General features: G+C 37.5%; 1 protein-coding gene and 2 non-coding genes across 3 annotated transcripts; 1 reads left to right on the top strand and 2 right to left on the bottom strand.

The window, feature by feature from the left end:
• Nucleotides 1–21786: 21786 nt before the first annotated feature.
• LOC116120778 lies at nucleotides 21787–21893 on the bottom strand. Its single transcript, XR_004126603.1, has one exon. It is a non-coding gene; the product is annotated as a small nucleolar RNA R71 (small nucleolar RNA).
• A 12552-nt stretch (nucleotides 21894–34445) lies between these two features.
• LOC116120775 lies at nucleotides 34446–35827 on the bottom strand. The gene is made up of 2 exons (XM_031406742.1): nucleotides 35274–35827; nucleotides 34446–35176 (listed from the first exon to the last, which is right to left on the bottom strand). Exons 1-2 carry the CDS (start codon nucleotides 35635–35637, stop codon nucleotides 35133–35135), a joined length of 408 nt encoding a protein of 135 aa, XP_031262602.1. The 5' UTR covers nucleotides 35638–35827; the 3' UTR covers nucleotides 34446–35132.
• Nucleotides 35828–56381: 20554 nt separating this feature from the next.
• On the top strand, nucleotides 56382–56488 carry LOC116120777. The gene has a single exon (XR_004126602.1). It is a non-coding gene; the product is annotated as a small nucleolar RNA R71 (small nucleolar RNA).
• The last annotated feature ends 15601 nt before the right edge of the window (nucleotides 56489–72089 follow it).

Here is a 72089-nt window from a genome sequence, read left to right as displayed (position 1 = left end):
TGACATGCATTAATCCATGTCATTATATCTTTTCAAAATTAAGTTTCACTGGCTTTCATAAGACTGTAAAACTTGCTTCCCAATTTTTTAGTATGGGGAGAATACATTTAGGGCGTTGATTTAGGAAATATTGGATTATTGAAATTTTATATTATCTTGAAGATTATTAATAATCTTTAGAAAAATTTGTTTGGTTAATTGGTGGGTATGTTATATTAATATGTTTAGTTAAGGGGAATAAATTGGTGGGTATATTATTTAAATTACTAAATTACCCTCTTTTTAAATATTAATATAATATTATTTTTATTATTAATTTTTGAATAATTTCTTTTAACCCCAATATTTCAGATTTAGCTAAAATACATCCGCTTATATAAAACTTTAATTTATGACAAAACCACCCCCACCCCCACCCCTTGCCGCCACTATAAACCACCGTCGGAAGCTTCCGAAAGTCACCGTGAGTAGCTCATCGTGACCACGAGGCTCCGATATGGCTGTTTCTACCCATATTAATAGTCGAAAAATGACCATATCAGGCCAGATTGATGGGTCTGGTCGTTAACGGCCAGATCCTTAACCATTATTAGCTAGATCCAGGCGAGATCTGGCTGTTAATGGCCATATGTATTTTGGCCAGGTCCATGGCCATTAACGGCTAGATCTCGCCTAGATCTGGCCGATAAAGGCCAAGGGTTTGGCCGGAAATGACCAGATCTTCTTCCGATATGGCATTTTCAGCCATATCAGGGCCTCCCGATCACAATGGGTTGCTCACGACAACTCCAGATTACTTCAAGCGACTTCCCGCAGTGGTCGGAGATGGTTTGGTTGGCGAAAGGCTGCAGCAGGTGGGTGGGGTTGGTGGTTTGGGTAATCTGAAATTTGTTTTGATTTCAAGGGTAATTTTGTCCAAAAAGTTAATTAAATGGGGTGAAACGGTAAAAGCAAGATTCATGTAAATAAATATAAAATAAGGGCATTATTGTCCTAAAATTTTATTAATAAAGGATAAAATTGTAAAAAAATATTTTTTTTTTCTTATATTCATAAACTTGGACAAACACCTCCAAACTGAGATTTTAATTTAAAAGAAATACTTATATTTAAATGTTTGAAAAATTGTTTTATAAACTTACCCACTCACTAAGCCTTTCAGCTCACCTTTTTACGAAATTTTTCCCCTCTCTAGGTCATCACAAGGAGGCCCACGTGACATAGTTTCATTTTACATGTTATATCACATATGTCGATATAAACCACCTATAGACTTATTATATGCATGTTTTCATATGCTTTGTTTGTAGGGCCTGAAACTCAATATTCTGATTTTAAGATTAAAAGTTTATGATATGCATCATTTTGTTTTCAGAAATATTATCTACATATAAAGGTGATCAATTTTAGTAGTGTTTAAACTGATTGCTTCTTGCTTGACTTATATTGTACAACATCTTGTGAGGAAATAAAGTCTTCTAGGGAAGCCACATTTTTTTTTCCTTTACAAGCTAGAATTTAGTCGTACAACTTACCGCGGAAGAGTATAAATCTGATCTCACTTTACATAAATAAAATTATCTGAATAAAAAACCTAACCCTCATTTATGAACACAAAAAGAAAAATATCTCTCAGATATTTTTTTTTTTTTAAAACAAAAAAGAAAACAAATCAACAAAGTCTACGACCAGCGACCAGGCCAAGTCCCATTTGGCCATGAGTGGCAATCAAGCCGGGTCCCAGCTGGCCGTGGCTAGGATAGCGTGGCTTCATCGCATCGTGGCTTCTTCTCCATCTATGGCCAGTATCTAAGATAACAACAAACCACACCCTCCTTACAACTGCTTGCCCCGCCAACCACTCTCACAATCACAACCAATACCACTCCTCACCTTCACAATCACAGCAAATTTCACACCCTCACAAGTCACAACCACAACAAACCCCATCCCCACCTTTAGCATCAACTGGATTGATTTGAGTTTGTTTTTTAAATTTTGTAAGAGTATGTATTTATTGTTATGGGTTTGTTCTTTAAATCTTGTAAGCACTTTTTATTATGAGTTATGTTTCTGAATTTGGTGTATTGCATATGGAAGGATGTTGGGGTTGATTTCGGTTTTCATGGAGATAGGGTTGAAATCGGTTGTGATAGAGATGGGGTTTGAGGGGAGAGTTTCCTTGCAACTTTTGGGGTGGTCTCAGCTCTTGTTGCGACTATGGAGGGTGGTTTTAGCTCTTTTTATTGTTGTGGTCATCTAAGTTTGCCAGAAGTGATATGCATTTTGGTTTTTTCTGTGTGCTGGTTTTGTCTTGTACAGGTGTCCCCTTGATGATGCAGTCTACTTTCAGAACTCTTTGCAAGGGTTTGGGGATTTTTTTCAACCAGATGCCTACTGACGGGGTCTCGTTTTTGTGTGCTACTTGGACAAAAAATGGTGTTCTTATTTGTGCAGTTGAAGGAAACCAAGTCTGGGGTTTTTTGTTGCGTCCAAAAGTCTGCTGGAGTAATAATTTTTGTGGCTGCGGGGCCGGTTCCTATCTGAGGGAAATGGTCTCTGGGGCTGGCCTTTTAAGTGGACTGAATGAACCATGCTGGCTGGTAAAATTTGGTTGGGGCATTGTGATTTCAGGTCTGCCTTTGCTGGAATTGTAGTCCCTATGGGCTGTCTCTTTTCTGTATCTGGAAAGGGCTGGTGCTTGATGCTGCTAGGTGGGAGGGTGTTTTTTCACAAAATTGGGAGGATGATTGTCACAAAATTTAGTTGCTTTCGGTTTGTTCAGCGGCCAGGAGTTCATTGCAGAGTGTTGGTTGTGTGCTGCTGGTTTTCTGTGTTTTGGCTGGGATGTGTCGTGTTGTGCTGGTCCCTTGTGCAGGCTGACGTTTCTTGAGTTTATGTTGCTTTGGGGCTGTTTTTCTTTTGTTTTTGGTCTTAGCAACCAGCTCTTGGATCGGTGCATGGCGGATGATAGGTCTTGGTGCTCTTTTAGGATGCTTTGTGGGCTGGCTGGGAAGCCTGGGATGTCTCGCAAAGGGGGTTTAGTACTGGAGGTTTTTCGTTTGTGCTGTGGTATGGACCTGAGGAGTTCTGGTGGTCATTGGAATGGTTTTTTTTGTGTTTGCTGCTATCCTCAAAGAGAAACAACTCATCTAAGTTGTCTTTGGGAGCTGGCCAAGTTGTACTCGGCTTGGGGCCTTTGTGGGCTGATGACCGGGTGGCTTAGAGATAGGCTTAATGGGATTTTAAGTTGGTTCTGGGCCATCTGCCTTGTCTTTCTTTTCCTTTGGGCTACCTTGGGCGGTTAATGAAGAGAAAGCAGGTTGGGCTTGGGCCGGTTTGGTGCAGTTCTCTGATTTGGTCCTGCTCTGGTTTCTCGGCTGGGCAAGGAGTTGCAGGTGGGCTGTTAATGGTGGCCTTTCCTTCTTCTTGGGCCACGTGCTAGCAGTGGAGGGGTCTTTTGGGCTTGCAGTTTGTAGCTTGTATACCTTGTAAAGCTTTGCTTTTATTTAGCTAAGGCCTGGTTTTTTTTTGGGCTTTTCTCGTAGAGGATTGTATATCCTTTTGGATCTTGGCCTATTTTTTTGTTGAGCTCTTGGGCCTGTCCAAGTTGCTTGTTTTGTTTGAAGGGGAGTTCCCTGTAGGGTGCTTACCGCCTTAACGGTTTATCTTAAAAAGAAAAAAAGAGTTTTAAGGATTTTAGGTTAAGATGGTTGTGTTGAAGGGATGAGATTTTTTGGTAGTATGTTTGAATGAATATGATTTTGTTGTACAAGAAAGGGTTTTGAGTGTGTTTTTTTTTTTTTTTTAAATGTTATTAATGTTTTGGTAAATGTTTTTGATTTTGTATTTTAGTTGATTATATTTTTGTTTTTGATTTTTTGAACATTTGTATTTTGCTTAATTTAAAATGCGTGTGTGTGTGCTTTTTTTTTTTTTTTTGTTTTTTTTGATTTAAGTATAAGTAATTATTAAATTTATTTTATATTTTTTGTAGGGTTATAATTGGTATTTTCTAGTCAAAGTTGGTCAAACTTATAAATCAGCTTAACGGAGGTAAACTTTGGGTGGGATATTGATAGTTGCCGAGACTTAGGTTGAGAGTCTGTTGTTTCGAAATAGGATAGGTAAATGTAAACCGGTATTTTAGAAACTCCGGTGTTTCATTTAATTTTACATGAAAAATAAACTGTTTTCTTTTTACATGCAACTGGTAATAAAGGAATTGCGATCACAATGGCGTTCAAGGACGTAACATAAAAGAGCTCATGTAACAAACTTGAGAAAATGGTTTTCATTTTACATGCTTCTCAATGTTAGTTATTTCAATCACAATCAGGAGTTTTATTAAAGAAAAGAAAAAAAGAAAAATAAAGGAGACATTAGATTTGGATATTACTAAATCTGCAATATACTTAACGATCTCTGTCGTGGAGAAATTTGAGTACAGTTATAACCGGTATAAAGACAGGAGATATTACACCATCTTATTACAAATACAAAAACACAGGAAATATTATATCATCTCATTAGACAGGAATAGAAACTTACAGAAACTTGAATGACAAACATGATATAAGTAACAAGTAATTAAAAGTAATATTTGGAAATCAAAATAATTAACAAGGAGATTACATACAGAGCCCAGGTGACACATTTGAGACGCAATGGTAAAGACAACGGTCGTGGCAACAAGAGTCACTGAAACTAAACCCGCACTTGAAATATGGTAGAGAAATTATGGCCAATGATGTCTGCAACAATCAGAAAAGGGAAGATAAGAAAGATAGCAAAAGAGAGAATATGAAATGAAACAGGGAGCTAGGATTGAATTTGTGCAAACAGGAGAGCTATTTCAAGAGCCGAAGTAAAGCAAAATGTCATAACAACATTTTGCCACTGCTGATGAAACTGGTTGCCATTCTGTTGAGGCGCAATGACCGCCTGCGATTCGAAGTCAATAGAAAAGGAAGATGGTGTCTGTGATGGTGGAGGCGGCGGGTCTGATCTTTGAGGGACTTGGGAAATGATGAAGCTGATGATGGAAGAAAACAGAGCTTCCATACTCTCTGCAATATACATTTTGATTGGTGTGTTTAACATTTGAGTTTCATTTACAATATCAAGAATCTAAGAGAAAAGAATGCACAACACAATACTTTCCTGAATAAATTCGTAAAAAGAAAATTTTTGAGTAAATGTGTAGAGTAGACCTTGAGCAAAACTTTCTTCTAATTTTTTTATTTTTGGCTTCCAAAGATTATAATACAAATTTTTATGACTTTGATGAGACCTAACCTAAGTTAAAGTCAACCAAAACTTAAATCAAGTCAATGTTGCGTTGACTTTTAATATAAATTGATAAAATAAAATAGAATTTTCTTGGTATAAACATAGATAGTAACTTAACTTTCTTTAATTATTTTGAGTAGCTGAACGATGACGTTTGAAATATAAAAAAATATAGTTAAAGTTTTAAATTGGGAAAACATGTTCATTTTTAGACATAAAACACAAAATAAAGTCAAAAGATCCATGTCTTTTTCTATCAAATTAGAATAAAAAACCTCCAAAAAAACAAGCATAATTCAACCCTAAAATAAACTAAATTGAAATGAATAATACACATACCTAAAATTGATAAAACATAAAATGAAACTAATTGTGGCACTTTAAGTAGTAAAAGCTTTAACAATTTCAGTCTTCAAAAGTTTTAAGATCAAATAGCATGAGAAAGAGAATGAGAGGCTAAATAATTTTGGGGATAAAATCATAAAAAGTAGGTGAAATCGTAGAGAAGAAGAGTGGAAAGTGTTTTAAACTTGTAATATGATGTGGGCTTGGAATATATATGTATATATATAGTTCTCATTCTTTAAAAATCTAAGAGTGAGTCTAAGTACATATATTAATAGCAATTTTTGTAGGCCTATATTAGTAATTTTATTTTTTTAAAAAGCCTACCCTCGAAGGGGTTGGATCTGCCCCATTTTTTTAATATTTGTGTGTGTTTATATATATATATATATGCACACAAATATTAAAAATTATATATTATATATTACGAACCAAATTAAGTAAACAAATTATAAATTAAAATTAAAAAAAAGTATATACATTACAAATTGAAATAAATGAACACATTACACATAGAAAATCAAAATTAAATAAAGGGTAGGCTATTGTAACACAAATTTTTGACACAAATTTGTAACACCAATTCATGACCATTTGATTCATAATAATCTAATAGTTAAAAAATTGTTTTGTTGACATTGAAAAATGACCAACTCTAACTTTTCATCCAAATATGTTTGATTATATTGAATTAAATTTAAAGCTATGAATTTATATTACAAATTTGTGTAAAAAATTTGTGTTATAATAGCCTAACCCATTAAATAATTATGTTGAATTTATAGTGTTTAATGTGTTTATTTAATTTGAATTTATAGCGTGTAATATGTTTTTTTTTTTTTTTTTTAATTTAGTGTTTTTATTTTATCCAAAAGGTGTATTTTATCATCTATATCTATATATCTATATAATCCTGAAGCACTTGCTATTTGAGTGCCATGTAGGATGTAACACCTCCTCTTTACTCCTATTCTTATAATACATACTATGTAAATTATAGATATACATAGCGTATGGAAGATAGTGGGCTCAAATTTTTCTTACTCATAAAATGTAATTCTTTACAAATACAAAATACTATGTATTAAAAACTTTCTAATTAATACAAAATATTATAGCTGGTGAACAGTGGTGCCAATACTCTTCGCTCCTCGACGTCCATCCGACCGCTGCACCTATTTCCTGCAAAACAGAGAAGAACAACGGGGTGAGCACAACAATGCTCAGTAAGTAAATCCTCTACTACCTGTCCCTGCAACTCACTCTTTGGTTCTTTCCTTACTCTACTATTCTTCTCTTTCTTTCTAATACTTTTATTCTCCTTTAACTCTGTTCTGCTCTTTTTATTCGTTCTTTCTCTCTGTTCCTATTCTCTTTTCTCCTTCTCTTATTCTTACTCAACATGAAGGAAAATCATGGTTCTCTCTTATTCTCATCATACTCACCATGAAGGAAAATCATGGTTCTCTCTCTTATTCTTGTTATACTCTCACTGACCATGGAAGAACTCATGGTACATGCATGTATGAGAAGTACATGCAATTAATGCAAAAGAATTGCATGTTTCTTTCTTTTACTCTTTATTCTTACTAATTCAAACTCTCTTATTCTTTCTCATATTCTCTCTCTTTCTCTCTCATTCTTTCTCAAGCTTTCTCATTCTTTCTCATTCTTTAATTCTCTCTATTATCTCATTCTCATTTCTCATAAATCATTTCTACTAACTCGCTCTTTAGTAGTCACGGCCTCATCTTACCGGAGGCACGACCGGGACTCACTCCCACTCTATGTGACTTCTATTCATTCTAGCCGATCGGACTCGGTTATGCATGGATTCGGAACCCTTGGCCATGTGAGTGTATAATCTCTCTCTCGGGTACTCGGGTATAGCCCTCATCCGCATGTACTCTCACGGGCTACACCACTTCTCTTTCTCATACTCATGCCGCTCTCTCAATGCAGCGTACATGCGGGAATACTCTACCTATTACTCACGGGTTCCCCATCACATAACCTACTCTATGCTCTTATCTCTTTCTTATTCTTTCTCATGTTTGCTCATCTCTCTCTCAAGCTAGTACTCATACTCAAGCTAGTACTCATAATATAGCTTAACTCTTAGCTTTTCTCATCTCTGTTCTTTCTATTTCTGTTCTTTCTCATTCTTACTCATTGGAATGTCACGACCTCATCTGACCGGAGGCACGGCTGGGTGCTACCACTCTACGTGACTTCCGCTCATTTCTCTACCGATCGGATTTGGTCATGCATGGATTCGGAACCTTTGGCTATGTGAGTGTATATGCTTTCTCTCTATCTCTCTCAAATGTCACGACCCCTTCTTACCGGAGGCACGGTTGGAACCTCGTGTTCCACTCTACGTGATGGTCATGACCTCATCTTACAGGAGGCACGGCTGGGGATCACAAAGCACCCACTCTCGTGACTCTACTCATCACTCACAAGTTCCCCATCGCACAACTTACTCTATTCTCTTCTTTAGCACTTTTCTCTCTTTTATTTACTAGTGCTCAATCTCTCTTTCTCTTTACTATCAGAGTGTTCTTATCCTCTTTACTCTTAAGAGTTGCTATTCTCAACATTCTTTACTCTTTCTCACTCAAACTATTACTCATAGTATAGCTTTTACTCAAAATTCTCTACTCTTAAGCTATTACTCATAAGGTAGCTCATACTCAACATTCTCTATTCTTTCTCAAGCTATGTCTCAATGCACAATTAATGCATATGGATGGTTCATACTCATTAATGCACTTTTGAAATGCCAAATGCAATATTGCATCAAAACAGTCATTCTGCACAGGTCACACTAAAAAGGACATAACTTGCGTTATACACCTCGGATTGCTACGGTTTTTATCTCGTTTTAAAGCTTAGAGACAGGGATACAACTTCTATGTTTTGGTCTCAGCCCAGTTAAATCTTTAAGATGCCCAAAATTCACTTAGAAAGTCACGGCTGTGACAAGGCAGATTTCACTTAGGCATTTCATCAAGCAACTCATGTGCATACAAAACCTCTTCTCTAACTACCACTCTCCTTCTCTTTTTAACCATCCAAAATGGGAAGAAACTCCCTTCTATGGACATGGTTCCTATCATAGAAGAACACTCCCAAAATATCTACTCAATCTCCTCCAACTTCATCTCAAACTCATCACACATTAACACTTCCCATAAAGGAAATACCCCACAAAGATAACATAAATACTCTCCTCAACTCAATTTCTCAACAAATAGACATACATCTCTACTCAATTTCTCAACAAGCATCATATATACATGCGTAATTAAATCTCTACTTAAGAATTTCTTAAACTTTAGCTTGAGTTGGATTTACTTACCTCATACTTGAGTAGTCTCCACTAAAGCTCTCTATTCTTGTTGGATCATAACTTTCCCTTATTTCCTAAGCATAAACTTAGTAAGAATTTAACCCTTACATAAACAAAACTCATCTCTAGAGTAGGAATTCTTACCTCTTCTTGCTTAAGATCACTTCTTTGTCAAATTCCAACTCAAAACTCTCAAAAATCCCTTGGAAGATTGAGTGAGGAATTGAGAGAAAATGGGAGATGAAGAGGCGGTGGAAAAGGGTGAAAATGAATGGGTTAAGAGAATTCAACCCTTATTAGCTCATATAATATACACTCTTTCCCATTTTGCCCTTACTCTTTCTTGAAAATTCCACCTTTATCCTTTAATTCTTTACAAACTCACCCCCATTTTACACTATTCTCCATGAAATTTCCTTACATTTTACTCCCCACTTTTCCTGCTAATTAGGGGTAGAATGGTCATTTTACCCCTATGAAGAATTCTCTAGAAAACTCAAGAAACTTTTCTGCCTTCCGTCGCCGCGGCGAAGAACTTTCCGTCGCCCCGGCGAAACATTCCAGAACCGACACCGCCAACACAGAACCAACATCGCCGCGGCGAAGCTTCTCCCTCGCCCCGGCGAAGGCTGCAACTCCAAAATCTGCCAAGTCTTGATCAATTCCATGGTACACACTCAACCAAACCCAAAACATAAACTCAACCAAAGGCCAACCAAACAACATGAACAATATATAAACTCATTTAGGGGCAATTCAGTAATCCTTTAGGCCATACCTTAAACAGTGGCTACGTATTTCAAGTGGGGTGTTACATAGGATCTCAAAAGCTCTATAATTGTTTTAAGTGTTTGCATGTGATTGCTTGATAGATATGTGACATGATGTGATTGGTTGATGGTTGGTGGATGTACTTGATCTCTTCACATTCTATGAACTGTCGAACGCTTCACATTCAAATTAATCTCTATACGTTTCCATTTCATTTCATCCTATCTTCTTCCCTCTTTGTCTTCTTCATTGCATGACCCATCTCTCTAATTTCATTCAACATCACTTATACCACCACCACTCACCAATGAACAACCGCCTCTCCTCTCTGCATTCGCTTCCCGTCTCCAAAACTTCATTTCTTCTTTATTTGCAAGAATTGGAGGAGCCTACATGGGTTAACAGCGACGACGATCTATAAGTTTTCTCATTTCTCTTTGCTTTTTTCTTATTTTTCTTGGTTTTTATTTGTATTGAAAATTTTTGAAGCTTTCTTTTTCTTATTCTAAGTGTAGAAATTAACAAATCAATTGGCTGAGAAAACTTTTAGTGTTTCATTATATTAATTGTGTACAGAGTATAAGAATTTATAATGTAGCTATGAGTAACTGACGCCTACTAAAACGATATACAAAATTCAAAAACAGAATCTGTAACGTAAATCAAGGCATAAAACAGAGCCGAAAATAAAGGTCCAGGATTGTTGCTATTTCTTCTCCGCTCGTTGAGGTTTGGCCTGATTTGCAGTTGCTGCATTATCTTCTACGTGATCTTCGGATCTCAATTCAATACATCCCCTCAATCGAATGGGCAGCTCCTGCACATGAAGGTTGGCTCTTAGATGATTAAATCGTGTAGCAGCCAGATGTTTAGTCAACAATCTATGAGCTGATCACGCGTAGACAAGAAAGAAACTTGAAGTTTCTGTTGCACAACTTGATCTCGTACGAAATGAAAGTCAATTTCAATATGTTTCGTACGAGCATGAAACCTTGGATTAGAGGATAGATAAGTCTCTCCAATATTATCGCACCAAAGAGTTGGACAACGTTGGAGAGGCATGTTGAGTTCTTTCAAAAGTGATTAAAACCACTGTAATTCGGCAGCAGTGTTGGCCAGTGACTTAGACTCCGATTCAGTGCTGCTGCGTGCTACAGTTTGTTGTTGTTTGTAGCTCTAGCTAATTAAATTAGAACCATGAAAAATACAATATGCCCCTACACTTCGTCTATCATCATTTTCACCGGCCCAATCGGCGTCACTAAAGGCTTGTAAAGTATGAGTAGACTGATTTGTAATATGTAAACCATAGTTTACGGTATGTTTGAGATAACGAAGTATTCTTTTCACTACCTGCCAGTGAACATTTTTGGGCTGATGCAAGAACTTGCTCACCTTATGAACTGCAAACGCAATATCAGGCCTTGTAAAACCAAGATAGTGTAAGGCACCAATGGTACTTCAATATAAGTATGGGTCGTCGAAATCAACTCCCTCAAATTTGGACAGCTTGCAGCTTGTGGACATTGGCGTGCTGCAATGTTTCACCTTATCTAACTTAAGTCTATGTAATAAGTCAATGACATATTTCCTCTGAGTCAAAAAAAGAGTACCACCATCACGTAGAGTTGCAACTCCGAGAAAGTAGGATAACGAGCCCAAATCTTTGACAGGAAAGGCACGTCCAAGATAAGAAATTAATTTGGTGACTTCCACAAAGTGAGAACCTGTGACGATTATATCGTCAATATAGATGAGTATGAGCAATTGGAAATTTTTAGTCTGTAGAATGTAAAGAGAAGGATCGGATTTAGAGCCAACAAAACCGTATTGAAGCAAATGGTCTGTCAATCGAGAAAACTAGGAACGGAGAGCTTGACAAAGGCCATACATACTTTTCTTTAAGCGACATATATGCATGGGAAAATCCGGATGAATATACCCTTGAGGTTGACACATATAGACCTCATCATCTAGCAGCCCATGAAGAAAGGCATTTTGGATATCCAGTTACCGAATACACCAATTCTGTGAGTGAGCTATAGACAATACCAACCGAATGGTTCCTTGTTTGACAACGGGGCTAAAGGTTTCTAGGAAATCAACACCATGCTGTTGATGATAACCTTTCATGACTAGTCGTGCCTTGTATAGCTCCACAGTTCCATCGGCGTGAGTCTTGATACGATAAACCCATTTATTTCCAACAAGATTGATATTGGAACGAGCTGGCACAAGATCCCAAGTATTATTTCGTAAGAGAGCATTAAATTCCACGTTCATTGCTTCCCTCCACTTTTGGTTCTCTGAAGCTTCAATAAAGGAGTTTGGTTCAACCTCTGTGTGGCAGGATTCAGCAACAAGTGCTTGAGGCAGTGGGTATTTGATGAACCCAACATATGGATGCTTCGGTTTGAGAGAGTTTGTCTGTGATCTAGTAGCCATCTTTCTTGTTATGGTGGAAGGAACAGGTGCATCTGCAATAGAGGGACAAACCGCATGCATTGCTGGAGACGGCACCATATTTGACACTTCAGTTGTAGGAGCAACATCTGGCATAATATCAGATTCATGTGGAGAGACATGATTGGCACTAGTAACATCACTTGCAGGTAGACTGAGAGAATTTAAGACACTTGGATGTAAATTGGATGGTAAGGTGATAATGTCTGACTCGGGTACTATGGATGCAGAGGTGTTAGATTTGTAAGGAAAAAAAGCTTCATCAAATATAACATGTCGGGACACAAAGATTTTGCTAGTAGATAAATCGAGACACTTATACCCCTGATGTGAGAGACTTTAGCCAATGAAAATACATGTTTTAGATTTGTACTCAAATTTATGTTTGTTATAAGGGCGTAAGTTAGGCCAACAAGCACAGCTAAAAACACGCATAAAGTTATAATTTGGTTTTTGATTGTAAGCTTTTTCAAAGGGAGAGGAATTATTCAAAATTTTACTGGGAAGATGATTAATTATATACACAACGGTTAAAAATGCATCCTCCCAATATGGTTTTGGCAGATTAGCATAGGCTAATAAGGCTAGACCCATTTCAACAATTTGGCGATGTCGTCTTTCAACGGATCCCATTTGCTCATGCGTGTATGGGCAAGCCAGACGATGTTGAATACCACATTTGGAAAAATATGTATTTAGTCTACGATACTCACCCTCCCAATCAGTTTGAATAGCCTTAATTTTGGTGTTAAAGTGGCGTTCAACATACATCTGAAAGTTTAAGAAAACACTTTCAACATCAGATTTTTGCTTAAGAGGAAATAACCAAATAAATTTTGTAAAAACATCCAAAAAACAAACATAATAACGAGAGCCGTAGCTCGAAATCATGGAACTAGGCCCCCATACATCTGAATAAATTAGTTCTAGGGGCTTTGTAACATGAGGGACAGAAACTGAAAAAGGTAAGTTATGGCTTTTTGCCATCTCACATTCAGGGCATATTCAGTGCCTTTTATTCGAAATAAATGAAAGGTGATTGGTGTGGATAACATGATTGACAGTGTTGTAGGATGCGTGCCCAAGACAACAATGCCAATCTGAGACTGAGACACGGACACCAATAAGAGCTTTGGGATATAAACGTTGAAAAGGCTGTGAAAAATAGTAGAGACCATCCTTGACGATACCCTTATGCAGGGTGTTCCCCGAGTAATCCTTGATCAAGAAACAAGAAGCATGAAATTCAAAATAGACAAGATTATCCTCAGTGAATTTCTTGATGGAAATTAGATTTTTGATAATTTGAGGAACAACTAATATTTGATCAAGGACAAACGAGTGAGAATGTGTGGATAAGGATGCCTAGCCTAGGTGAGTTATGTGCAAACTTGTGCCATCTCCAACCTAAATTTGATCATTTCCAACGTACTCTTCACCACGAACATTAAGATTGTTGAAGTTATTAGTCAAATAGTGCGTAGCTCCAGTGTCAGCATGCCATTCTTGCTCCATTGAGTACTGAGATAGCTGGTTGGAGGCAATGTTGGCTTGAGGAGTTGGGCGAGGAGGTTGTGGAAGAAAGTGACTATCAAATCTCTTGAAGCAGCGAGCCGCAGTATGGCCAGGTTTATCGCATAGCTGACACCAAAGATTATTGTAGTTGTTATTTGAACGAGAAGCAGTTTGGAAATTACCTCTACCGCAGGAAGAGTGTTGGCCACGGCCCCTGGCTCGAAAGATAACATTTTTGCTGCAGCCACGAGATCCAGAAAAAGATTGTTGCTTGGTAGCAACATTGGCCGATGGTGTGGCAGATAAGAGAGCTTGTTGATGTTGCTTCACACGTGCCTCACAAGTGAGCAGCATAGAGTACACCTCTTCTAGGGTGACATTTTCTTTAATAGAAACTGTTGTAACAAGAGCATCATGCTCGGGTCCAAGACCAGCTAGTAGGTATGTGATGATTTCATCACATTTGAGGGCCTGTCCTGCCATAGCAAGGTCATCAGACAGCTTTTTCACATACATGAAATAGTCTGTAATAGGCTGAGTAGTTTTCCGAGCAGTAGCAAGCTGCGAATAGACTTGGATGGCCTTGGCTTTTGATTGTGTAGCAAAAGTAGTGTGAAGAGATGTTCAGACTTCATAAGAAGTTTTGCAGTGTGCTACCTACACGAGTACTTCATCAGTAAGAGAGGCATTAATGTAGCTTAGAAGAAGATTATCTTGAGTTTCCCAGATTTCAAAGGCTGGGTTGGGTTGCATGATGCCATCACTAAGAGGAATTTCCTGCGCAGGAATTTTAATAATGCCATCAACATAGCCAAACACTTTCTGACCCTTAAGATAGGGAAGTATGGTTGCTTTCCAAGTTGGAAAGTTGGTGCGGGTAAGTTTTGTGATATTAATGCTGGTGGAAGGATTGAAGGTAGGGAGAGTGCTGGGAGGGTTGTCAAAAGTAGATGAAGAATTGGGGAAGCGGCCATGGTGGCTATGGAGGAGAAGGAGAAAGAAGAGAGGAAGACGTGAGTAGAGATGAAGAATTTTAGGAAAGGGTGTAAGTCGTTCTGGCTGATACCATGTAGAAGTTAACAAATCAATTGGCTGAGAAAACTTTCAGTGTTTCATTATATTAATTGTGTATAGAGTATAAGAATTTATAATGTAGCTATGAGTAACTGACGCCTACTAAAACGATATACGAAATTCAAAAACAGAATCTGTAATGTAAATCAAGGCATAAAAAAGAGCCAAAAATAAAGGTCCAGGATTGTTGCTATTTCTTCTCCGCTCGTTGAGGTTTGGCCTGATTTACAGTTGCTACATTATCTTCTACGTGATCTTCGGATCTCAATTCAATACTAAGCATAGATAGATTCATCAAATCTTGCTGGCGGTAGGTATTATTATATTAACTTTTAATCCAAGAAGATATTGTATCAAAAAATTGTGAAGCCTTTCTTCTTATTCTAAGCATAGACAAATTCATCAGAACTTGGTGGTGGTGGGTATTATTATATTAAGCTTTTAATCCAAGATAGATATTTTTTTTTCTACCCCTCATGAGTTTAAGTTTTCTTTTTCCTTTAACTATGGCATCCGCAGCCACAAAGAAGAAGAAAGTCGAGGTTGATAATTCTTCCAATCCAATCGGTTCCACAGTTAAGTTTGAAAGCAAGTAACTACCAATGAAATTAGAAATATCTACACTGAAATTGGAGAAAACACCTCAGTTGAATGTGGCATGGAGAATATATATATCAATCGAGGGTTTCAATCTCAAATCCAGAAGTGAGAACCGATCCTGATGATCTGGTCTAATCTATTCTCTCCAAGGTTCGATCTCTATTAGAAAAAATTATTTTATTTGCTTTTCTTATTGTTATGATGAACTTCATTTGATTGGTTCTTGATATTTCTCTTCACCGTCAGAAAATCTAAGTTGTAACTTTGAATCAGGTGACACAAACAGATAGAGGAATTTCATTGACTAAGGAAGGACACAAGGAGGTTGCTAAAGTTGCTCAGGAATTGAAGAAATATTGTGTTAACGAACTAGTAAAATGCTCTCTTATCTTTGGAGCTAAATTTTAGCTTCATAATATTTATTTATTTATTTCTGAATTTAGAACTCAATGCATGTCGATTGTGGAGTTAGATATTGTACTTAGATTGCCTTATTTTACAGAAGATTTTTTTCCAGGCTAGCACATTTTTCAGCAAGGTTTCTCTTTCTCTGATTGATTTATAGACTTATCAATAATACCCAAATGGGTTATCCTGTAATTGTTTTTTGCTTTTCTTGACAAAGTTTTAAACTTTGGTTGCAGATGTCAAATGGTGACATATTTGAGAAGAACCGTGATGAGATAGACTTTGAGTTCTCGGGTAACATAAGAGGCAAAGAATGGAGAATTCAAACAAATATTTATGGTAATGGAAGCACCAGTGTAGGCGGAGCAAAAAGATACAATCTTTGGTTTGATCCTTATGATGATTTCTATCAATATAGTATTCTCTGGACCAATTCTCAGATCATGTAAGCATCAATCTTTAACATCACCACCATTTCTTTTTTGTTTTGACGTGATGCTCGTATATGTTGTTTTGAAGCTGGAGTTTCTCTTTTTAGGAAAGTTTTTAGTTTCTACAGCATGTGCTTTGCTTCTTTCCAATTATTACATCCCTTGTTTTATTAGGCCACTGTTGGAAACTATGTATATATGTAGTCAAGAGTATATGTATGTAATTGTAGTGTGTGTATATATATGTTAGGCTGTATTGTTAAGAAGATAGAAATTAAAAAAAAAAATTCAAATTGTCAAAACATGGTATTAGAGCTGGACTAAACCCCAAAACCCATTTCTGCATTTCTATTTTTTGGCGGCTGATGATTCCGGTGAACCTTCTGCCCATGATTTCTCTCTTTTCGACGACGTCTAAACCTTTCTGATGAACCCTTGACCTCCTTCGTTATCTCTGATGATGTTTGCTCTCAGTTTCTCTCTTCTTGCTCTCGGCCTCTCCCTTTTCGGTGAATACTGGTTTTGTTCCAGTTAACTTGTCCTATTCTTCTGCTCATTCCCATGTTCTCTCCTTTGGTTCCTTTTTGTTCATCTCGATTTTTCAGTGACACAATCCCTCTGCTTCCTACGACAACATTTTTTCTTTGCTCTTTCCAGTGGCCAACAATCTCTTCGCTGGTTTCTCTCTTCTCTGCTATTCCCGGTGTTTCCTTTTTACAAGAAAGTGGCTGGTATCTTTCTGGTTGTTTGAGATTGGGGTGCATTTGTGTTTGATTGGGTTGTTTGGTGTTGAGGTTGTTATGAATCTGTGGAGTTGGGAGTTATTTGACCTTGTCGATTGCTAGACAATATGGTAGAGGACGGTAAGAAGATGGTGACTAAAATTGTCATTTCCTCCACCAAAATCATTGATTGAAAGTTATTGGGGAAAAAGAATTATATTCAATGGAAACGGATTATTCGACGATTTTTGTCCAGCATTGACATGGGAGACCATTTAATCGAGGATCCATCAAAGGAAATAGAAATTGATAATAAAACTTGAAAAAAATGGCTCAAGGAGGATTATAAGCTCTTCAATCAGATTCCGAACACTCTCGATTCGTTCGTGGATGATGTGACTAGTCACTGTGATACCATCAAAGAGTTATAGGAATATCTAAAGTTCTTGTATGCTGGTAAACAAGACTTGTCTCATGCCCGTGAATTGTTATTGAAGATCTACTGAGCAAATATGCAAGAGAAGACGTTGCTCGAATATTATACAGAGATAAAACAAGCATTTGAAGAAAAAAAGGCTATGTTTCCTACTGATGTGAAGATGATGCAAGCACAAGAAGAACAAGTGGTAGTGCAATGTTTTCTGGCTGAGTTGAGGTCAGAATATGAGATAGCTTGTACACAGCTTCTTACCAGCGAGACACATCCCTTTCTTACAGATGTCTGTACTCGACTTCTCAAAGTTAGTAAGGGGGAAGATCGAGGAGTTTCTAAGGACAAAGAAACCCTTAAGGATCCTAATGTAGTTCATGCGACCCTAGCTAGCATGAAACCTAGTGATGGCAAAGGCAACAAAGGGGCAAGTTGTGACACAGGAAACAATCATGGTAATGACCCTTGTACTTGCTTCCACTGTGGTGGTGAGGGTCACATAAAAAAGAATTGTTGGAAGCTCCATGGCAAGCCTCTGAATATGTAAGGAACTTAGAAGTTTGCTCATGTTGCAACTCAAGATGGTCTCTTACCCTCCCCATCACAGGTTACTATCTCTGTAGTTAACTATGCTCACCTTACTCAGAATTCTAGCTCCAAGTCACCCATCCCATCGATTACCACTACATTAACCTAGTTAGGTAATCCTACAGCCTGTTTGTCCACTTCTAGTAGTAATTGGGTCATTGATTCTGGTGCTACTCACCATATGACGGGCGATACAGGTATTCTCTCATGATTTACATCTTCTTCCGATTTGTCTTCTGTTACCTTAAATAACGGGTCTACTGCACCTATTATTAGATGCGGTACCGCTAATCTCACCAAATCTATGTCTCTCTTCTCTATTTTGTGCCTTCCTCACTTTCTCTTTAACCTATTATCTGTGAGTCAAATTACTAATGCATTCAATTGTGGTGTTTATTTTTTTCCCACTCATTGTATATTTCAGGATCTTGGGATGAGGCAGATTATTGGTAGGGGTCATGTATCAGGTGGCTTATATATGCTTGATGATGTCTCCATTCTAGTTCCTCAACTTGTTGCGTATACCCGTGATTCATCTGTATCCATATTACATGGTCGCCTTAGTCATCCTCCCTTCCCATTTTGAAAAAGTTGTGTCCTAGTGTAGGGTCAATGTCACACCTTGAGTGTGAGGTGTGTCAGTTTGGAAAACACCATCAAGTGTCCAATAGCCCTAGGATAAACAAAAAAGTCACAACCCCTTTTGATGTTATACACTATGATGTTTGGGTTCCTTGCCCTATATAGTCTAAGTCTGGTTATTGATATTTTGTTACCCTTATGGATGATTTTTCATGTGTGACTTGGTTATACTTTATGAAAAATATTCTAAATTATTCTCCATATTTTGTACCTTTTATGCTGAAATACAAAATCAATTTACTTCACCTATTAAAATTTTAGAAGTGATAATGCCAAAGAATACTTTTCTGCATCTTTCTCCTCTTTTTTGTCTACTAGAGGTATTATTCATCAATCATCATGTGTATATACACCTTAGCAAAATGGGATTGCTGAGCGAAAAAATCGTCATTTATTAGAAGTTGCTTATACTCTCCTCTTTCACATGAAAGTCTCTACAAAGTTTTGGGCAGATGCTGTCTCTACTGCATGTCACTTGATCAATCGCATCCCTTCCTTTATTTTGGGGTCAAATCCTGTACTCCATTCTTTTTCCATCTCAGCCTTTATTCTCCCTTCCTCCTAAGGTGTTTGGGTGCACCTGCATTATTCAAGATGTTAGACTCCATATCTCCAAATTAGAACCTAGATCCCTCAAGCGCATATTCTTGGGTTATACCCAATATCAGAAAGGTTATCGTTGATTTTCTCCTGTCCTAGGTAAGTACCTTGTCTCAACTGATGTTTCCTTTTTTGAAACCACTCCATATGTTGAGTCCTCCATTCCATCTATTTCTCTTGAAACCCCCCTGATGATTTTCTTGTTTACAACATTACCGAACATAGTCTTCTACCATCTCATCTTCCTATCACCTAGGTATACTCTCGTAGGGTTCACCAGCATTATAAGGCACTTGCATCAACATCTGATCCACTGCCTCTATCGGTTGCCTCGCCCTCAGATCCGGTTGCTCTTACTTCTTACCTAGATCTTCCCATTACTCTTCGTAAAGGTAAGCACTCTTGTATTGATAAACGCTTGAAAATACATATTTTGTTAGTGATTCAATTGGATTATTTGTGAAAAAATGTGTTTAATTTGTGAAATTTAACTTAATTTATTTCATAAATGTCTTTTATGGGATCACGGATATGTTTAGAGTGTTTTCAGGTTCTTAAAGATGACATTCAAATGAAGGTTATATCGATGATGAAATTTGGGATGACAAGAATCAAATGGTTCATGATTTGGAGCTGAAACGAAGAGGTTATGGCGATTTGAAGTTAAAGTGAAAATCCAAGAAAACGTTCCAGTTTTGAACATGGGACAGTAATTTGACAATAACTTGAGCTGTAGATTTTGGATCGAGATGATTCTTGAATCGTTGGAAAGCTGATTCAAAGGGATACAATTCATATTTTTACCACTTTGCAAGATTCGAACGTTATCATGCTCAAAAACCACCATCTTTTCAAGATTACAAGTTTTAGGGCAGAATCAACTATGCCTAGGCACAGTGCCGCTGCACAACTGCGATTCTGGACTTTGTTACATTAAATTTATGACGTGTATTTCCTGCTTTAAGAGTTCTAAAGTGATTAGGATAGTGGGAATCATAACCCTAAAACCCTAGGAGTTTAAATAGATGTCTTTAGCTGATTTTTGGGGGAGGAGGAGGGAGAGAAGTTCAGCTGCTCTTTGGAGATTGCAAATTCTTCCAATTTTGAGTCACCAATTAGAGAAGTTTTTCTACTCTTTCTTATAACTCATATTTATGAATACAACAGCTTCTATTACTGAAAGTGTGAACTAATTTTATTTTCTAGGGCTAAGATGTAGCCCAATTTTATGAATATGCATTGAATTTAAGTTTTATTATTGTGCTTAAAGCTTTCAATTCTTAAGGACCCTAGAGTTGAATGATTTTATGGGTTAGGTTGAGATCGAGAGATGAAACCTAATTAGTCTAAGGTAATAAAACTTTAGATTGAGCGAATGCTAGAGATAGGTTACCGCGATCTGTGAGGCTCTGGCAAATACCATAGAACTTAATGATCTCCCATTGCTTAAATCTTATTAGAGATAATTTAGGTTAGTAATCAGGAGTTAATTTGTTCATTATTCGAGAGAAAGTTAGCAAAATATTATGGAGTTTGGCCTTTAGAATAAGCTTAATTGGGTTAATGATAATTGTCAATGCATAGGATTAAATTAGTGTGAAATCTATGCCCTAGGTTTAGTCATACTAATTTCCTATTATAGTATTAATAAAAGTCTGTTTTTGTTTTGTTTCTAAGTTGTTTTATTTTCCATTGAATCATTTTGAAAATCTAATTAATCAAATATCAATAAGATAGGTTAGTGTGATACTTGGTATTAGTAATTCTCTTGGGATTCGACACTCGTTACTCGAGCTTTATTACTTGCACGATTCCGTACACTTGCGGATTTCAACAAGTTTTTGACGCCATTGCAGGGAATTATTTTTTTTTCACTATCGTTACAAACTATTTAGTTGCTAGTTTGATTTGTTTTATCTTTGTTTTTAAAGTTAATTTTTTTTCTCTTATTTTATTATTTTTTTTTTTTTGCTCCTTGAGAGCTTACGTTCAAAACGTAGTGGTGATCTTAATCCTTTCAATTCTAAGATAGAGAAAACAGCTAAATAGTTGAGAAAGGAAAAGAGGCAAGCTAACTTAGAAAAAGCAGTAGCTGACAAGGGAAGTATAAATCAAAATATGAGTAATCCAGAAAATGAGGAAATCCCAGGGGGCAATAGAATTGCAAGAGTGGTAGTGGTTCAACAAGCATTGAAGGACTACTTTACTCCTACTGTTGAAGGGTGCTATTCCAGCATCAGGAGGCCACCAGTTCAAGCGAATACTTTTGAGATCAAGCCAACAATTATTCAAATGATTCACCAGTCAGTCCAATTCGCAGGGTTGCCTAATGATGATCCCAACTTGCATATCACCAATTTTCTAGAGTTATGTGACACATTCAGGCATAATGAAGTATCTGATGATGCAATTAGGCTAAGGCTTTTCCTATTCTTTCTTCGGGATGAAGCTAAAGCTTGGTTAATTTCTCTGCAGTCTGGGAGCATCACGACATGGAATGAGTTAGCTCAAGCGTTCCTTACTAAATATTTTCCACCTACCAAGTTTGCCAAGCTAAGAAGTGACATCACAAATTTTTTCTAGCAAGATATAGAGTCGCTTTACGAAGCTTGGGAGAGATATAAGGATCTCTTACGGAGGTGCGCTCACCATGGGTTACCAATATGGTCACAAGTGCAAACGTTTTACAATGGGTTGATGCCAAATATACAAGCCATGGTAGATGCTGGAAGTGGGGGAGCCTTGAATAACAAAACACCGGAGGACGCCTATGATCTGATTGAAGTAATGGCAAGCAATAACTAGATGAGGCGTTCGGAAAGTAATTCAACAAGGAAAGCGGCGGGAGTGCACGAAGTTGATGGCTACACCGTATTGGCTGCCCAACTTTCAGCCATCCTGAAGCAATTAGGAGTTGCCTTAAAGGTAAATGCTATTGAATCATCTTCTCTAATTTGTGAACTTTTTGTAGGAAATCATTTGTCCAAAAATTGTCAAGAAAGGAATCCATTTGCTCAATCGGAACAAGCTAACTATGTCAACAATTTTCAACAAGGGTAAGGGAATTCGTATTCCAACACACACCCCAGCATGGCGAAATCATCCAAACTTTTCGTGGAGTAACAACAATGAGCACAAACCACCACCGAGCTTCCAACCTCAAGAGAAGAAATCTAATATGGAAAGTGTGCTCACTAAATTCATGGAAGAGTGATGAGAATGCAAAATTCCATATTTACCCCCCTTAATGTCTAGTCTTTTATACTTATTTGCTGCTTAAATGTACTCATTATTATTCTATTTTGATTTAGGATGCAAATAGAGGCGTTAATTGCAAAACGGAACTAATTAAGTGAATTCAGATAGTTTCAACATTTCTTTGTAATCTGAGCATAACTCTCTTACCCGAGCTCCGATTGAGATGATTCAAAATTATGTGGAACGTTAAGAAAGATATCTACAACTTTCATGTTTTGAGTTTGGAGAGATACTTGCTGCATCAAGGTTGTAATCGAGCTTGAAGTTGACGCACCTGCACTACCGACGTTCTGGAACATTCCGCCTTGTCATGCAATTCAAATAGGCAGATTATTACAAGAATTTTTGAAGACCTGTTACACGCAAATTAAAGAGTTGGGCAAAAGGTTTGACAAGAATGAAGGTCAACTTCAAAAGTATGAAGTTTTGTTGCAAAATCAATCTGCTTCCATAAGAAATCTTGAAACTCAAATGGGGCAAATTCACAATATCTTAGCGAGAAGAGTTCAAGGAACGTTGCCAAGTGATACCGAGAAAAAACCAAATGAGCAACTCAATGCCATCATGTTGAGAAGTGGCAAGGAGCTAAAAGAAGCAAGAAAAACTGAAGAAACTGAGGGAAAAGCTGAAGACAAGAAATTGGTAAGAACCAACAATGCCTCAACACAATGCCTAGGCACAAAATCCATAATGAAGAATGCCTCAACACAATACCTAGGCACAAAACCAGAACTAGAGAAAAAAGCCCAAGATGTGAAGAAAGATGAAGCCTCTCTTCTGTATCTTATAGACTACATAAACAAAGATTAGACAAGCAATTTGGTAAGTTCATGGATATGTTTAGAAGCTTACACATAAATGTTCCTTTTGTAGATATGTTGGAGCAAATTCCAAAGTATGCCAAGTTCTTAAAGAAGATCCTTACACACAAAAAGCAGTTTGAAGAACATGAGACAGTGATGCTTATGGAAGAGTGTAGTGCATTGCTATTGAAGAAACTACCACAAAAGCTCAGAGATCCAAGGAGTTTCACAATTCCTTGCACAATAGGTAGTGTCCATTTTGATAAGGTTTTATGTGATCTAGGTGCTAGTGTAAATCTGATGCTATTTTCAATTTATAAGAAAATAGGCCTAGGAGAAGTAAAACTGACCACTGTTCATCTTCAATTAGTAGATAAATCTATAAAATATCCTAGGAGAGTAATAGAGGATGTTTTAATAAAAGTAGAGAAATTGATTTTCCCAATAGACTTCATTGTGCTTGACATGGCGGAAGATCAGGATGTACCTCTAATTTTAGGAAGACCTTTTCTAGCTACGGATAAGACTTTGATAGATGCCTACCAAGGAAGTTAGGAGAAAAAGTTTTTAGCAGTTGTTTTTGCAATTGACAAGTTTTGTTCTTATTGGCTAGGTATAAAGGTCATTGTACGCACTGACCATTCTTAACTCTTGATGATTTTGAGGAAGAAGACTGAAAATTAGAAGCAAAGGGAAACTCAGACTCATTAAATTTGACAATTGGAGTTATTAAAAATTTTCCCTCAGAACTAAGGCATTTGTATCCTTTGTGAACTAAGCTATAGCCTACGAAGACACATTTTGAGCTATGAAAACTGAACTTATGCTTTTTGAAATCTCTCAAATAAGGGAAACAAGCACAACCAAAAGTCTTTAAAGAAGTGTACAAAGGAGGATTGTTAAAAAGCGTTTGATAAGGAAAGTTAAAATTCAAGACAGATGTAGGCATTCTGTTAATAAAAAACACAGCAGTTTCAAATGCAAGCCACCAATAATGCAAAAGCATGGATGCTTGTGCTAGTAAGGTAAGTCCAATTTCAACTATATGTCTATGTTCCCTTTCGCATCTATCATTTTGTTGATGGACATATGCACAAGAATATCTAAAATGAATGCTAGCCTGAGTAAGATAAGGAACTAAACCTTTATACTCACCTCATTGGTCAAATTGTAGACACTTAAGTTTATGATTGAATTGTCTTTCTGCTAAACGGTGAAACTTGACAAAGGTGGATTGAACCTCAGCTTTTGTTCTTAAAGGGAACAACCAGATAAATCTACTGTAATCATCAATGAAATGAACATAATATCTATAGCCTTCAAATGAAACTGTAAGGGCGGGGCCCCAAACATCACTATACACAAGCTTAAGAGGTTTGGCAGCTTTAGTTTGTGAAACTGGAAAACTATTTCTATGCAACTTGCCTAGTTGACAAGCATCACAAAAAGGAATAGAAGACAAGACTTTTGGTGAATTTTTATTCATTTGAGTCATAATTTTTGCAAAGGCTTCAGAATGAGGATGTCTTAGTCTACGGTGCCAAGTTAAAGCTAATTGATCAGGACTGTTATTAACCTGAAGTGCTAGTGTGGAGCTGGTGCAATTATTAGACTTAATATGATCAATGCAACGTGAGGATATAGGGTGCATATCTGTAGAATTATCATCAATGACTACAACATTTCCAGTACAATTTCCTACAGTGGATGTAGGGTGCATATCTGTAGAATTAACATCAATGAGTGCAACATTTTCAGCATAATTTCCTACAATGGAATGCTTAACAGCAATACACAATCATTTGTATCACTATTCACAACAGTAGATGCATTAGAACAAGTAGTAATATTATTTATTTCATCAATGGATTGCATCGTAGAACCAGCACACTCAATATTACTTATATTGGGGGAATGTGAATCAGTACTAAAAGCAATAGAATTCAGATTATCAATTGCGCCAGAAACAATTTTATCACACAAACTAGCAATTTTATTGAGAGAAATCAAATTACATGTATTGAGTTCAATCCTTGTGAACTTGTAGTACGGACTGTGAAACTCTGAATTATTCCTAAGACTTTTTATTGGAGACTTAAAATTGACTGATGAAATGAAGGTATTGTAACTAGAGTTTACAGAATCTGGATAGACAACAGAATTAGTGTTTGGCAGTGAACAAGGTAAAGACATAGAAGATGGAAGTTTCAATTGCTAGAGTCCAGCCTTAAGCTCTCCCTATAGTAACACTGTTTTGGAGCATTTGTCCTTAACAACACAATAATCAAAAACACTATTATCCTTGGTAAATTTAGAAATGCTAAGTAGGTTTTTTGATATTCTAGGAACACAAAACATTTTTCAAGTATAAACATTTGGATTATAAAGAACTAGGTAATAGGGTAAAACCTACATGAGATATATCAAGGAACTCACCACTTCCAACCTGTAGTTGTTCACTGCCATCATAATTTTTGTTCAGGTTCAACTAGTTAAGGTCAAGGTGACATGATCAGTGGCCCCCGAGTCCATATACCAAGCTGGATCAAGAGCTATGGTTGAATTGGCTATCATAGGAACTATGGTTTGTGGACTGCTCTAATGATGAAGTGAAGGTGGGGCAAAGTGAGTGAAATTGGTTTGATTGTGGAAGGCAAAATGAGCTTGAGTGGAAGTATGAGGTTGTTGTTGGTTGGGAACTTTGAATCCTGTTTGTGGTGAGGTGTAAGGTTGGGGTGGTTTTGGTTGACCAATTTGATAGTGGTGAGGATGGTCAGTATAAGATTCTTGCTGTGAAACCATACCATTATGGACTGGTTGTTGATGTGTAGAGGGGATATGGTAAAATTGATTAACAAGAGGTTGATTAGTGCCATAAGATACTGCAATATGAGATTCATGGCCTTGAAATGAGCCAGCACCAGCAGGTTGTCTAGAGGATGCATATTGTGGTAAGGTTCCATTATATGTAGAGTTATATCGGTGGTAACATTACACTGCAGTGTGCCTAACTTTATTACATAATTGGCAGACTGGTTTTCCTCTGCTAGTGCCACGACCTCTTCCCCTGCCAATTGTATTATAGTTTGGTGCTCTATGGTGGGAAAATGGAGATCTGTATTGATTTACAGGACCAAGCATGACAACTTGATTAGCTGCTGGTATATTAGGAATAGCAGCAGGCAAAGAGTAGTGTTGAGTAAATGAGGGATTGGAAAGTGTATTCAAGGTTGGGATAAAGTTGGTAGGTGTGTAGGTAGGATACGGTGGGGTTACTGTATGATGTTGAGAGGATGAAGATCTTGAGTTACTAATAGCAGCTATATTAACTGAACCAGGTGAGAATTCAACTGAATTAAACTTCTCAAGACGCATCTCATATTTTTGCCACAAGTATTGTGCCTCTTTTAAAGTGATTGAATCAAACTTAGATTCAATCCTTGAGGTAAGGTTAACAACAACAATGTCAAATTCAGGACCTAATCCTTCTAAAATGTGCTGTAATAACTCTTCATTAGAGACAACTTGACCACTTGAAGATAAACTTTCAGCTATACTACTCATTTTCTTGATGTAAACATTAACACTAAGACTTCCTTTCTGAGTATTCTGAAGTAAGTTTTTCAAGTGTTGGGCCCTAGCTTTAGAATCAGTTAAGAATTCGTGTTCAAGATCAAGCCATATTTTAGTTGAAAATTGACATTTAGAAACACAGCTGAACATGCATTATGAGATAGATGCTAATAACCAGGTAATGAGGAACTAATCTGTTCTCTTCCAAGCTATATACGCTAGATTAATTTTTTCCTTAGGAGCAGCTTCCTTTGACCTAATTTCTTTGAGCTCATCAAATAGTTTAGCTTCAGTAGCAATCAAGGGAGCAGAACATTGAATTACACCTGTCAAATGATCTTTAAGATCATGAGCACCTACGGCAAACAAGACTTGTGACCGCCAAAATCGGTAGTTGTCTTTGTAGTTGTCACGAGTCAATTTGGGAGTTATCACTTGAAGACTTAAAGAAAAGGCTAAGGATTGGAAATTTGTTGATTGATGAAGAACCTTTTCCATGTGATTTCCAGAAAAATCAAAACCAGAATTTTTAGCCATTAACGCAAGTCTATAGCTCTGATACCATGAAAAGATTAAAATTAAGGAGCAAAATTGAGAGAAAAAGGAGAAACTATGTTACTTTCTTGTATTGTAAAAGTTGAATTAGTTGATACAAATGAGAGATCTTCACATTTTTATATAAAGTGAAAACAGCAGACTTTGGTAAAGTAAGTAAAGAAGAAGAAGGAAGCAGCTTAACATCTATGCTTCTTAACTAACAACTTAAACCAAAACGACATCACTTTGGTTAATTACAATTCGACCCTTATTCTTTGACACTTTACAAACTACTACTCAATAGTTAGACCTGGCAAAATGGGTCCAGACCCACGGGTTGACCCTAAACCCGGGAAAATTATATAGGGCATGGGTCTATGAAATTCGACCAGTTTTTTTCAAACCCGTACCCGGCCCTACCCGTATTTCAAATGGGTTATATGGGTTCACCCGCGGGTGCTCGCGGGTACCCCTTTTTAAATCCCGTTTCCCAACCCAGACTAGTCTTCTTTTATTCTTCATTTCCAAATCCCTAACTCATTCACTCTCCTAGCCGTCTTCTTCTGATTTTCATTCTTCTCTAACGCAACTCCTCTTCCAAAATCAATCCCGCAAACGTAGATCTTCTTCTTTAACACAACTCCACGTCAGTCGTCGACAGTCTCTAGACTCTCCACCACGCAAAATCAATCCTGCTTATCCAAGGTATGTAAATGTAACTCACTCACTCTCATCTCTCACTTTCACACTCATGACTCACCCACTGACCCCTGTCTTCCTCAACCCAAAGTCTTTCTTTTTCTGTTTTTCTCTTGGTTTTGTCACTAAAACAACTTTCATGGAATGTTGCCAGAGTGTCTCCGTCTTCGGTGAGTACCACCACCACCACCAGCAGCAAGAGCAAGCGCAAGTGCTTTGTGTGTTTTTGTATTTCCCTCTTTTGGGTTTGCCAGAAGAGTCTGAAATGGAAATAAAGTTTTAAACTTTACTTGCCTTACTTTAATTGCCTTTGGCTCTGTGATGTGAAAAGCTTGACTTTAAGCCTTTGTGATTGTGACTCTTTGCTTTGTGATCGATTGTGATTTGTGACTCTTTGCCTATGAGATAATAGGCAAGTTCATTCACTAAATTGTTGTGTGTCCAAAGAAGAGAAAAGATTAAGTTAATTAATCATGGTTTGACTGCTAATTAAGGGGGTTTTTGAAGAATGGAGATTGCTGGATTTAGACTTAAAACAACGAATAATTAAGGGTATAAATTATCTCCTATCATACGAATGAACATACCCACCTTTTAGTGCGGAGCTATTGTGGAGTACTTTTTTGAGTTTTCAGTTTAATGTCAAAATATTTAAACTGGCTACTTGATGAAATTTGGATACGGGTGATCTTTTCAAGGCAACTAAAAGAACTCACTGTGAATTTTGTAAAAAATTAAAACTGTAGGAATTTCGGGGGTGTAACTATTATAATTAAAAACTGTTAGGAGTGAAACTGCAAAAAATAAAAATTAGAGAGAGAAAAAATGGGTACCTGCAGGTCCACCCATACCCGCGGGTCCACCCGTACCCGCATAGGGTATGGTACGGGTCCAATATATTGGACCCATATAACTCGACCCATATTAGGCCCGGACCCGTGAGACCCGTACCCGTATTGACCTGACCCCAACCCAGCCCACCCGCCCGTTTTGCCAGGTCTATCAATAGTCTAACAAAATCTGGTGAGGAATAAACCACTGACAATCGTATGGAACTGCAGAGACAAAAGGAACGAATGTGAAGGCTTGGGGGACATCAGTGTGATGTTTGATATAGGCACTTCGACGCTCAAGTCAGCACTATTAAAGGCAATTTAGTGAACGTTGAGAGCGAGAAAAGGTTTACCAGGTGTGTGTGGCTAAAACATGGCTTTATGACGGCTATGGGAGGTAAAGTTAGTCGGAACTAAGCTTTACGGTGAGAGAGGCGGTTCTTGAGAGCAAAAATTTTGAGAGCTAAAACTATAGGCTATTTGTGAGTGAATAATGAAGGGCTTTGGCCACTGTTTATATAACGAACCAAAGAGGTTTGAATTATGAGTTTTAATTTAGGAGTTTGAGTGAATAGGACAATCATAATGTTCATCCATGTAGAAATAGGAATACTAATTCATCTAAGATTAGGAACCTTGGATGAACTAGTAAATAAGTAGGACTTTGAGTCCTATTTTGAGACGAATATAGGCTAATAGGTTGAAGCTCAATTTAGCTTAGCTTGTAGAAAAACCCAGCTTGTGGAATGACCCAAAACATAAGTGGAGACCTAGTTCGGAGGGTAGCCTTAATCATAGAGTAACTAACTCGTAAAGTAGCGTCACTCGTAGAAATGACTGACTCATAGTGTAGTCTAACTCGTAGAATGGGCCGACCCATAGAATGAGGTTGTATATAGTGTTAAAATAATACTTTTTAGTATTTCAAATTATATATTTTTGTATTGGTTGTTAGAAATTTTGAAGATTTTAGACAATGCATTTACAATATTTGAAGATGTTTATGGGAAATTTTAAAATTTAACCTAAAATTTTTTAATGTTTTAATCCGTCGAAGCCGACATATCCAAACCATTGACCTAGATCATAAAACGACCTCGTTTCAGACACTCATGATCATGAGTCATTAAACCAACTACTACTTAAACTCATTATTCTGAAAACCAAAAAAAAAAAAATCGTAGTTTTTTTTTTACTCATGGCATCATCTGTTGACAAAATCGCGATTTGGTATGGGCTCTCGAGCTTCTAGCGATACCTCATAAATTCATATGGCAGAATCACCGATACGAGCGAGTGGCGTTTATACTCTTTCCGGGCAAGGAGTCTTGTATAATTACAGGTGGGTTCAGCGATGATGCCGTTCCAAGGCTGAGGTTTGAAGCACCTAAAGTTAACGGTTAGGCTTCTTTATCATCAAGTTCCGTTGCTGCTATTTTACTCAAGCACCTGTTTATTTGTTAACATGGCATGGTGATGTAACTATAGTAGTTTTCATGTAACCTTTTACATGAGAATTTTTACCCTTTTAATTTTTTTAAGGAACTGAAAAAGAGAAACCATTGTAGGTTACCTATTGAATATTAAATATCGAATAAGAGTATGCTTCTTTTTTTTTTTTTTTTTTTTCCCTTTTTATTACATCTTTAATACACCCAGTTTCCCTCTAAACATAATTCATTTGTTTTGCATAAAGATAGTTTTTGTAGTTTTTGAGTTGCTTAGTTTGCTTCTTTATATTTGCTGACATATAGTTGTGCTTTGATTTGAGTTTATAGTTCATTTCTATGATACTAGTTTAATTGATGTAACTAAACAAATGATAATGTATCATAGATCAATCAACACCATATTATTTCAATTATTTTGTTTTTATTGGCATTGTAGGTCTATTTCTTATTTAATTTGTGTTTTTTGGCGGTTTACATTTTTGTATGCAATATAATATATTTTCAATTTATTTTTACTACTACTATTCTTGTCATTCCATTGACAAAAATTAAAAAAAAAAAACAACAACAACAACAACAACAAACAACACTCTTTATTGACTCAGGTCTTCAGTATCATGGTGGTGGTCAGGTTCATAACCAGCAAGCTGATTATGAAAATAGCGATAGATTCATTTGTTTGACCATGGCATGGTGAAGATGAAGTGAGTAACTGTACTAGCTTCTATGAAAATTTCTACACTTAAGATTTTATTAAGAAAATGAAATACAAAAACCATTATAGGCTCATAGCATGAACGAATTCAGTAGAGGAACTGAGGAAAGGCAAACTAAAATAATAAACTAAAAGTTATTCCGTATAAACAATTGTTCATTTTTTTTTATATATTTTGAAAGCATTATATGATCAAGAATATAGTAGTTGAGTACATATAAGGATATAACATATAGCTGTGCTTGGATTTGAGTTTATGATTATGATTTGGTACATTTGTTTCAGTATATTAATTTAATTGATGTCTCATACATTCAAACACAAATTAGTGCATCATAGATCAATCAACACCATATTAATTATACCAAAGTATTTTATTTTTCTTGGCATTGCAGGTCTGTTTCTTATTTTATTTGTGTTTTTTGCGATTTACATTTTTGTATGTAATATTATATATTTTCAATTTTTAGTACTGATGTAACTCTTCCTATCTTTCGAATAAAAAAAATTCTTTTAACTCCAGCGTCTCTTCAAGAGCATGCCATTCCAATTCAATATCAAACATCCCATGGTGGGGGTGGTCAGATTCATAACTGCCAAGCTGATGCAGATGGTAAACCTGTGAATTCAACTCCGTCCAACCGAACCAGTAATGCACCAGCAATGTTTGATATCGAAGCCGGTATCGAAATAAATTCTTCTCCACCGAGCCAAACTGTTAATTCTGCAGAAGAATCATCCGATACCGAATCAAGGTATGTATTCTTGATCAAAATCTCGATTTGGTATGGGCTCGAGCTTCTAATGATACCTCATAAAATCATATGGCAGAAAGATGTTTAATCCCACTCATTATAGAGATATCAAATCATATGGCAGAAAGAGGTTTCATATCACCAGTTATGGAGATTTAATCTGGAAAATTAATCGTAAAGACGTTCGAATTGTGTTCGACAAGGATGGCGTTCCAAGGCTGAGATTTGAAGCACCTAAAGTTAATGGTTAGGCTTCTTTACCATCAAGTTCCATTGTTGCTATTATACTCTCAAACACCTGTTTATTTGTTTGAACATGGCATGGTGATGTGAATGACTGTAGTAGTTTCCATGAAAAATTTTACTCTTCAGATTTTATGAAAAACTAAAAAAGAGAAACCATGGTAGGTTAGATACTGAATGTTAGATAACGAACTAGAGTATGCTTCTTTTTGTTCCTTTTTATTACATCTTTAAACAAAATAACTTTGATTTCTTTAATACACACAGTTTCCCTCTAAACATAATTCATTTGCTTTGCATAAAGATAGTTTTTGAGTTACTTAGTTTGCTTCTTTATATTTGCTTAGTTTTTTACTACTACTGTATGTTATGCAACGGAAACATAAACTCTAACGCTAGCTTATTGAATATAATAATACAAGTAATAAAGCATAAATAAATTGCCAAAATTAAATGCAAAAATAAAGAATACCAGGAATTAACGAGGTTCGGTATTAAAACCTACGTCCTCGGGCGCTGCAAAAGAAAACTCCACTATCTCCAAACAATATTACAAANTATTAATTATAAAGAGCATTATAAATACATATTCATATTTTTGTATAACTTATATCAAATATATTATTAATTATAAGTTTATTTACAATTATATTATTAAGTTTAATTAACGTCCTAACCCCCTTAAAATGATTTTCTGGCTACGCCCCTGATCCAAAGCCTCCGGCATAGCCTTAAAGTCAGGTTCCATATAACATAGTCTCGCTAACATTTGTGGATTCACATTACTCTTATTTTATCATATCATTACGCTATGTATTGTGTATTATTAAAAGGCAGAGCGAAATACAAAGCAACATGAAGCAGAAAGATAAGGACTGGAGTTGTTTTCTTTTGTTTCTTATAGTTTAGGAGATACCCACTGAAGAGGAAAATTTTGACACAAACAAAAGGATTAATTAGAAAATATATGTTTCTATTTATTTAAAAATTAAAATCACTCCCCCCATTTTGGAGTGAAATACATATTTTGGACAAATTCTTTAATTGCTATTATAAAAAAGATATTGGTTGATAAATTTTAATATAAAAATTCATTTCCTTCAATATTCATGTATAATCTGAAAGTGCTGTTCTATATCATTTACAAACAATATTTTTTTTTCTTTTGCGTCCTTACGACCCTTGTACGAAATTGGATTCAAAAGGTAAATGGGCATGCATGCCAAAAGGCACAAAACTATAAGATGTTAAATCAGACAAGAAAATTGGTCGTAAAATTTTCGTAGAAAACTCGCTCTTTAATCTTTTATACGTTTAAGTTACTGCTTTCCAAAAGCAAAATTGTCCCGACTCCCAATGTTTATTCATGGTTTATCACAAAACATTAACCAATTTGAAATTTCTGAGGAGTTTCCTATGATCCATTTGGAAACTTCGCACTTTGTAAGTTGAACTTCATTAGATAATTACAATTGGACTTCCAGAAATTAAAGTTAGCAAAGAGTCTCCTTGTGAGTTCTGATGTGACCAGACTACCCACGAATCTGCTTCTTTTGACTAAAAAAATACCTATTAACTACACATTTACACTTGGAGGAAATTTCATGAAAAATATCTCCTCCTTCCCCTTTATCTCCTCTTTGACTAAACTTGCAAAACAATAATATTACGCTTAAACAGAATTCCAAATGAATATCTTATAAAGATAGGACGAATAACATTTTTTTATTAAATTTGATAGTATTTTTCTTTTATTTCAAGTGGTGTTATTTGCACCTATTTTATTATCTTATAAAACCCCAATTAAAATTATAGATATATATAAATGACTAAAATACAAAATGAACCTTTGTATTTCCAAGATAATTAACCCTTATATTTATATCTTCTTTTTTTCATTCTTTGTCAATTCATATTAATCAATCAATTGTCACTATCGTACATTAATTTTCCTATATTCAACTTCAAACAAATAGAATTTCACGAATTAAATGGAGCCTCATGAAATGAAGTTTTTGAAATAAAATAGCAATATCTTGACTCTACCTCTGCCCCCTTTGACTTTGCATGACATGCAATTAGGATAAAGTACCCAACATTTTATGGTACAAAGACAAATTATTATCTTAACTTCGAACAATTTAGTTTGTATCGAGGGCTACTTCTCATGAAAGAAACAATTCAATAAGCTCTTAAAATAGAAATAGGTTTAAGATGTGTATAAAAGATTTTTATGTTTTTTTTTTTCAAGTACGAATTCTTGCATCTGTTTATTTCAACAAATTAAATACACGGTGATTAAAAGAAAACCAACACATCCAAATGTTTAACCGTCTAGTTGAATTCTTGACCCTGCACCGTAAATACTCAATTCCCAAAAAAAGCTATAGAAAATAACTTTTAAATTCATCTGGCAAATAAAAAGAAAGATAGTGGCAAAAAGGACTTTAGCTCCATTATAATCTTTCAATTAACAAGAAATTAGAAGAAAAAACAGATTTCAGTTCCTTTTCGCCGGTTGTCCCTCTAAGTTTCGACTGCTGATGAGTTGTGGACGGTAATTGTGGCTGGTCCCTGATGAGTGAGCTTCAGTCTTTGCTGCTTGAGATGAGTCCATTGGGGTTAAATGTGGTTGGGCGGCAGTTCCTCTTGAGTTTTGGATATTAGTTAAACTCTCTACAAAATAAACTATTTTTCAAATATATATATTTGCTCTTTCCAATTATCCTTTTTTGGGTGTGTTTGTGTGATAGTTCAGTTTTTATCTGTACTGGAAACTAGTGGATAAAGGGTAAAACGGAAAACGTTTACTTTACCTTATATAGTCCAAATAAGAGAATCTCAATTACTTAGTCGAATTTTACTCCTACCACTTTTTAATTAGTGAGTTTTTTTCTTCAAAAAAATTGCTATCGCCGGGGTTGATGCAATGCAGGCGCCACCGAAGACCCATAGAATGAGATGATCGTGTAAAACCACGCCCATAACAGCCAGGAATCCGTAAACAGTAGTAGCGCATCCGACGCCAGTCAAGATTGTAGAAGCTCCAGGTTTCCGGTCATGTAACAACATGCTGTTCAAGCAACACAGAAATCCAATAACATTTAAAACCACTGCAGAACGCAAGAGAAGTTTACTATTATGAGACAGGGTACTGAGGTAGCCAGTACTTGATCCACCACCAGGTGCGAACAAAAAGGTGAATAAAGCCAGAGCTCCTTGGGCGGCAGTAACGAACACTGTCTCTGTTAGCTTACGGTGACTGAACAACCGCTCTTTGTCAACCATTCCCCCTCCTCGAGAACGTCCCTCGATCGAATGCCAGGGTTCATGTCCAGGAACTTGGAAACGAAACTCCTCATACTGACTATGAAAGCGATAAGAAGAATGAGCAGAGAAAGCAACTGTCCTTTGAAAGGACCAACTCCAGTGCTGTTGCGCAGGCCACGCTGCTGCAACAGAACTCGATGGATCGCCCGTGTTAAACTGAGCAACGAGTGTGGTGATTGGACCATTTTCGTTCTCCGTATCCATTGGACGTAACTGAAGATTTATGAGGAAGACACAATTTCCGAAACACGCACAACTTATTACTCAAAGTAAGTAATCGCAGCGAGAATCCACTGCTACTGCTGCCATTTAATATATATATGTTCGAACTTATAAGGTAACTTCTGCCCCTCAATTTTCAACGTAGGGTTCTTAATGCACGGCAGAGGCTTAACACTTTTAATTTGAAAACAGAATATTCGTTCCATAAAATAGAATTTTCCAAACTGTTTCATAAAATAGAATACCACGGCTATCAACTACCAAAAGCCATTTATGATAAATATTAATAAGAGAGAAAGTAATCATAAACGTATAAATGTATCGTTGAGTGGTACATATAGTTAATGTGACACCCCTAATATTCTAGAATTTTAACATAAAGTAAGAAAACTATAAATTTATATGATGACAATATTAGAGTTTTATTATTTATATAAAAAACAATTCAGCTCTATTATTGAGGCCTTAAAATAAATTGACCACATTAATATTTAGTACTACGAATATCAGAAGCTTATATAATATTGCAGAAAAAAGTTATTATTTGGTGTGTTATAAAGTTATATTCTCATATTGCAATTTGACATTAAATATAAGTGACAATAATTTTTTTTGTTGTTATTAAATGGTAAATTTTGATAACTCCAAAGGGTGAAGTATCGTGTGGGTCACCGACACAATCGGAAATTTAGTAGCAGTTTCCTTTCAAGCCGGAAATTTCGTTGTAGTTAGTAAGTCATCTGTCATTAAATGGTAAAGTCCGATATTTTTCATGAAAAGAGTTCTTGTGGGCCACTAGTCCTTCAGACGAGAAACTTGGTGGAAATTTCATAGCAGTTTCATTTCAGGTGGAAATCTCATACCAGTTTACTTTCAAGCAGAGATTGACGGTAAACTTTTTGGGAATTCAATGCTCGAAAATTTCTGGGAAGTTACTTTAATGCTCGAAAATTTCGTCGAAATTTCTGGGAAGTTTCATTTGAAGCAAATATATAATAAATATGTTGAAATCATCTCTGCCTTACACAGCTTTGTCAAACTGAACAAGAAGAAGAATGTCAAACTGATAAAATAAAGTTACGTGTGGGTCGAAGACTTCACCAATGGTGAAAATTTTCCTAATCGAAGGATTTTGATTTCATGGAAAGGTCGGATAACATTTTCCTACCCAAAGTTTGATGAATTTTCATTTTCCACTTTGGTTTCAGAAACGAACTTTTCCAAACGAACTTTTCCCACCCATCATTAAAATTCAAACGTTACTTTTAACAGGGTATTCCCAACAGTTCACAAATTATGATATATTTGAAAATCCTCATACTAACCCTGATCTCTTTCTTCCAAACTCATCTTAACACAAACTGAAATAGAACTCATCTTAACACAAGCTAAAATAGAAAAAACTCCTGGAGATCTTATTTTATTCCCGAATCTGTATTCTGGAATTTCTTTTGTAATGCTTTAGCATTCAAAGTCCAAGAACAACCTCTTGGAGACTTGAAGAAAACGAACAAAGCGAAACCCATTCTCTCCGTTGCACAGCTGTGAGCTACCCATGGAGATTTCGAAATTTCTTTGGGGATTGTTGCTATTTTGATGATTTATTAATGATCTTTGTTGCTTGATTTGTATTGTGTGTTGTTTGGCTTTTTGAATCAAAGAAGTTGGATTGCAAATGTTTGAAATTTGTGGTGGTTGTGGGTTGATTGTGTGCGGCGGCTTCATGGCTCGTAGAGCCAAGCACGGCCACCGTGATGTAGCCGCCAGAGGCAGTTTTCCACGGGCGGCTGAGCTCTCCCTTCGCTGGCGAGTCTGGCCGCACAACAGCCGCGGCTACCGGCTGCACAAAGAGCGCGATTGGGATGAGACGATGAACTTTGTTGGCGATGCTATGATATTACAGGCGGCACAAGCGTCGAGCGGCCAAATCATGGCCAAACAGCGGTGGTTCAGGCCGCGATTTGCGTGAATCGTGGCCAACCACTGCTGCTAAGGCCGTGATTTGCCTGAATCGCAGCCAAGCCACGGAAGACTAGCCTTGAGCGGCCAAATCGCAGCCAAGCCGCTATGGCTCACGCCGCGATTTGCCGGCCCGGTGGTGATGGGGTTTAATAAGATTAGGCTTTGGTTTTTAAAATCGCCCAAGGGTATTATAGTCTTTTCCGCCACTATGCACTTGTGGAGGTCATATTTCACTACCTCATCATTGACATTGACGATGGGGGTAAATGTTCTATTCTAAAACCAAGGGTGAGCAATTAGATTTTAGGTTTTAAGGTTTAAGGTTTACGGATTAGAGGTGGGTAAGGCCTGGCTTAGGCGGTCCCAAGCCTGGGAAGGCTTGGACCCAAATTGGGATCGGTTCTTGAGAGACCAAACCCAATTTTTCAAGGACCGGTCTTGAACCCATAATTTTTTTGGGCCCAGGCCGGTCCCTCCTCTCTTGGGCCTGGTCCAGGTCCAGTCCTAAGACCGGCTTCCCCCCGCCCCAAAAAAAAAATGACGGTTACTGCAGTTGAATAACTAAATTGAAATTGGTTTGGTTAAGATGATCAGAAATAAAACGCCTATATTTCCAAACGAACCGAAATAATGATGAAAAGAGGATAGATATTCTGTATAAATTTAGGTTGAAAATTTATTAGTGGTCAGTAATTCCAACTCTGAGTTAGTACCATCGGGATAGTCTTTTTCTGTTTTGTAATAAAATGGCGAAGGTCAAGCATAAAGTTCGTGTGGGTCACTAATCCACTGACAAGTAAGTGGAAATTTCCTCCGCAGTTTCCTTTCAGGTGGAAATTTCCTCCGCAGTTTCTTTCCAATTGGAAATTCACCCAGCGTTTACTTTTGTTCAGCAAAGACTATGATCTGAATAAATTTCGTTGAAGTTACTAAAAGTTGGCAAGTGCACGAAATGAATGTGGTGTCAAATTTCTAGGAAGTTTCTTATGAACCATAATATAAGAAACATGCCGGTTTTCAAGTTTTACGCAGCTTGTGCCATTGCATTTTTACAAGTTTCTGCGTTGAACCTGATGCTTGTTCAAATTTTGACCAAGGTTCAATCTTCCGCTTGTAAGTTCAAATGTTGAAATGGATCCCAACCCTCATTCAATACAGGATCATGATACAGGAGTACGGCCCTCCCAACCCTCTATTATAATTGAGGAAATGCCGGTGGCCATTGCGGCTTGCCTCGTTATGTACTCAGTAGCGGTATATCTCAGCAGAGGAGGTTTTCTTTTCCAGAAAAATACAGTCAATTATCAAGGGTTTGTGATCTGCATCATGTTCTCCTTCACTGGAGCATTTAGTTCGTTACTGATCGGAGACAACCATCTATTCGCAGTACTTAAAAGATTCTATAACGGTATGTCTTTGATTGCCATGTCTTTGGCTTTATCAATTCTAGCATTGGAATTATTCCCATAGTCTAAGAAAATCAATTTGTGAGAATAACATATAAAGAACTACTTTTATTTAGTTTTATTTTATGTATTTTAAGTTAATTTCCTCTGCAATGAGAATATATTTTTATTTCAATGATAGAACAGAATAATTCAAGATGAGATCAATGATGTGAGGAAATAACTATATCTGAATTATTATAGCTCACCTGTTTTCTGCAAATTTCCTTTCCCGAACAAGCCCAAAATGGGTATCATATATCAACATATTCATAGACAAGATTTTAGCGGCTACCATAACTGATATAATTACAGTTCACAAACGATATATTCATAATAATTTCCAATTTTGTAACGATATGTACCTGAGCAAGCTGTACCATGCAAGACACCAGAAAACCATACTTGAGCATACTTTTGACATCTTGAAACCTGAAAGCTTACCTTTAGAATTGCGGATGTCTAAGTGGCAGCGTTGGCGCAAATCCACAGTCCCCCGAGGCCCAATCATATACGAGATGGTGGATTGATTAGGTCTTGTTATACTTGGAAAAGAAGGGCTGACGTAGAGTCTTGTCAGCATGGGTGGTAAGAACTTAAGAAAGTTCTACAACCGCTCAGGTACAGTCACGTCATGTGATGACGTGAGTGGCATGCGTCTGCCAGTGTAGTGGGTGTGCGTCAAGTTGGCGAATGGTTGGAAATGGTCCACGTGTCCAATCCCTGCACAAGTCGAGGAAATCACTCGGGCAGGTGAGCAATGAGACGTAGAGAAGGATTTGCATGGCATCTACCCCACTCGTAGATTTAGTAATCATTACCTTAATTCATCCCACTATAAATAGAGGACTCCTCTCCCATTTGTGGGATTGGCTAATTTCACTCTGGAATAGCTTACTCTCTCTCTCTTGTAATTTCTAAGCTGTAATTCAGCTCGCTGAACGCGACCTGACTTTACTCATTAATACAATATCAGTGGACGTAGGATTCGCTTTATGAGCATCCGAACCACTTTAAACATTGTTCTTCACTCTTTATCCAACTAAATACTTCCATAATCACATGTGACTTCTAAGCTCGCTTAGCATTTCTCATGTGCGAGTAGTTAGTATCAAAATCAAGCATTAACAGTTTGGCGCTAAAAGGAGTGCATTGAATTAGTACCTGTTCTTCATCAGGAGAATCTCTGACTAATCGGTCCCACTACAACAAATAGCTTGCCGTTTTGAATCTGAGCGAACCAATTATGGCAATGAAGAGATCCCTCGGGTACAAGAGGACACTTCTCCTGAAGTGGCCCCAGCCCAGCAAAATATCATAGGGGATATCTCTTCAAGCTCACGGCTCGATTTAGTTGTCATGAGTTACCTGGAGAGGTTCAACAATACTCTCCAAACGATTAGCCAAAGGCTGGATTGATTGGATCGGGTCATGTCACCTGAATCAAATGGGGCGGTGCCACAGCCGAAAATTCTTGCAGGTCGCGCGAAAGTGCGTAAAAGGGCAAAAGCCCGTACCACACGCATTGCAGTGCGTCAAAGAAAAGGAAAGCAAGTGGCACACAGTGGACCCAAAGGCTCCGAGGGACCCGCAAACTCCGATCGTGCCCCGTGCAGAATAACTGTGGCATTGCGACTCTGTGACATGTTACGGCCCGAGCCATCTTGTGCCACGTCGCATGAGCACTCGCACAAAAGTGCAAGGCGGGGAGATTCCCATTATCGCCAAAATGACGACTTTGATCGTTGTTGTGCGAGGGATTCCTGTAAGCGTATATTAGTGTATGCCCTAGAAACCATTCGTGTTGTCGGTTTCAGAGTATTTTGTCTTATATCTATATATCATAAATAATAGAAGAAAGAGTTCTTCAATTCATGTATATAAATTGCTTCCTTTATTCAGTCATGCATTTAAAATAAAGTATGTATATGAATTGTCCAAATGATTCATTTAATCGGTAAGTGAATTATCAAAAAGGGTTCCCTACGGAAGCAATATACTTTGGGCAACTATATTGTACAGTAGGCATATCGGATGCTTCTGAAAGATATCATGAGTTGATATAAGTACGGATGAAAATGATAGTCATGTCACTGGGGCATTGGTATGGATTAGCGGTTGGTGAACTGTTTTTTGAACGTGACCGAATAACGACAAATCACTTGGAAAAGCATGTAGTCAATGATTTATCATTTGGTTATATCAATGGACGATGTAATCCTTTGACCTAAGACATTGTAGTCGGATCCGATACGGATGGTTCATATGGTGTATAAGTACGAGACTAATCATGTTTCATATAATAAAGCCTATTTAGTCATACGTTGTTCATATGCGGAAATGAACGATGGTCAAAAGGTGATCCATTGACTCGGAAATATAGGATCGGGAGTACCGTTGACGAACGTCAATAAATGTCGGAAATCAGAATCTCTGGTTAGAGTCTATTATTAGTCATACAAAAGCAAGTTTGTGATGACAAGTTCCAGACATATTGATCGACGATTTAGTAGAAGACCGAGTTTCGAATTTTGACATTCCATGAATCTGTGCTCAATCAGGATATTTCAATGTAGGGACTTTACCTGCATGGTACTTATGATCTGAAATGGGTTTGATGAAGTATTTCTTCATCGTGGTTTAGGGACTATGGCACATTGCTAGATGTTTACTATAGTCGTTGGGCCTCCAGATAGGTTTCTGGATTTATCCAGAACCAGATCATGGCTAATCCACGGTGGACGTACATGGTCACACTAATAGCCTTAAGAAGTTAGAGAATGATGAGAGAGAGAAATGATTATCCGAAGAGGGCTAGCACCTTCCGAGGGTAATAACGGGATTTCTATGGTAATAGTTACATGGAAAATTGTTTGTGACATTTTAAAGGTTAAAATGGTCAAGCAATAATTAATTATATTTAATTATTATATCTTAAAGCGTTAAGATTAATGAGATGAACAAAAAATACCTAGTTTAGTTTACATGAACCCTTGAATAATATTGATTATTCAAAGGGTGACATAATAAATACTTGGGCTCCCTTTTTAAAATAAGATTTTATTGGGTTTGGAAGTGAAAAACAAATAATTGTAAAATTGCCCAAGTATGTATAAATGCAAAATGTTGATTTTAGTTCATAACACACATTGTTCACTCAAAGCAAACTAAAAACTCTCTCTCAAAGCCATGACCACTCTCTAAATCTCTCAAGGTGGTGTTAAAGTGTGGAGGTCTCATTACTTTGAGTCTAATCTTATGAATCCGAAGCAAAGGAGTAGGTATAATCCCTTTTTCCAAGCTTTGTTTGAAAACGGTTTTTGAATCCATCCTTTCATGCTTTCATTCTCCATTTCCACCACTCTTCATGCATGTTGTTCTTTCAATTCCCACCGTCTGTGGGTCGGTTTGTACCACTGCGGAGGTCAGGAATGTTCACCGAGCCATTCAACGCCATCACACGGCTCTAGCCAGCGTGTGTCGAGATTGGCCGGAACTGTCGGCCGAAGTGAGGAGGAACCTTCCCGAACAAGCCCAAAATGGGTATCATATATCAACATATTCATAGACAAGATTTTAGCGGCTACCATAACTGATATAATTACAGTTCACAAACGATATATTCATAATAATTTCCAATTTTGTAACGATATGTACCTGAGCAAGCTGTACCATGCAAGACACCAGAAAACCATACTTGAGCATACTTTTGACATCTTGAAACCTGAAAGCTTACCTTTAGAATTGCGGATGTCGAAGTGGCAGCGTTGGCGCAAATCCACAGTCCCCCGAGGCCCAATCATATACGAGATGGTGGATTGATTAGGTCTTGTTATACTTGGAAAAGAAGGGCTGACGTAGAGTCTTGTCAGCATGGGTGGTAAGAACTTAAGAAAGTTCTACAACCGCTCAGGTACAGTCACGTCATGTGATGACGTGAGTGGCATGCGTCTGCCAGTGTAGTGGGTGTGCGTCAAGTTGGCGAATGGTTGGAAATGGTCCACGTGTCCAATCCCTGCACAAGTCGAGGAAATCACTCGGGCAGGTGAGCAATGAGACGTAGAGAAGGATTTGCATGGCATCTACCCCACTCGTAGATTTAGTAATCATTACCTTAATTCATCCCACTATAAATAGAGGACTCCTCTCCCATTTGTGGGATTGGCTAATTTCACTCTGGAATAGCTTACTCTCTCTCTCTTGTAATTTCTAAGCTGTAATTCAGCTCGCTGAACGCGACCTGACTTTACTCATTAATACAATATCAGTGGACGTAGGATTCGCTTTATGAGCATCCGAACCACTTTAAACATTGTTCTTCACTCTTTATCCAACTAAATACTTCCATAATCACATGTGACTTCTAAGCTCGCTTAGCATTTCTCATGTGCGAGTAGTTAGTATCAAAATCAAGCATTAACAGTTTGGCGCTAAAAGGAGTGCATTGAATTAGTACCTGTTCTTCATCAGGAGAATCTCTGACTAATCGGTCCCACTACAACAAATAGCTTGCCGTTTTGAATCTGAGCGAACCAATTATGGCAATGAAGAGATCCCTCGGGTACAAGAGGACACTTCTCCTGAAGTGGCCCCAGCCCAGCAAAATATCATAGGGGATATCTCTTCAAGCTCACGGCTCGATTTAGTTGTCATGAGTTACCTGGAGAGGTTCAACAATACTCTCCAAACGATTAGCCAAAGGCTGGATTGATTGGATCGGGTCATGTCACCTGAATCAAATGGGGCGGTGCCACAGCCGAAAATTCTTGCAGGTCGCGCGAAAGTGCGTAAAAGGGCAAAAGCCCGTACCACACGCATTGCAGTGCGTCAAAGAAAAGGAAAGCAAGTGGCACACAGTGGACCCAAAGGCTCCGAGGGACCCGCAAACTCCGATCGTGCCCCGTGCAGAATAACTGTGGCATTGCGACTCTGTGACATGTTACGGCCCGAGCCATCTTGTGCCACGTCGCATGAGCACTCGCACAAAAGTGCAAGGCGGGGAGATTCCCATTATCGCCAAAATGACGACTTTGATCGTTGTTGTGCGAGGGATTCCTGTAAGCGTATATTAGTGTATGCCCTAGAAACCATTCGTGTTGTCGGTTTCAGAGTATTTTGTCTTATATCTATATATCATAAATAATAGAAGAAAGAGTTCTTCAATTCATGTATATAAATTGCTTCCTTTATTCAGTCATGCATTTAAAATAAAGTATGTATATGAATTGTCCAAATGATTCATTTAATCGGTAAGTGAATTATCAAAAAGGGTTCCCTACGGAAGCAATATACTTTGGGCAACTATATTGTACAGTAGGCATATCGGATGCTTCTGAAAGATATCATGAGTTGATATAAGTACGGATGAAAATGATAGTCATGTCACTGGGGCATTGGTATGGATTAGCGGTTGGTGAACTGTTTTTTGAACGTGACCGAATAACGACAAATCACTTGGAAAAGCATGTAGTCAATGATTTATCATTTGGTTATATCAATGGACGATGTAATCCTTTGACCTAAGACATTGTAGTCGGATCCGATACGGATGGTTCATATGGTGTATAAGTACGAGACTAATCATGTTTCATATAATAAAGCCTATTTAGTCATACGTTGTTCATATGCGGAAATGAACGATGGTCAAAAGGTGATCCATTGACTCGGAAATATAGGATCGGGAGTACCGTTGACGAACGTCAATAAATGTCGGAAATCAGAATCTCTGGTTAGAGTCTATTATTAGTCATACAAAAGCAAGTTTGTGATGACAAGTTCCAGACATATTGATCGACGATTTAGTAGAAGACCGAGTTTCGAATTTTGACATTCCATGAATCTGTGCTCAATCAGGATATTTCAATGTAGGGACTTTACCTGCATGGTACTTATGATCTGAAATGGGTTTGATGAAGTATTTCTTCATCGTGGTTTAGGGACTATGGCACATTGCTAGATGTTTACTATAGTCGTTGGGCCTCCAGATAGGTTTCTGGATTTATCCAGAACCAGATCATGGCTAATCCACGGTGGACGTACATGGTCACACTAATAGCCTTAAGAAGTTAGAGAATGATGAGAGAGAGAAATGATTATCCGAAGAGGGCTAGCACCTTCCGAGGGTAATAACGGGATTTCTATGGTAATAGTTACATGGAAAATTGTTTGTGACATTTTAAAGGTTAAAATGGTCAAGCAATAATTAATTATATTTAATTATTATATCTTAAAGCGTTAAGATTAATGAGATGAACAAAAAATACCTAGTTTAGTTTACATGAACCCTTGAATAATATTGATTATTCAAAGGGTGACATAATAAATACTTGGGCTCCCTTTTTAAAATAAGATTTTATTGGGTTTGGAAGTGAAAAACAAATAATTGTAAAATTGCCCAAGTATGTATAAATGCAAAATGTTGATTTTAGTTCATAACACACATTGTTCACTCAAAGCAAACTAAAAACTCTCTCTCAAAGCCATGACCACTCTCTAAATCTCTCAAGGTGGTGTTAAAGTGTGGAGGTCTCATTACTTTGAGTCTAATCTTATGAATCCGAAGCAAAGGAGTAGGTATAATCCCTTTTTCCAAGCTTTGTTTGAAAACGGTTTTTGAATCCATCCTTTCATGCTTTCATTCTCCATTTCCACCACTCTTCATGCATGTTGTTCTTTCAATTCCCACCGTCTGTGGGTCGGTTTGTACCACTGCGGAGGTCAGGAATGTTCACCGAGCCATTCAACGCCATCACACGGCTCTAGCCAGCGTGTGTCGAGATTGGCCGGAACTGTCGGCCGAAGTGAGGAGGAACCCAACCTATAGTTTTTCCTCAACCGCAACCGTGAGGGTCGAACCCATGTTGCAGAAAGTGATCCCCAAGTAGCTTCGCTGGCTTAGATTGAGGAACTACAGCGAGCTCTAGATCAGCTAAAGGCTCATCGAAATGAGCAAGGGTAGGTCGCAGAGGTGTCTCCCTTTTCTCTTGCAGTATTAGCTGCTCCCCTCCCGTCAAGATTCAGAATGTCTGACATGCGAGCATTCAATAGGAATTCTGATCTGCAGGATCACCTATACGAGTTCAACGACCTCATGGAACTCTAGCAAGTCTCTTACTTGGAAAAATATCATTGCTTGGCAATAACTCTTACCTCCCATGCGAAGCGATGGTTCAGGTCGCTCCTAGCGGGATTAATCAACTCGTGGCCCCAGATGAGCTTGACATTTCTGAGACACTTTCAGGCGAACAGAAAGTTCTCAATGCCCCTAAGCTACCATAAGCCAAGAGAGGGATGAGCCCCTCCAATCTTATATTTTTAGGTTTCATAAGAAGCTTCACAAAGTAGCTCATACTCTCGAAGAGTCTGTTCGGACTCTCATTATTGCGGGAGTTCGCCCACAGATGAATTTGTGGAAGGAGCTATGATGCATGTTTCCTACAATATGCAATATGTAGCAAGTATACTAGTTGCACAAGTAATACAATGATGAGTGAGTATCGTTCCCACGAGGATTGTTGCTAAGCACTAAGTTTCCTAACGTTTTCAAGTTGAAGCAATCGAATTCTTTTGGATTTAAGGGAGCAATTTAAACTATAATTAAAACAAAATTTTACTAAAATAAACTTAACTATGAAAGCAAGATTTAAAATGGGATAAAATTAATTCAAACAAACGGGTAGGGTTTTGACTTCATTCGGGCTCTATAGGTTAAACTTTATGAATTAAACTAAATTCATATTTTCAGGCATTGATTGTAAATCAAACTCTCTAAAGTATCCAACATACCTTCTCAGGCTATGTTGTCCTACTCTTCCCTATTAACCTTCCGCACCCAACAAAATGAAAGTTAATAAATCTAAGTTCATTAAGCACAAGAATCCTAGATTGATTTCATCGGTTCTTGAATCTATCTCTAGCATCCAATAATACAACGGTGATTACCCAAGAAGCTTAACATGAATTATCTCTCAATCTCATCATGTTCATCACATACAAACAATAAATACAGAATAATCACACAATCAAAGCAAAATCATATGAAATTAATAATCATCAACTTTCTAACCCATTAGAATCTGAACTACATCAAAACCCTAACCCAAAATAGGTTAGTTCATGGCTAAATCAATAAAACAATTAAAAGAAATGAAAAACTCCAGGTTCAACATAATGGAAACAAAAGAAAAGAGAAAAGAATCTCCCCAAATTGATGAATCCACTGGTTTCCTCGAATCTTCCAACTTTGTTAATCTAAAATCACTCAAAAATCAATCTAAGAATAATGTAAAAAACTCTCTCAATCTCTCCACAAACGCCCTAAACAAAAAGACTAAGTCTCTCTTTTATACCTCACCCAAAATAATACAACTTAGCCTAAACACGAAACTGTGCGTTTTACAAAAGGTGGAGTACGCAGACTTCGCCGCGGCGAAGTTTCCTGAAGAGTTATGAAATTCCAGAATTGCCTTCGCGCTCTTCTGAGTCCAAAAACTCCAAATCTACCTTTATTCGCTCAAAATTTCCATTTTTAACCTGAAACACGAAATGTAAGGAATTAAGTATCAATTCAGGCAAAAATAGACTAAGAAGTATCTAAAATCCGACCTAAAAGCTTAAATAAACTAGTATAATCCGTGGATTATCAAATACCCCCAAACTAAGGTGATGCTCGTCCCCGAGCATCAGGTACAAAACAAGAAAAAAGAAAAAAACACAAACTTACAAAACACAAAATTAAATAAGAGAAACAAAAGACTCGACTCACAAAACAACTGCCTAGAATATATACCAATCTCAAAAGTTGTTGCAAAATTATTAAAAGAAAAATGTTTAACACTTCAAGAAGTTATAAGTTGCATCGACTTTCTTTCTCAATTGGTCCCCCAAGTAGGTAATCCCCACTTTAATCCACCTTCCGACTTCCCGGATTATTTTATGTAGGAATGCAAAGTTTATCAAATGGTGGCAGACTCCATAAGCCTAAATATCGAACTACTCTCCACTAATGAGGACTAAACAAAGATAAGAATCGGCAGGTCTTTATAAGCTTGTAACGCTAGGTTCGGGAAGTGGGTTCAAAGAAAAAGGATAGGAAATACAAAGTAAGAGAACTCGGTTTTCCTCATGCAAACACTCAATTCAAATCGAACTCCATTTCTTCTCACCCACCAATCAAAGTATCCACTAATTTACACCCTCAAACTTGTGTCTTTCTTATTTCTGAAACCATAAATGCACGGGTCAAAGGTGTACATGGCGTTGTTAAACTAGAGGTCGCCAAGTACTACTAGGCAGTTTTTAAGGCTGTTACTGGTTTCCAGCCGAGATACCCTTCAACTTGGCAAAAGAATTTTTTATTTTTTATTTTTTTATTTTTTGAAATTAATAGAATCGAGACACATCCATTGAATTGAGGTGAACTACCTCTTTTATTTTTATTGCCTTTCTCACAACCCCCAAACTATTCTTTTAGTCAATTCGTACAACTCTTCCCTTTCTTTGTATTTGCATTAGGATCGAATTCTCCTAAGGGTACGACAGAGTGTTTAGGGTACAAGGATCGGACAATTTTTGGTTAGCCAAGAAAAATGAAGCAATAATGATTCATACGGCTCAAACGGGTGACTAGGGACAATTTCATTCCTTGGTCGGCTAGAAAGGCTCAAACGTTCCAAAAAGAATGCCTAAATCATCTCCTCAACAATGTATGATCCTAGAATTTCGCCTCAAGCACTTCTCTACTAGGTTATAGAGTCCACCAACATTATCAAACTTTACCTAAGTGCATAAAATGAATCTAAACATGCCGAAAAAAAAAGAATATGGTGGTTGAACCACTCAACAAACCTCAATCAAAATTCAGTCAATAAACCTAAACTTGAAGCAATGCTTAACATTTCTCAATAATAAAAATGCAACAATCCAATTCGCATCATTGATTTATACAATTCATCATCGGCAAAAACAATCAAACCAAAATAAAATCAACAACATCAAAAATTTTATAAACCCCCCAAACAAAAAATGACATTGTCCTCAATGTCCCATTACGCATAAATTAAGAATAGAAAAACACAAATAACAAAGGTACGAGATAATTCCCTGATTAATCCATGAATTGTTGCTCCACAGTGCACACCCGATCTGTGACCTTTTCATCACCCAACATCTGTCAAAACAATTGAAACTGTGGTTTCCACTTAGTTAGAAAAATTTACAGACTAATATGAAAGTATTACAACCTAATCTCGTCCTTACACAAACTACAAATTACAAGAAAAATGAAACAACGAAAACAATTACAACAATCCAAAACAAAAATATAAACTGAGTTTAATGTTTGAAATGAAAAACAAAATCAACTAAAACAAATGAAAATAAAGACAACAACACAGGTGTTCCGGTGCTCATTCTTCGCCTCCCTCGTCTTCCTCTTCTTCCTCTTCTGATTCGGAGCCCATCCACTCATCTGAATCCCAGTCGGCCCATTGGAATCCTGAAGTGTCAACGTTGAGCTTGTTAAAGCTACTCTTCTACATCTCATACATCATGTGGGTCTGCTCAACCAACCAATCCTGACGTTTTGCCATCCGTTTCATCATACTCATCATCTGCTGCATTATCTCTTTCTGTGTAGCTGTGGAGCTGGAGGATGTGACAGGGCCTTGTGTGGTTCTCTTCCGTTTTGTTCTTGCACTTGGTTGCTCGGCTTCTAGAAGTTCAAGATGCTCCTGAAAATAATCTGAATCGAGGATAGAGGCAGCATGAATACGTTGCTCATCATCTCCTACCTTGGCTCCAGCTCTAATGCACAAGGCTATGATGAGATGTGGCAAAGAATAATTTGATCGCCCTGGTTTGGCGGCATGATGAATGTTGTTAAAGATAATTCTTCCCACATCAATACTTTTTCCTGTGGCAATGGAATAAAGCAGTAATGCTTTTTCATAAATTACTGTGCTATAGTGCGTTTCCGGCATCAACTTTGCACTAACAAAATACTGCCACACTCGAGCAATCGGTTTCAAAGAAGTTCCCTTAATGGTCTTTTTTTGTTTCTTCGACACTGACCAAGTTGCATCCAGTTTTGCAATGACCGGAGGAATGATACTATCCTCAAACTGTGTCCCCCTAAACCTTCCGTACTCATCCTGATCAAATCCAGGCAGGTTGTAAAACTTATTGATCTCATCTTCTGTAAACGGTACATCAACCCCTTTCACAAATGCAAAACCCTCCTCACAATTCGGGAGATTGGCATAAAACTCCCTTACTAGCGGCTCTACAGCTGGCTATGCAGGAGCACTCATAAACAGTTCCCATCGTCTCCCTCGACTCCAATCCAATGCCTGACTCGCGGTCAAACCGCGCTCGGGAATAAAGCCCTTATCTCTTCTTTGGATAGCCCCTTGATATCGTTTCTGGGCCTCTTCATTCACAAAGTGGCTGTCCACTTTCTTTCCTTTCCCTTTTCCTTTGTATGGAACCTTAACCTTGGGTGCCATTTTCTACAAATCAATTCACAGCACAACCCAAAAATTCAAGCCTAGGTTCCCCACAACAACCAATTCAAACCTGAAAAAGAGAATTGAAAACACTTCCAAAAATTTGCAATCAGACCCCCAAACTACGATTTCTCCAAAATCAAAAACACACTCCAAAACTCAACACCCACACTTCTCAAAATCACAACATGCACAATAAACCCTTCTTCAACAAAATCCAACTCACAAAATTCGCAACTCAACCAAAAATAAATTCTTCAGATCTGCAACTTAAAACTTGAAATTTTGCGAAAATGAGTTTAGGGAACTTGAGATCTTACCAATATGAAGGGTTATTCGCCACCAATTTACTCAAAATTAGCCCAGATTTAAAAGCCCCAAATTTCTTGAACTTGAAATTTTCGTGAAATTTTCGAAAAAATTGTTGTTGAAATGAGTTGTTTTGGTGTTTAGAAGGGTTAAGGAGTGAAAACTTTGGTTGGGAAAACACTTGGGAGGCAAAGGATTGAAATTGGAAATTTTTTCTCTCAAATGTATTTGAAAAACGCGTGGAAAATGAAAAGCCAAAGTGAGTTTATATAGAAAATAGGTTTCGTCGTGGCGAAGTTCTTCGTTCATGAACCCTAATTTGAAACCCAGGTTTCGATGCGGCGAAGCAAAATACTTCGCCAGGGCGAAAAATTACAGTGGCCAATCGCCACGGCGAGAAAAAAATCCTAGCCGTGGCAAAGTAAAATACTTCGTCGGGGCGAAAAATTACAGTTTCAGGTTTCTTCGCCCCGGCGAAGAAAAATCTTTGCCGCAGCGAAGTCTGGGACTTTTCAAAACTTATTTTACCCAATGTGCTTCGCTGCGAAGTCTGGAGTATTTTCCTTCCTTTCATTAGCTGAAAACTTCACCTGAAACACCCAAAATAACACAAATTAGAAAGAATAAAAAACATTCAACACACTGAAATAAAAATAGAAGAACAAAAATTTAAAACACTTGGGTTGCCTCCCAAGAAGCGCTTATTTATAGTCGGTAAGCTCGACTCTCTCAATTTTTCACGTTGGAATGTCAAGCCGTATTGGGATGGATTTGCAACTCATCACCCCATCAATGTATGGCTTCAATCTCTGTCCATTGATTGTAAAAGTGCCTTTTTCTTCATGTGTAACTTCCACTGCTCCGGATGAGTGAATTCTTGTAATCGTGAATGGTCCGGACCATCTAGACTTAAGTTTTCCGGGGAATAGCCTAAGTCTAGAGTTGAAAAACAGCACTTTTTGCCCCACTTCAAAATAATTCTTCCTGATATGCTTGTCATGCCACCTTTTTGTCTTCTCCTTGTAAATTCGAGCATTTTCACATGCTTCGAGACGGAACTCATCGAGTTCGTCCAAAGTCAGCATCCTTTCCTCCCCAGCAGCTCTTAAATCCATATTTAGCTGCTTGACTGCCCAGTATGCTTTATGCTTGAGTTCCACCGGTAAGTGACATGCTTTCCCATAAATCATTCTAAATGGGGACATACCAATCGGATTCTTAAATGCAGTTCGGTAGGCCCATAATGCATCATCCAATTTCCATGACTAATCCTTCCTAGATGCATTAACTGTCTTTTCTAAAATGCCTTTAAGCTTTCTATTAGACAGTTCCACTTGCCCGCTCGTTTGTGGATGGTAAGGCGTTGCAACTCTATGTGTCACTCCGTATTTACCCAACAGTACATCCAGTTGTCTATTGCAAAAGTGGGATCCTCTATCACTAATAATTGCCCGTGGTACTCGAAACCTCGAGAAAATATGCTTTCTCACAAACTTAATCACTACCCTAGCATCATTAGTCGGCAATGCAACTGCTTCAACCCACTTCGACATGTAATCCACCGCTATTAAGATATATGTATTCCCAAAAGAGTTTGGGAAGGGACCCATGAAATCAATCCCACACACATCAAAAAGCTCAACCACCAAGATGTTGTTCAATGGCATCTCATCTCTTTTTAAAATATTACCACTCTGTTGACATTGGTCGCACTCTTGAATCATCTGGAAAGAATCCTTAAAAAGGGTTGGCCAATAAAACCCCGATTGTAGAACCTTGGCTGCTATCCTAGTTCGTCCAAAATGGCCACCTACTTCCCTCTCATGACAATGTTGTAGAATGCTTTTCATCTGCTCCTCCAAGACACATCTCCGTATCACTTGGTTAGCATAGTGTCTGTATAGAAATGGTTCTTCCCAAAAGTAGTATTTCAAATCTAAGAAAAATTTTCTCTTTTGTTGGAACGTCATAACACTTGGGAGCACCCTTGATGACAAATAATTTGCAAAATCTGCATACCATGGCGCTTCATCCACTCTCATCAACTTCTCATCTGGAAAGGTTTCTCTAATTGGGAATTCCTCCACATTTCCCTGAAGTGGCCTCTCAATTCTCGATAAGTGATCTGCCACCACATTTTCTGACCCCTTCTTATCACGAATTTCCAACTCAAACTCCTGAAGCAATAGGATCCATCTTATGAGCCAAGGTTTCGCTTCTTGCTTTGCCAATAGGTGCCTAAGTGCTGAATGGTCCATGTAGACGATCACCTTTGCACCTAACAAATACGAACGAAATTTGTCAAAAGCAAAAACCACAGCCAATAATTCTTTTTCAATGGTGGTGTAATTCAATTATGCATCAGTTTGCTAGCATATTGAATTACATGCAACATTTTGTTCTTCCGCTGTCCTAACACTACCCCTAAAGCAAAATCACTAGCATCGCATATTAATTCAAATGGCAGTCCCCAATCGGGAACTGCAATAATATGTGCAAATACTAATAATTTTTTAAGAGTTAGAAAGGCATGCATGCATTCATCATTGAAATCAAACACAACATCTTTATTCAATAAATTGCAAAGGGGTTTAGAAATCTTAGAAAAATCCTTGATGAACTGTCTGTAAAACCCCGCATGTCCCAAGAAACTTTGGATCACTTTGACATTCGATTGTGGTGGCAGCTTCTCAATCACTTCTGTCTTTGCTCGATCAACTTCTATTTCGTCCTTTGAAATCCTATGGCCGAGCATTATTCCCTCCTGGACCATGAAATGACACTTCTCCCAATTGAGCACCAGGTTCGTCTCCTTACATCGCTGCAAAACAAGAGAAAGATTAGTTAGACAACTGTCAAAAGACGAACCAAAAACTGAGAAGTCATCCATGAAGACTTCTATGAACCGTTCCACCATGTCTCCAAAGATTGACATCATGCATCTCTGAAATGTTGCTGGTGCATTGCATAACCCAAAGGCATCCTTCGGTAAGCAAAGGTGCCATAGGGGCAAGTAAAGTTCGTTTTCTCTTGATCCTCAAGAGCGATGGCAATCTGGTTGTATCCTGAATACACATCCAGGAAATAGTAATAAGCATGTCCTGCCAACCTTTCCAACATCTGATCGATGAAAGGTAGTGGAAAATGATCCTTCCTAGTCACCTCATTCAATTTCTGGTAATCAATGCACACTATCCAGCCCATCACCATCCTAGTTGGTATCAATTCATTACTATCATTCCTTACTACTGTGATACCTCCCTTCTTCGGGACCACTTGTACCGGGCTCACCCATGGACTATCGGAAATATGATAGATAATCCCTATATCTAAGAGTTTCACCACCTCCTTTCTCACCACTTCCTTCATCGAAGGATTCAATCTTCGTTGTGGTTGCACCCTAGGCTTAATATCATCCTCTATGAGTATCTTATGCAAGCAAAATGATGGCGAGATGCCTCTAATGTTCGAAATCGTCCATCCAATTGCTAGTCGATGTTCCCTCAACACCCTAATCAACCGCTCTTCCTCCACTTTACTCAATCCTAAACTAATGATCACTGGGAAGGTTTCTGAGTCCCCAAGATATACATATTTGAGGTGGGAAGGTAAAGGTTTCAACTCAAGCTTTAAAGGTTCTTCATTTTTCTCCTTTTCGTTCTCTTTTTGAAAATCAAAATCCTGACTCTCATCAATCAGTTGAAGTGCTTCTAACAACCTAGCATATTCATTACTCGCCGAATCATCTACCTCTGCTGTTTTAGATTTTGCTATACACGCTTCTAAAGGTAATTGTGGGCTGTTTTCTTCAATAGATTCAACAACCAATTTATCCACCACATCGACACTAAAACACGAATCTGATTCGGATGGAAACTTCATCGCCTCAAAGACATTGAAAGTTACTGTTTCATCTTGAACTCTCAACAGTAGCTTTCCTTCTTGCACATCTATTAGTGCTCTCCCCGTGGCCAAGAATGGTCGGCCCAAAATGAGAGGAATTTCCTTATCCTCTTCCATATCTAGAACCACAAAATCAGCTAGAAAAATTATCTTATCCACCTTCACTAACACATCCTCCACTATCCCCCTCGGATGTTTTATGGACCTATTCGCTAGTTGCAACGACATAATTGTTGGCTTCACTTCACCAATTCCCAATCTCTTGAAAACAGAAAAGGGCATTAAATTAATACTAGCTCCTAAATCACATAAAACACGATCAAACATAATATCTCCTATAGTGCAAGGAATAGTAAAACTCCCTGGATCTTTGAGCTTCGGGGGTAACTTCTTCTGGAGAATGGCATTGCACTCCTCCGTATGCATTACCATTTCCTCATCTTCTAACTTCCTTTTGTTCGAAAGGATTTCCTTAAGGAACTTCGCGTACCTCAACATTTGCTGCAATGCATCTGCAAAAGGAATGTTAATATGCAATTTTTTAAAAATTTCAATAAATTTTAAAAACTGCTTATCCTAATTTTTCTTCTTCAGTCTCTGAGGAAAAGGCACGGGTGGAGTGTGATGTGCTAATTCTGGTGGTATCTTGGGGAATGGCAATTTCTCCTTCCTCTTTTGCCTTTCATCCTTCTTCTTGTTCTCTTCCTCCAAACCGCTTGGTTTCTCATCAACTACAATCTCTTCATCAACTTCCTCTTCAGATTCTTCCTTGTCAAATTCTTTCTTTCTGGCTTGTTCAACCTCTTCCAAAACTGTCCCACTCCTCAAAATTATGGCATTTGCTTGCTCATGTGGGTTAATGACTGTATTGCTTGGTAAGGAACCCTGCAGTCTCTCATTTAGCTTCTCGGCCAATTGGCCCATTTGTACCTCAAGATTCTGAATGGATACCCCTTGATTTTTGAAATTTGTCCTCGTCTCATTCATAAATCTCATGGTCTCATACATAAATTTCCCAAACATGTCTTCCAACTTTGTCACTCTTGGATCTCCCGGTTGATTATTCACCCCTGGTTGGTTATTCGGCACCGTCCTTTGGTTCCATTGATTATTTTGCTGGTTTTGATTGCCCCAAGCTAGATTTAGATGATTTCTCCATCCCGGATTGTATATGTTGAAGTACGGGTTGTTTGGTTGCCTCTGATTTCCTGCCAAGTAGTTCACTTGCTCCGTTGATGAAGATGACAAAGCAAATGTGTTCCCCACTTGACACTCGCCGCTCACATGGTTTCCTGCACAAAAATCACAAGTTAGTTAAGGTGCTTTAATAGAGTTTACCTGCATACTTCCCAACTGTTTCTAAAGTGCCGTGAGTTGGGCTGAGGTGGCTGTGAAAGCATCAACTTCATGAAGACCCGCGGATTTTCTTGGTATTGCTCTCTCATTTGGTCTTTGATAGTTGTTGCTTGCCAAAACCTCAAGCAACTCATAAGCCTCCTCTGGTGTCTTATTCTGCAAAGCTCCTCCCAATGCTGCATCCACCATGGTTTGCACGTTACCCATCAGTCCATTGTAGAAAGTTTGGACTTGAAGCCAAACTGGCAACCCATGGTGTGGACATTTCCTCATCAATTCCTTGTACCTCTCCCAAGCCTCATACAATGACTTGGATTCCTCTTGTAGAAAAGATGTGATATCATTTCTCAGTTTTGCTGATTTTGCTGGAGGAAAGAACTTAGTCAAGAACTTCTATGCTAGATCATTCCAAGTTGTGATAGTCCCCACTGGTAGTGCCATTAACCACCCCTTAGCTTTATCCCCCAGTGAGAATGGGAATAACCTCAACCTAATGGCGCCATGTGACACTCCATTCGACTTGAAGGTGTCACAAATTTCCAAGAAGTTCGCAATATGCTGATTCGGATCTTCCTTCAAATCACCATTAAACCTTACCAACTGTTGGATCATCTGAATGATTGCTAGCTTAATCTCAAAGTTGTTGGCTTGCATCGTAGGCCTAGTAATACTCGACCCACTGCCATTAACCATGGGAACTGATAATTCCGTTAGTGTCCTGTTTTCTGGTTCTGTCATTTCAACAACTATTTCTTCTGTTTCAACCACTAAATCCTCTCTTTCTCTTCTCTCTCTGTTAAGTCATCTGGCGGTTCTCTCAATCTCAAGATCAACAGGAACCACTGGCTAACGTCTCGCTCGTCACATAAACTACACAAAATTAATGAAAGAAAGTGAAATCACAAAGCAACTGAAAATTTAAAACAAAAATTAAAACATCAATCTAGCTAACTGTAGAAAAAACTCAATGTTAACTTAAAACTCAATCCCTGGCAAAGGTGCCAAAAACTTGATGTGTGTTTCCTACAACATGCAATATGTAGCAAGTATACTAGTCGCACAAGTAATACAATGATGAGTGAGTATCGTTCCCACGAGGATTGTTGCTAAGCATTTAGTTTCCTAACGTTTTCAAGTTGAAGCAATTGAATTCTTTTGGATTTAAGGGAGCAATTCAAACTATAATTAAAACAAAATTTTACTAAAATAAACTTAAACTATGAAAGCAAGATTTAAAATGGGATAAAATCAATTCAAACAAATGGGTAGGGTTTTGACTTCATTCGGACTCTATGGGTTAAACTTTACGAATTAAACTAAATTCATATTTTCATGCATTGATTGTAAATCGAACTCTCTAAAGTGTCCAACATACCTTCTCAGGCTATGTTGTCCTACTCTTCCCTATTAACCTTCCGCACCCAACAAAATGAAAGTTAATAAATCTAAGTTCATTAAGCATAAGAATCCTGGATTGATTTCATCGGTTCTTGAATCTATCTCTAGCTTCCAATAATACAACGATGATTACCCAAGAAGCTTAACATGAATTATCTCTCAATCTCATCATGTTCATCACATACAAACAATAAATACAGAATAATCACACAATCTAAGCAAAATCATATCAAATTAATAATCATCAACTTTCTAACCCATTAGAATCTGAACTACATCAAAACCCTAACCCAAAATAGGTTAGTTCATGGCTAAATCAATAAAACAATTAAAAGAAATGAAAAACGCTAGGTTCAACATAATGGAAACAAAAGAAAAGAGAAAAGAATCTCCCCAAATTGATGAATCCACTGGTTTCCTCGAATCTTCCAACTTTTTTAATCCAAAATCGCTCAAAAATCAATCTACGAATAATGTAAAAAACTCTCTCAATCTCTCCACGAACGCCCTAAACAAAAAGACTAAGTCTCTCTTTTATACCTCGCCCAAAATAATACAACTTAGCCTAAACACAAAACTGTGTGTTTTACAAAAAGTGGAGTATGCAGACTTCACCGCAACGAAGTTTCCTGAAGAGTTCTGAAATTCCAGAATTGCCCTCCGTGCTCTTCTGAGTCAAAAAACTCCAAATCTACCTTTATTCGCTCAAAATTTCCATTTTTAACCTGAAACACAAAATGTAAGGAATAAAGTATCAATTCAGGCAAAAATAGACTAAGAAGTATCTAAAATCCGGCCTAAAAGCTTAAATAAACTAGTATAATCCTCGGATTATCAAACTACAATCTAAGGATGATGTTTCCCTCACCTGCTTCTACAACCTTACGGAAACCTCCGCATTGGAAACTCTGTGGTGGCGCTCAACCACCACGACCCCAGTCCTATGGGCTAGGGCTGTAAAAAACCGGTTAACCGAACTGGATACATGCTTTTTGTAACCGAACCGATTTTTCGGTTTAAGCCATATTGCAAACCAAAACCGGTCCGGTTTTTACATAAACCGGTTTGCAAACCAAACAGAATTTTCGGTTTGCAATCCGGTTTTATTAATAAATTTTTTTTGCCTTTTTTTATATGTTCTGATAAAAAAAAATTCCTATTTTTGGATGACAATTTCAAGAAACCAAAAAACCAAAAGATCCACAACAATTTGACCAATTAATCACCAATTAATGCTACTGAATTCTTCTCATACAAGCATAATAACTAATAATCACCAATTACATTATCATAAAATACAAACTATTCCTTTAAATTTTAATGATCAAGTACAAAAGTGATTAAGAAATAACAAGTGAGTTGTAAATAGACATCTCCCCTCCACTTTAAGGCTCAAGCATTCTTCAATTGGCCAAGTGCAATCACAGAATCGCCTACAAGAGAAATGAAATCAGCTTTAATATTTTCTAAATAAAGAGAATGCATTTCGTTTTCAGCAAATGTGACTGCAAAAAAATAAAATAAACACATAAATAATATGATACAGTGAATGATTCCATAGGATTCTTTATAAAGAAATAAAAAAGAACGTGTGGTGGATATAGCTCAGAACTTTGACATCCTAAATTCCTAACTTGTATCTTTTTCTTTTTTATCTTTTCCAGATAGACCAACTACTGCAGACTAATTTCTAATTGCTAGTGTGTATTCTAATTTCTGATTGCTTAATGCTTATAGCAGTGAGGCTGCATTTTGGCTTGTGTATCTATGCAAAGATGGACAGATAGATTAGTCTCGTGTTTTCAAAGCCATCTTCATCTAAAAATAATTGCTTTTCTGGGTTTAAATTATAGTATCGGGTATCCTAATGTGGTTACAAACAACTTTAGAGTTTAGACCATTGCTTATTTCCACCATAATATGACTTCAATTACCTACTACTGAAAAAGGAGTCTTATTGAAAAGGGCAACAAAAAGATTTTTCCTGGTTACAAGAAACTATAAACCAACAGAAGTTATGCAAATTTCCTGCACAGGGTCCTCTGTTTTCCCACAAATGTGTCAAGATATGATATATGCCCATTCATAATTTGCAGAAAAAAAAAAAGACTAATTGAAGTCTTTAACATTTACTCGACCAAAAAGTGCATAGAAATGAATAGGATCTTTTACATTTACTCCACCGAAAAATGCACAGAAATGAAAAAGGACTTTTACATTTACTCAAAAAGTCTTTTATATTTATTCCACCAAACACAACACTGCATATATAATTATCTCACAACAACATAAGCATAAAAAAATATGAAGAAACACCAAAGTCAAAACAGAAACCTCCTGCAGTTTAAAGAGCAGGTATTTAGGAAGAATATGTTACACCTTTGGAGACTGGAGAGGGCAGCAATGGCAACTGGAGTCTTGGAGAGTGGAGACTGGAGATGGAAATGGCGACTGACGAGTTTGAGAGGAGAGGACAGGAGGAGGAGAGACGAGTTTGAGAAGAAGATGTTACACCTTTGGAGAATGGAGAAGGCAGCAGGGACTGGAGTCTGGAGTCTTGGAGACAATGGAGAGTGGAGACGGCAACGACGGGCCGACGACCGGCGAGTTTGAGAGGAGGAGAAGAGGTATACGTCGTCGAGTATGTATTGTGTAGTTGTTAGGGATTTCAAAGTTCAAACTAATATTAGATTTAGTCATTTAGATTTGGGTATTTAGGATTTTAGATAATAAAGGATTTTTAAAAATTAAAATTTAAAATAATATTATTATATTAAATTTATAAGAAAACCAGTTTATTAAACCGGTTTCGGTTAACCGATTTAGAAAATGATATAAACCGTAAACCGAACTGAAAAACCGGTTAACCGGTTTTTCGGACCGATTTTGGTTCGGTTTTCGATTTTTTTTTTCAGGCCTACTACGGGCAATGCTCCCGATTGAGGGGAGAATAGGAAGGCTGATCGTAGATGGGCTAATGACGATCAGCGAAAAGGAAAGAAGCAGCGATATGAGCCCAAGAAATCCTATGCCCCAATTCCCCATTGCGATCGCAACAAGAGTTAGTACACCCCTCTGAATGCCTTAGTCTCAGTTATTCTTGATAAGTCAGAGGAGGCCGGTCTGCTCGAAGAGCCTGAGCCCATGAAAAATCCCCTTTTTAGCCAGAAGCAGTAAAAAGTACTATCGCTATCATCGGGATAATGGACACCACATCGATGAGTGTCGAGCCCTCAAGCAAGCAATTGAGGACCTCATTAAGCAGGGACACTTCAAAGAGTATGTCGATGACTCTACTCCCATTTGGGAAAAAAATCAAGAGGAACTGGGCAAGAAGCGTCGTGGTCGCAAAGGTCTCTACAGTGTAGGGATCATCTTTGGGGGACCACATCTCGCTGGAAATTCGCAAGGTGCCCATGAAAGGTATGCTCACGCAGCCCGTCATGACCCCATAAGTGTGATGAGCACGACGCCGAGACCAGGAAAGGTCTGCAGAGAGGAGGAAATCACCTTTTTTGAGAAAGATGTAGTATGATTGCATCATCCCCACGACGATGCTCTTGTCATCATGCCAGAAATAGGGCGGTGTGAGGTTCACAGAATGCTAGTTGACAATGCAGGCGTTGTGAACATCTTGGTCCAGCGAGCTTTCGAAAGAATGAAAGTGGATGAGGTCGATCTGAAGCCTACCTCCATCCCCCTATATGGTTTCACCGGGGATCAACTGATCCCCAAAGGGATGATCTCATTCTTGGTCACATTGGGTGACACCAACGAGGTAACCAAAATTACTGAGTTCTTAGTAGTGGACTACCCATCCGCTTTCAATGGTATCTTAGGACGACCTTTACTAAAAAGCTTCAAAGCAGTCACTTCGATCTACCATCTCAAGATGAAGTTTCCCACCCCAATAAAGATAGGGGAAGTAAGCAAATCTCAATGCGCATCTCGCGACTACTATGTAAGGGCAATACAGATGGCGTGTAAGAGAAAAGGCACTCCCCTTGGCATCCCTGAACAGGTAATGGTAATCAACAGGATCGAACCACAGCCTGACCCAATCGAGAATAGCATGGATCCTCGTATCCAGGAATGCCATTGTAGTGGGCTGGTTGAGGACCTTTCTAAAGTATCGGTTGATCAGAGCGAGTCAAGCCGAGTGTTGAGAATTGGGAGTAATCTCAACTCATCGCTTGCCAGTGACCTGACTAGCTTCCTCAGGGAAGATATCGACGTGTTCGTATGGACTCATGCTAATATGGTTGGGATCAACCCGAATATCATATGTCATGCCCTAAATATCGATAGTGAGGCTAGTTAGTCCACCAGAAGAGAAGAGTAATGGATCCGGAGTGATATGCTGCCCTGAAAGTTGAGGTAGATAATCTCCTCCTAAATGGATCCATCTGAGAGGCATTCTACCCGAGCTGGGTTGCCAACCCGGTTTTGGTAAAGAAGTCTAACGAAAAATGGCGGACCTGCGTTGACTTCATCGACCTTAACAAAGCCTATCCGAAAGACAACTTTCCCTTATCAAGAATCGACTAGCTCGTTGATGTCACCTCCAAGCACGAGCTGCTAGGGTTGTTCAAATCTGGATATCCGATCCGAATGGCCTTATTTTTGATCCAATCCGGATTTTCAGATCAGCATATATCCTGATCAGAATCTGATCCAAAATATATGGATATCCGGTTTTCTGGATATCCGATTTTCTGGATCGGATAACTGGATATTTGAAATCTATTCGAATTTTAGAAAATTCTTATTAAAAATTTAAAATCAAATAATTCTTCTAATAAAATTGAAATTATAATGCATGATTATCAACAAATTAATCCACAAGTTGTTTAATGCCAACTTAACACAAAATCTATTACCCAAATTACAATTACAAATTTAATAAAAAGATAAACAAAATAGCCAGCTTAATACTAATACATTTTTTTATCTTCATGCCAACTTCATCACACCAACTTCACTCTATTTCCTTCATGGACTGAATTGCGAGCAAGGTTCTTCATTCTCAAGTTAAAGCTTGCCTTTATGCTTCCAACCTACAATTTACAAAATACAAACTTTAAGTTTAGAATTTATGCTTCTTTAATTATTCATCCCTAAAATTTAATTCAGCCTACTAATATATAAAGATAACATTATGTTAGCAACCTCTAAAATGTCCAACCAATGTTAATGGATCCAAAATAGAAAGTATACAACCAACAAAGCCATACTCATAAATTAAAACACTTCTATTTTTCCAATTAAACAAACCGGCCGCACCAATTGGCTGGATTTTCCCACTTCAACAATCAACACATTACACAATACAACATATCAAATAACCAGAAGGCAATCAACAACATTAAAATAACAACATTCTTTATCCAACATATATAATTAAATTGTATTTGGGAAAAAAAATCATATTCTTGGTAAAACTAATTAAACAATAAAAAATCAATATTCTACCTTTTGGGGGGCTGCACCAATACAAAATGACATAAAAATGGTCTTAGTTAACAATCATCTAGATGAACACGAGAATTTTCCATTGCCAAAGATGAAATCCCTACAAAAAGTTGGACAAAAACATAATATGAGTAATGATACCAAATATATTCAACACGAAAGATATAAGTTATAACTAAATATTAATTATTTGAAAATAAAGCAAAAGTTTTACCTGACTCAATTTTTGATAATTCATCCAAGCTCTCCTCATTGACGAACGGTGCACGCGTAGCCCGAATCCAATCTTGTGCACAAATAAGAGCTTCTACTGACTTAGGAGTAAGCGAACTACGAAATGAATCTAATATACCACCCCTAGTACTAAGAGCTGACTCCGATGCAATAGTAGAAACAGGCATAGCCAAAACATCTCGTGCTATGAAAGAGAGAATTTGATATCTTGATGAATTCATCTTCTACCAAGTCTAGGTATCAAAGTTCTCATCTTCACATGCTTCCTTTAAATATTTTTCCAACTCAGATTTAGCTTCAAAGCAGTTGTCCAGCCTTTTGCTCTTTAAACATAGCCTTCATAGCAACTTGAGGAGCAACATTTGCATCATTCAAATCAATATTTCTTGCAAGTTTAGTTTGTTGACTTGATTGCACACTAGGAAAAGCCTTAGCCAAACTATATTCCTCAAACAGAGCAAACAAAGTGTCAAGCACTTTTGTTTTTAGTTTACCAGCTTTATCATCATCATACGACTTATCAATAGCCCAATATACATATTCTAACTTTTTGTTGGGATCCAATATCCCTGCAATGAATAGCATTATGTTGATATTATCAACATTTCCCCAATATTTTTCATGTTTTCCTCTCATTTTCGCTACCATCAAACGTAAGCTCGGATCTTTACTTGTACACCATGTCAAAATCTTCAAGCCAATGCCATATATGTCCTCCATGTATACATTAGCGGTAACATAAAGGGAACCTGACACACGTAGAGTTGCATTATAAAAAACTTTCAAAAAAGGCAATAAGTATCGAGCATATTCTCAATCAGTAGGTGTAGGCAAACCCTTTAACCTTACCCCGCTAGTAAGCTATTCTCTATACTTATTATCCTGGATTTCTAACAAGTCAAATGCTTTCTGAAATTTTAAAGCAACATCCAACATCAAGTAAGTGGAGTTCCACCTTGTTTCTACATCAAGAACTAAAAGACTTTTTGTTTTAATTTTTTCTTGCTCCACACACTCCTTAAACCTATGTAATCTCGCTGGAGAAGACCTCACATATCTTACCGCAGAACGAATTCTAAATATTGATTCATCCATATATTTTAACCCCTCTTTAATAGTTAGACTCAATAAATGTGCACAACATCTCATATGAAGAAATGAACCATTCAAGACACTTCCATTGCAACATTCCAACCGATGTTTAAGATAAGTTATTCCAATATCGTCAGAACTTGCATTGTCAACCGTCACGGTGAACACCTTAGAAATACCCCAATCAATCAAACATCTTTCAATTGACTTTCCAATAGTTAAACCTTTATGGCCAGTAATCGGACAAAAGTTTAAAATTCTTTTGTTCATTTTCCAATCATCATCAATAAAGTGAGCCATAAGACACATGTAATTAAGATTTTGACAAGATGTCCATGTATCAGTGGTTAGACAAACACTATGAGAGTATTTACTAAAATAGTTTTTCAACTTTTGTCTCTCATCAATATAAATGTTCAAACAATCCCTAGCCACAGTAGTACGAAAGGGAACTTGAACCCTAGGTTGTGTTACATTCATCATGTATCGGAACCCCTCATGCTCAACATGCCTAAACGGTAACTCATCAATAATTATCATTTTAGCTACAGCCTGTCTACTCATATCTTGATCGAATTTCCAAGTCACAAGTGAATCGGGTGTGGAGGTGGAAGTATGTGCAACACCACTAGCAAAGTCACCCGAGAGTTGTTGAAAAACTAAGGTTTTTTGTCTCTTGTCCACTAAATTGAAAGGGTATTTATGCACCGGTTTAAGTGATTACGTAGAATAGTAGTACCACTTTTACTTGTGATAAGTTGCATAAATTTAGTGTTTTTAGGTTTGTTTTACAGCCTTCTAATTAATTTTTCATTTGCTTTCTGTGTTTTTATGTTAGTTTTTGTTAAGTTTGAAATATGAATGGTTAGCTATTGATTTGGAGAATTTTGTAATTTTCAGGCGTTAATTGAGTAGATTGGAGCATTGGAATGAAATTGGAACTCAAAGCTTGAAGAAATTGAGATTAGCTGACAAGTTTGAAGGCCATGGCCTTGCCTTGGTGGTTCACCAAGGCCGTGGTGGTTGAATGAAAATAAAACAATGAGGACAGAAAACACCATGGCCTAGGCTGTGGTGACGTACATTTGGACACAGCCAGGGCTGTGTTGGACACTTTTAGGGTTTTTATTAATTTTTCTTTCCTTTTTTCACTTAGGACTCTTTTGGGTATTTAAGGGTTATTAAGATTACTCCTTAGGGAGGCCGAATTTTACCCATTCTTGGAGAGAGATTATTGTGTAACAAAAGAGAAAGCAGAATCAAGAACAAAATTCATCAAAGAGTTTGTTTTTACTTTTCAATATGATTTATTTCTTGGATTCTACTCTTGTTTCTTTTATTATGAACTAATTTTCTCAGGCTAAGACTAGGGTTAGTCTATTTATGGATCTGTGATCAATATTTTACTCTTTGGTTAGTGAATTATTTTTCTAATGATGAGTTTATATTATGTGCTTAATGCTATTAGGAACTTGATCAATTTCTGATAGAATTGTTTTGTGTGATTGAGACCGAGAGGAGATATCACATGAGTGCTCTAGTAATATAGGCCATGGATTAATTGGATATAGAGATATATGAATTGATACATGCAATAGTCATATGCAGGATTAACTTGTGCTGAAAGTTAGAGGATTTAATAAAGCTTAATGCTTGTCTATTTCATTAAATCTATATAGAGATATCTAGGTTATGAAATAGAAGTAGAACTAATATTGCTTGAGAAAGAATATTGGTTAACCTAGGAAATCCCGTTGTCACATTAATTAAATAAATTCATTAACCATAGTAAATTGAGGGGAGTAGAGAAGTTATAGATGAGCCTGAAGTCTTAGCCATTTTCTTTCATTGAATTCTTAATTTTAGTTTTACTGCAATTCATTTCTGATATTCCAGATTTTAATATTTTCAGTTTTAAGGATCACCATTCTAAGTTTTGATTATCTAGATAAAGTTAAGACTAATTAATATTTCAGTACTTATTTACGCAATCCCTTGGGTACGATAACTTGTATTTTGTTATACTATATTACTTGAGACTAGTACACTTGCTAGTAGTTGTTGCAAACGATACAACAACTTGCACAACCAGGACTAGCCCCACAATAATTACATGAAGCTGTCATTTTCTCCCTATTCTCACAATCATTTATAGTGAAATGGTTCCACAAATCAGAAGCATTCTTCCTAGTACTACTAGTAGTAGAACTTACACGTTTGGATGCTCATGATGGTGGTGGTGGTGGTGGTGGTGGTGGTGGTGGTAGTGTTCCTGGTGGAGACATGACATTTTCAGGAGTAGGACTCACATTGTCACTTGTCACCGGTGTCGACATATGAATGGTATTTGAAGTCCCACAAGTAGTACTATTATTTTCACCGGTAGATGACATCTACAATATCAATACAAAAGAATATATCAATTAAAACATTTGAAATAAATAATTAACAAGTAAATCCCATTTTATTTTTAAGTGATACTTACATGATTTAGATGAATCTTCTAAGATTATCATTATGATATCAATAAATTGAATGCATATAATTAGCACATTCTCAAATTAGTATACACAAAATAAATGTATATTAGGGAAAGGTTGTGTATGATTAATCTTCTAAGATTATCATTCTGATATCAATAAATTGAATGCACCTTAAAGATATAAATGTATATTAGGGTAAGGTTGTGTATGATTATAGATGAATCTTCTAAGATTATCATTATGATATCAATAAATTGAATGCACCATAAAGATATAAATGTATATTAGGGTAATGTGTGTCTAGTTCTTGCTGGGAGAACTATTTTGATTACAAAAACACTATATTTTGAAAATATATTGCAGTGTAGATGTACACTGTAGAGATCTTTCATGATATTTGGTGACTGACAGCTTTGGTATACAAACCTTCAACAATACCATAAGCTCCAAGAATAATAGACATCATATCTATGTATAACATAAATTACAATATTACACAAGGCCAGAATTAAGTGGAAAAAACTAAAGTTAAAGATTATTATGTTAATCTACCACTAGATTCTATTACTGCCAGAATATATCAATCAGAAATATGGGAAAAAATTTTATACTAAGCACAGCGGCCATCTATCTCCAAATAGTAAAAAGAAAGCAGAAAAAAAACCATTTTTTTCTTCACTGCCCTGTAGCTTTAAAGGTAGTTCAAGATTTTGGAGAGGATGATTTGGGTTGCTCATTCTAAAGTCTTGTTTCTCATTGTTTATTGAATACCGATGTGCATTTGGAAAAGGTGGGATAGCTATTGTCCTGTGCTATATACTGGCCACAATTTGAGTTATTTGGATGGAATGAAATAAATGAATCTTTGAAGAAGCCGAGGATGAGGATGAGGATGCAGAGGTTCTACTAGAGCAAGGTCCTTGCTTACTTCTTTGTGGGCTTCAGATACAAAGCAATTTGGAGGGGAACTCTTTTTCTTTATTCACAAGGATTTGGCTGCTGCTGTTTCTTAATTTTCTAAAATCCTTATCTTGTTTTTCAATTTTATTTTGTGGACTACCAGTCCATCTCTTTGTAAATTAAGTTTACCTTATTCACATTTTTCATGTATTTTATAACAAGGTAATTTTCCAGAATTTAAAAATTCTAGGCATTTCTCTACCACATTACATTAAAAAAATTATCAAAGGAACAACAATAACAACAAATATCAGGGTGTTTTTTTGGTTAGTTCTTGGTAAGGCACGGGCACCATGAATGAAGATCCAACAATCCATAGTCAAAGCATCCATCACAAAACAAGGCAGAAGTTCAAATCAAGCATTTCAAGATATTTGAACTTTGCCAGCAAAAACAAAAATCATGGATAATAGTTAAGAGTAAGCTGTGGTAAAGATCTAGAGTTTTAGATCCACTAACTAGTGCTATCACAATCTTCAGGGGAGCGGCTAGATAGCTCCTAAAAATAAGTAGAACTATTAATTTCAACTTGAGCAAAGAACCAAATTACCATTACAAATCAATCAAAATATCATTCTATAACCCATCATGGATGAGATTACCAAAGTGCAGAAAACTGATTATACAATCAACTCATTACCAAAATTTTGACTTTATAATGGAAAACACTACAATTTCGAAAGGGAAAAAGAAAATTCAGCAAATCTAAAGAAATTTAAAAACCTATTTCTTGGTATTTACCAGAAAAAAGAAACCAACCACTACAAAAAATTAGGGATTATTTGTACTTACGATATGGAGATGGAAGGTAAAAGAAGAGATGAGATATGGAGATGAATAAGAATATGATTATTTGTACTTACAATCGATTTGGGGCTTCAATTAGGGATTTAGGAAAGGAACTGAGGATTTGGGGCTCCATGATGCCAATGTTGATGACGATCTTGGCTTTGATGGTGGAAGGAGTGAGTAAGAGAGATGGCGATGGTGAGTTGGTGACTGTAAGTGAAGACTGAAGAATGAAGATGACAATGGTGAGTCGTGAGTTTGTGACTGTCGAGAGACAGAGTTTGAGTTAAATTAAAATTGTAGGGTTATTTGAAATTTGAAAGGGGTGTGCATAAAAATCAAAACAACATAGTTTTAGTAAAATCCGGATCGGACACAAATATCCACTTTTTTAGCAATCCCAATCCGTATTCGATCCGGATATTCGTATTTTCTAAAATTATGATCCGTATCTAATCCGAATTTTTGGATATCCAGTTTTTTCGGATCGAATTGGAGTAGATCCGGATCAGATATCGAATATCGGATTTTTTTGAACAACCCTACGAGCTGCTGAGTTTTATGGACGCCTACTTAGGATACAATCAGATTCCGATGTACGCGCTGGATGAAGAGCATACCTCCTTTGTTACAGATCGAGGGATGTATTGCTATAAGGTTATGCCCTTCGGCCTAAAGAACGTTGGGGTGACTTACCAGCGACTGGTTAACCGGATGTTTTCCGAGTAAATTGAAAAATCAATGGAAGTCTATGTTGATGACATGCTGGTCAAATCGTATGTCACTTCAGATCACATAGCGCATCTTGTTGAGATGTTTGGTATACTCCGGAGGTACAGAATGAAGCTCAATCCTTTCAAGTGTTCGTTCGGAGTATCCTCGGGAAAATTCCTAGGGTACATGGTTAACCAGAGGGGAACAGAGATCAACCCTGAAAAGATCTAAGCTCTCCTCGATATGAAAAGCCCCGACCAACCGAAAATAGGTTCAAAGTCTCAATGGGCGAATAGCGATGCTCAGTCGCTTCATATCAAAGGCAACATATCGTTGCTTTCCATTCTTTAATATACTCAGGGCCAACAAGAAATTCAAATGGACTCCCGAGTGCGAACAGGCATTCCAGAGCATTAAAGAGCACCTTAGAAAGCCACCTCTTCTGTTCAACCTCTCCCTCAGGAAATTCTTCTTCTGTATATGTATGTCTTTTAGTGTGCGGTCAGTGCAGCTTTAATCCAGGAGGATGACAAGGTCCAATGGCCAGTATATTACGCGAGCAAGCGTTTGCTGGATGTCAAAATGCGGTATCAAGAAATGGAGCGATTAGCTTATGCCCTGCTGATCGCCTCCAGGAAGTTGCAACCTTATTTCCACACCTACACAATCCATGTATTAACCAACTATCCGCTCAAGCAAGTCCTCCAGAAGTCTGAGGCTTCAGGTAAGTTGCTCAAGTGGGCTATGGAATTGAGTTAGTTCGATCTGCAGTATAGACCAAAAGCAACCATTAAAGGGCAAGCTGTTGCCGATTTCATCTCAAAATTCTTATATCAACCAGTTAAGGAATTCGAGCAACAGAACAACGAAGTCACCCAGCAAACCGTTTAGAATCTGTCAACCTATAGCCTCTATGTCGATGGATCCTCAAACAGGAAAAGGGCCAGGGTAGGCCTTCTCCTCCTTAGTCCCGAAGGGACTCGCATTCATGGCATTCTTCAGTTTGAGTTCAAAGCGACCAACAATGAGGCTGAGTATTAAGCTCTGCTTGCTGGTCTGTAGTTGGTAAGAGAAATTAGATCAATCATGATCAACATTCACAAAGACTCCATGCTGGTTGTTAACCAGATCTTGGGGGAATATCAGGCCAATGAAGAAAACATGATCAGTTATCTGAAGAAAGCTAAGGCTGCGCTCGAGCCATTCAAGCACTTCACGATCACGCAAATCCCTAGAGACAATAATTATGTCACGGATGCCTTGGCAAAGATAGCCTCGTCACTGGACTCAGATGTGTCAAAAAGTTTTCCTATTCGGTTCATAGAGATCCCTAGTATCAGCTCACCCTAACAGGTCGTGAATGTAACCAAGTCAGTTTCTTGGATGACCCCGATTATTCGGTATCTCCGAGATGGGACCTTGCCCAACGACAAGATCGAGGCAAGAACCATGCGAACTAGAGCTGCTCATTACACACTTATAGGAGATCAATTGTACAAGCGAGGGTTTAGCGCCCATCTCCTTCGATGTGTAACTAATGAGGAAGTAGATTATATCATGAGGGAGATACATGAAGAGATCTATGGTAATCACACTGTCTCGTGATCCCTTGCCAACAAAGTTGTTCGTCAAGGGTATTATTGACCTCTATTCCAAAAGGATACCTTCAACTTTGTGAAAAAGTATGACAAGTGCCAGTGGTTCACGAACATACTACGAGCTCCTTCCCACTAGCTAATAACCATGACCAGCCCCTGGCCATTCTCCATGTGGGGAATCGATCTTATTTGACCCATACTAGCTGGTAAAGGAGGAGTCAAGTATGCGGTGGTGACAGTGGATTACTTCACCAAGTGAGCCGAGGCCGAACCCTTGGCCGCAATCACCACAAAAAAACTCAAGGACTTTGTCTTCAAAAACATAGTATACTGCTATGGAATTCCTCATACCCTCATCTCTGATATATGGAAACAGTTCGATAACGAGGAATTCAAGCAGTTTTGCGACGAGCTACGGATCCACAAAAAGTTCGCCTCAATCACAAGACTAAAAGCAAATGGTCAGGTTGAAGCTGTCAACAAGACTATCAAGCATACTTTGAAAGCCAAACTTGGCGTAGTCAAGGGTAATTGGGCCGACGACCTCCCTGAAGTTTTATGGGCATACATGACGACTCCGAGAACCTCTACTTTAGAAACACCTTTTCTCGCTAGCATATGGCTGCGAGGAGATGGTTCATGTGGAGGTAGGAACTGGTTCACTTCAAAGAGATCTGTTCAATGAAATAGGCAATGAAGCGCTTATGCGCGCAAGTCTGGATTTAGTTGAAGAACATCGCAGCAAGGCTCAACTAAGGATAGCAGCCTACCAACAGCATGCGAAGAGGTTCTTTGACTCTAAGGTTAGAGGAAGAGATTTCCAGGTCGGTGACCTTGTTCTGAAAGAAGTTCTTCTTGGTACAAGAGAACCGAGTGCGAGATATTGGGGCCGAATTGGGAATGTCTATACCGTATCGCTAAAGTGATAAGACCAGAGACTTATCACCTTAAAAGGCTGAATGATTCCGAAGTACCACAAGCTTGGAATGCTGAACACCTTCGCCCTTATAATTAGTAATTCCGAACTCATTTTCTAATTTTCTTGTAAAGACTTACCTTTTTAAAGCTTTGTAAATAAGATAAGCTCTTGTGTAATATCATTTCCCAAATGTGTGCCCTTCTGTTCGCATAAATATTATTTGTACAAACACTATTGTAAATAGTTAAAAAGCGACCTCGTGTCCACATGTGTAACGTTTGTAAGGTATGGAAAAT

Source organism: Pistacia vera, unplaced genomic scaffold, assembly GCF_008641045.1.
Source record: "Pistacia vera cultivar Batoury unplaced genomic scaffold, PisVer_v2 Contig944, whole genome shotgun sequence".
Taxonomy (NCBI): domain Eukaryota; kingdom Viridiplantae; phylum Streptophyta; class Magnoliopsida; order Sapindales; family Anacardiaceae; genus Pistacia; species Pistacia vera.
This window is presented reverse-complemented; position numbering and strand designations above follow the sequence as displayed.

What these genes read in the sequence shown, in the direction of transcription:
- LOC116120775 (XM_031406742.1), bottom strand. Translation starts at nt 35,637, where the DNA reads ATGGATACGGAGAACGAAAATGGTCCAATCACCACACTCGTTGCTCAG. An exon ending in CGCACCTGGTGGTGGATCAA is followed by an intron (nt 35,177 to 35,273) that starts GTACTGGCTACC and finishes TTGCTTGAACAG; the next exon opens with CATGTTGTTACATGACCGGA.